This window comes from Rhinolophus ferrumequinum, chromosome 9 (genome assembly GCF_004115265.2).
Source record: "Rhinolophus ferrumequinum isolate MPI-CBG mRhiFer1 chromosome 9, mRhiFer1_v1.p, whole genome shotgun sequence".
NCBI lineage: Eukaryota > Metazoa > Chordata > Mammalia > Chiroptera > Rhinolophidae > Rhinolophus > Rhinolophus ferrumequinum.
Window position 1 is genome coordinate 87,407,434 of NC_046292.1, and position 72,089 is coordinate 87,479,522.

The following is a 72,089-nucleotide window of genomic DNA, read 5'->3' on the forward strand; positions in this document are numbered from 1 at the left end:
ATATATCATACCCAGAAGAGAAAGCCAGCAACCATGTGGTGGGTAGGATTTCCTCCAGGAGAATAGAGGTATCAGGGTGGGAACAGAGCCCCAGCGCAGCAGATGAGAGACCTGCCATGGAATTTTGGGTGAACGTGGACAGGTCATTCCACTTATCTCTCTGCCTGAACAGTGTCCTCTGAAAATAACATGTTTGTTCCATTTGAAGTGGAGGTGGTGAGGCTTGAATGAATGTTTTTGGTAAAGTGCTTTGACACATGGGCAAAGCCACCCAAATATTGGTCTAAAACAGACTGGTTAGCAAGGGACATACCCATGATAGCACATGGAAACAGGTCCAACAACCAGAGACTGTCAACTCAGAAGTCAGACAACATAGAGGGTAGACAGGGTCTGGGATAATTGTTTGAAGTTGGATTAGGGGATGCGGGAAAGGCACACAAGAAATGTGCTGTGTTTGTTTATTTCAGCTTCATCATAACCCTGTATATATTATGGTTTTATTTCACAGCTAAATTAGCTGTGATTCACAGAGACTAAATAACCCAAATAAACAGAGCAATCCAATGGCATGACTGTTTATTTAGGGGTGCCTGATTCTGAAGCCATACTCTTCATATAACATAGAGAAGCTGTGTGTGTGTGTGTGTGTGTGTGTGTGTGTGTGTGTGTTTAATGCCTCTACACAGGCAAAGTATTAAATGTGCAAATCATGGTTGATATCCGCGTATCAGGGATTTAAATGAAAATGAGTTTAGCGGAGGCACTGTTTATAGATGTGGGGCTAGAGCTGAGGGAGTCACGAGGGGGAGGCCAGTGTGGAGGGACTCGCAGCAGCAGCAGCAGTTTCCAGCCCCAGGCCTGAAGGACGGGCAGAGACACAGCCTTGCAAAAGGAGCTCAAGCAGAAGATGTGGCCGGAGACACACAAAGACACAGCCACAACAGAGGCTTGGTGGGGGTGGGGGGAGGCAAATACCCTGATCTGGCCTCTCTCTCCTCTGACCCTCATGTCTCCTGTCAGTACTTCCCCTACCTATCCAGAAACTAGGACCGGGGCCTGGCTGATGCAGCCCATTGAGGTCAACGCCTTGGGGCCCAGCCCAAAGGCAGAGAATGATGGGGGAAGCACATGGAGAATAAGAGCACAATAATCAACTATGAGTGTGGCCTCCTGGGATCAAATCGGAATTGTAGGGTTATGAAACAGATAGCATGACTTAAGAACATAAAAAGCAATAACAAGGTGGACTCGGAGTCCACAGCTTCACCAGCAAGGAAAGCGGAGAGCAGTGAAAAGAAGAGAATCATCACATGGGACATTGGGGAGAGGATTAAAAATATTCCCAGCCATTGTTGGGCAGCGTACTGTGGAGCAGAGCAAGGCTAACTGATAACGTCCAGATTAGGGCTTACTCTGGGTCTTTTAGGACACATGTTCATCTGTTTCCGCTTCCTCCCTGCCCTGCTCCAGCTCCTTTGGCCGTGGAGTTGCCTTGTTCTCAGTCTGTGCCCCTTATGCAAGCAGCACTCCTTCACTTGGACACTTTTATGCTAAGAATCCAACCTAGATGGGAGGATGAGCCGAGGCCTGGGATTGTGCCAATACCATTGTAAAGATAAAGCATCGTATAGTCCTAATAGGACCCTGCTTGAAATATATTAGGATAGTAGACACATCCCTGCCGTGTTGGGTACCAGTCTCCCGTTGGGTGTAATTACTTAGAGACTTCTGCTGGAATGAGCAGTTTGGAAATAGAGTGCCAGGTTTGATTAGCAGGTATATTGATCTCAGTCTGATTATTCTGTATTCTGAACTCCATGCTCATCCTACATGAAGTGCACTGGTTGCAAAAAATTTAAAACAGGAAGCATGAAGTGCCTGCCTTCACACTCAGACAAGACCACAATCTAAGTGTGGTGGTATCTCCATGGCTACTTTATAGTGCAGTAGATTTCTTTCCATGATTTCTTAGGCAACCATATTTATTGCGCTCTTGCTATATAAAATATGTACAGAACTTTGACATGTGTTTTAGTTTTCCAGGACTGCTGGGACATATAACTACAAACTGGGTGGTTTAAAACAACAGAAATTTATTCTGTCACAATTCTGGAGGACATAAAACCGAGACCAAGGCGTTGGCAGAACCGTGCTCCCTCTGGTGGTTCTAGGGGAGAATCCTTCCTTGCCTCTTTCAGCTTCTTGCAGCTCCTAGCATTCCTTGTCTTGTGGAAGCATAGCTCCAGTCTTCGCCTCTACCATCGTATGGTCGTGTCTCTATGCGTGCCTCTGTTTCTCTGTGTCCAAATCTCCCTCTCCTTTTCTCTTGTAAGGATGCCAGTTATAAGATTTTGGGCCCATCGTAAATCCAGGAAGATTTTTTTTTCTTGAGACCCTTAACTAATTACGTCTGCAAAGACCCTATTTCCAAATAAGGACACATTCTGAGGTTCTGCGTGGACACGAATTTAGGGAGGGGGCGAACACAATTTAACATACTACAACATGATTTAATTTGGGTCCTGCTGCTATAAACTTTAATGTTCATTATTTCCCCACATACTCCTTCTTTGTTCCCAATTTTCTTAGAAATTTATGTCCAAAGCATTTTCTTCTTCTTCTTCTTCTCCTTCTCCTTCTCCTTCTCCTCCTTCTCCTTCCTCTTCCTCTTCCTCTTCCTCTTCTCTCTCTCTCTCTCTCTCTCTCTCTCTCTCTCTCTCTCTCTCCCCCTTCACTTTGGAATAAGATGAGTGCTCTGTCCACCCCTCTGTCTTTCCTAAACTGTCTTATTTCATGATGGAATTTTCATCTGCTTGCTTGCACTTTACTTGGTACTATAAATCTAAATGAAACTTTTTTCTTTTAATGAAGAAAGAAATCTTTTCTGCTCTTAATGTTTAGCCTCCAAGGTTAGGCACCCCCCAGAGACATTATCAATGGCCCATTTTCATCTAAGGTCTGCAGCCAGGTCACCACACCATTAAATTGGAAAAGGAGAATGTTTTTCTTATTTCCATTTTGTGGCCTATTGACTTCTTGTATATTTCAGCAGTCTGGTCTAGACAGGAGGTGGGTGTATCCCTCAGGTAAGGGGATTTCCTGCAAATCTGCAAAATAACCACCATTTCTCACATCCTAACCTCTCCCAAAACAGACACCAGACTTACCACTAAATATCAAAACAGATCATTAAGAGCTTTACTCAAAGCTCTAACGTAACAATATTACGAAAATAGCAATTAGTGCATTTGAATTTTTAAATCTAGAGTATTTCTGCCCATTACCTCATGCCATTTGGAGAGATGAAATTCTGCATCCTTCTCAGATGGTCTGCAAGCCTGATCCCTCCTCTTGGATATTCCTATTATGAAGAAGAGTTAAGGAAGAAGAACCACCATAAAAATGGCTAAATTTTGGCTGAGTGCTTTTGATATGCTGACAAGCAGCATTAAGGAGATTTTCTTAATCACTTCTTATAATAATCCTGCCAGGTGGCCACAGATTCACAGATGGGAACTGAGGCCCAGAGAGGTGAAGTACCTTTGCATGTCAATGATGTCTCCTAATACTTATTTCTGTATTTTTCTTTTCCCCCTCATGTCGGAGTCCAAATGCGAAACAGTGACTCCCTCAACTTTGGATAATTCAGGGAGGGTTTATTTATAAAAGAATTGTTATGGTATGGGAGAATGGAGAAGAATGATGGAGGATGGTACAGATATTCAAAATGAGGAGCATCAGAGCGCTACCATCCCACGGCTGAAGAGTAGAAGTGACTGCTGAATACAAGGGAAGAGTTGGGTAGAGGAGACCTCCTTGAGAAGGCTAGTGACCTTCAGTCAGGGAACAATCCAACCAGAGATGACCTTGAAAGAATAATAAAATGTCTTCCCTCTCCTTTCACTCAAGCTATAGAAGACTTCTAGTAGTTTCTAGGTGGAGTAACCAGTAAAGTAAAGGCCCCGGACTTTGTCAGCTTTAGCAATTTAAGTCCTGCATCCCAAGAACCACCTCAGTCCCAGGTGAGCCAGATCCATTGTTTATCCTGGCTGTCGAGCGCTGAGCCATGGGTAGGTGCTGCCTTGGGTACCAGCATAGAGGCACGGTGGCTTACAGAAGCCTGATGTCACCCATTCAGCTAATTCATCATTCATTCATTAGCTCAACTAGTATTTATTGAGCACTTACTATGTGCCAGGTACTCTTCTAGCCACTGGGTAGTCAGCAGTGAACAAGACGAGGGCCCTAACTCAGAGAGTGAAGGAGACAGATAATAAACAAGGGAATAAACAAATATATAATAAACGGTAGGTCCCCTTATCTACAGTATTGCTTTCTGCAGTTGCAGTTAAATGGAAAATTCCAGAAATAAACAATTTATAAGGTTTTAATTGAGCTCTGTTCTGAGTAGCCTGATGAAATCTCCCATCTTCCTGCTCTGACCCTCCGGGGTCAGGTCATAAATCATCCCATTGTCCAGCTTCTCCATGCTGTGCACACTGCCCGCCTGGCGGTGGCTTAGTAGTCTTCTTGGTTATCAAATTGGTTATCAGATAGAGAAAGAGACCACAGTCACATAACTTTTATTATAGTTGACCCTTAAACAACACCAGTTTGAAATGCGCAGGTCCTCTTATACTCGGATTTTTTTTTTCATGTTTCTCACTTCTTTGATCAGCTTTTTATTGAAAATTAGTTGTCCAAAGTGATTTGACCTTTACAGAACAAATTTCAGTTTATGTTGCAGGTTTCTTTTCTGCTTCTTCTCAGCTGCTGGTGTCTTAGTGGCTGCAGCCTTTTTTCCCACCAAAGGCTTCTTCTGCTTCGTAACTCCAACATCCTTTTTTCCTTTCTTCCCTGTCGCTGGCTTCTTGCCTGGAACCCCCTGCTCATCTGACTTGGCTTCTAGCGCTGCTGTGGCTTTACCCACTGGAGCTGGTGATTCTCGGCCTGGTAAAAAATGGTGTGCTGGTGCATGGTCTCTGCCTGTGGGTTTAGCATCAACCCAAATGACTCTCGGGTTTTCCAGTGGATTCTTCTTCAGGACTCTGTGGTGAATCTTCTCGCGTGGTGCTCTTTAGATCTCGGGGCTTTTCAAGATTCTGCTAAAGTATGTATTGAGCATCTAGTGTGTGGGAAGGTTGTAGTTATTCTTGAGGGAGGCAGTTTTACGCTGAGTGCCACACAGATCATCCAACTTGCGGAAAGCACTTTCAGTCCAAGTGCAGAAATGGCCCAAATGCCCACCAGGAGCAAGTTTCAAAATGCTCAGTTTGCTTACATTAAACAGAGTAATTCCAGGGATGTTTGTGAAGGCTTTGATGATGCCATTGTCCTCATTCTAGATGATGCAAAGTCCCCTGCACTGGATATGACAACAGTTTCCCATTTTGCCCTTGCCAGTTCTCATTCGCTAAGAGGTATAGAACTTTTTTATAATATTCCGTGCCTTAAGTTTCTTAAGAAACAAAACAGCCTCCCTGGTCTTCTTGTAGCCTTCAACTTTACCTTCAACCACCAAAGGAAGTTCAGGAACTTCCTCAATACGATGACCTTTAGACATGACCAATGCTGGTAAGGCCGAGGCCGCCAGGGCAGAGCAGATGGCATATCGCTTCTGGGTTGTGTTCACTCTGTGGCGCCAACGACGCCAGGTTTTGGTTGGTGCAAACATGCGGTGCCAGGAGACATATTGCCAAAGCACCTGGCCAGAGTGATGAGTCCCACTGCCTTGAATGCTGGGAATTTGAGCCATAGCTCTCCCAGGGCCCACAGCTCAGCACTGGTTTGATGACCTGCCAATTCCCTGACAACACAGGGCTGCCGGTTTTTTCTGTGCAAGTTGGTGCAAACAACTTCACAATATCTGGTCGAATGGGAACTGTAAACACAGCAGGCAAAGTGACGTTTTTGCCAAATGATTCCCTCTTTTTGGAATGCACCAATGTCGCTGGACAAGCGCACCCACCGCGGGGAGAGGAGACGCTTCTCAACCTGGTGGCTCCCACAGGAGAAGAAAGCTATACTCAGATTTTTAAAAATAAGTACCATAAACACATTTTCTCTTCCTTATCATTTTCTGAACAACACTTTCTTTTCTCTAGTTTACTTTATTGTAAAAATACAGTGAATAATACATATAACATACAAAATATGTTTGTTATCAGTAAGGCTTCAGTCAACTGTAGGCTATGAGTAGGTAAGTTTTGGGGGAGTCAAAGTATTATATGCAGATTTTTGACTTCATGGGGGTCGATGCAATGTACAGTTCAAGGTCCAACTGTATATTGTTATAATTGTTCTCTTATTAGTTATTGTTAATCTCTTACTATGCCAAATTTATAAATTAAACTTTATCATAGGTATGTATGTAAAGGAAAATCAGTATTTATAGGCACTAGCCATGTTTTCAGACATCCACGGGGGTCTTGGAATGTATCCTCCATGGATAAAGGGAGACTACTGTAATTTTAGGTAGTGATAAATACCACGAAGGAGAAAATGCAGTTCCGAGGGTGGAGAATAAAGGCTGTGACTACCGGCGCTGTCAAAAAAAATGTATACACATGACTTGTATTCATCTTTTGTTATCAGTATATATTGAGTATTACAATTTTAATACAGTTTTTTCCTTTCTTAAAATATGTATGCATTTTTTAGCGCCCTCTGTATATGGGCATGTACTCCTTTAGACAGGGTGCTGGGTCTCTCTGAGGAGTTGCCTGCAAGCACATCCTCGCGTGAAGAAGCGTCGTTTGTTCCAGAACATGAGTCAGCTGTACCTGCATATAGATGCTCATTTATGCTCCTCCATCTCTGTGGCTTCCCTCCAGCCTTTCACTCTTTCTCTCTCTCCTCTCTCCTTAAATTCTAAAGATAGAACACTCCTTTGATTTACCCCTATCAAAATGAAAATTCTCTGTGAGGGGCAGTATTGGATGCTGTTACCAGTGATTTATATCTTCGGGCTACCAAATGATCCAGAGGCTGGTATGAAAAGAGATTGGAGGCTATGCTTGAAGTCATCGGGGATGATGGCGGATGGAGTGGTGATGGGAGGAAGGGAGAAAAGAATTTGGAAGGTTGAGGACATAGAAGATAAACTCTTAGTTCTATATTTCACTTCCTAGAATTCCAGATCTTTCTCCCCAAAGAGCTCTTTGTAACTCCTAAGTTCTCTCTCATCTGCAGGAAATCAGAGTCTGGAGACCAGAAAGCATTTTCGGAAAGCTCTCAGTGCCGGGAGGAAAACCAGGAGAGGTTAAGGAGTCCGAACGCCTAGGCCAGGGTCTCCTAGGAGACTAGCATTACTAACTTACTGGGAAAATTCATATTTGACCCCAGTTCTGTCATTTCTACCATTGTCCAAAGGGATATAGGGAGCCAAGTTGAAGCTCAAAGATTTCCTGAAATTTTATAGTGTCTGTGTAGAAAGTATTTATAAGTTCATTCAAAAAGAAAAAAAAACTGTTTTATCCAAAAATTCTTCCTCTTCGTTCAATAACCATGAAGCCAATACAGCATGATGGAACTTTCTTTGCCTTTGGAATTTAAAAGAGCGGCAAAGGCAGTAATTGATGGCTTTTTCTTAGACCACAGGCAACCGCTTGTCACTATCTATTAACGACTGTTTCTCAAGAACATTTTCCTTGTCGGCATTAAGGAAAAAATAGATGACAAAGCAAAACTAAAAAGCAATTTGTTATATTCCACTCAGAGTAGCTGAACTAAATTTTCCTGGATGGTCACATACTCGTACGTGACATACATTCCTTGTGTTTGCAAGTGGTTTGCCATTTATTTATTTATTGTTTGTTTGTTGGTTGGTTGGTTGGTTTTGCTTTGCAACCCAGATATATTGCAAGAGGCCCTAAACTCTGAATAGTTTCTTTAGGGAGTTGTACTTATGGTCAAGTTATAATCCACTGCTTGCAGGATTTGGTAATGCTCTCTCTCTCTCTCTCTCTCTCTCTCTCTCTCTCTCTCTCTCTCTCTCTGTTTCTCTGTCTCTCTCTCTCTCACACACACACACACATACATATACACATATATACATATATTATATATATGCAGCCCATGCTTAGAGGAGAGAATCTTAACTGTTACACTGATAGATATCCCTTGTTCTTATATATTTTCCCCCAAAACACCATTTAACTGATAAAATAATTCACCATAAGAAAAACCTTGTATCTGGCAATTCATTCTCAACTTACTGATGTAAACTGGGGACAATGTGCCAGTCTTGATTTAGAGTTTTCAGTTCCTTGTCAGTCTGTGTTATGACCTTACGATCTCTATGTAGAGAGAAATTGGCAAACATTTCCCTGAATATCACTTTTTAAAAGAGAAATCTGTCACTGAACCTCACAGAGCATCCTTATTTTCCCAATGCCTAGTAACACATTATCTCAGAAGGGGACTCTCAGCCATAATGTGTTCTTAGATAACTTAAAAAAGTTATATGCCTCCTGGTCTCCAAAGAAAAGTGGAATCTAATGGATCACAGGGGACCACTTCATCCAGGTGTTTTCAGAAAATTCCTCTTCTGAAAGACTCGCCAGATATCCTATACTTGGGGGCATAATCTATAACTGTGGTGGTCTCCGTTTAGGTGGGGGGACATGTTAGGGCAGCCTGCCTATATTCAGTTAGGATTCAGTGTCCTATAATCTTGACAAAGCTAGACGTTTCCTGTGTCTAAGCCTGCATTTCTTGCAGTGTGGACCATCAGAACTTTCTGGAGTGCAAACTGAGCTCCTTCCTAGACCTAGTGAACTAGAACCTTTGGGTGTAGGGCCAGCGATCTGCACATTTACTAAGTTCTGCACGTGAGTGTTATGCTCCTCAAACTTGAGAACCTCTGGTTTATACTGTACCACAACATGTGGGAGAATTCGACATATTTTCTTCACCTGAAACCTTGACAAGTGGAAAGAATTAGCCAGGTTGGCTTCCATTCTTTATTTACAGGTCTAACATATAAGGTATAGGGTAGGAGTCACTATGCGTGCTTGAGAATCTAAATGACATTAGATTGGAGTGTTTTAGAATAGTTTAACGTATATTCATTGAGCAACTTTTTCATAGCAAGCACTGTGTTAGGCAACAGAGAAATATAGATGACTAAGACATGGCTCGACTGTCTGTGAGAAACTTACAAACAATAGATAAAGCAAATAATTTCTACATACCATGGTAGATGCAAGGCTGGAGTGCTGAAGAGGACAGGAAGAAGGAAAAAACAGTGTGGCAGTACTTTTCAACTTTCTGATCAGGGCACAACTTATATCCAGAGAAGTGCGTTTATCTTAAGTATGCAGCTCAATGAGTTTTCACACATGTATATGTTCGTTGTAACCACCACTGAGATCAAGACAGAGAACTTTTTCAGCATCTCAGAAGGCTCCTTTCCATGCCCTCACTGCCAGTATCTCTCATCAAAATGTAACTATTATTCTGACCTCTGTCACCATAGATTGGTGTGGGCTGTGTTTTAGCTTAATATAAATTGAATCACACATGTAATGGACTCCTTTTGTCTGGCTTCCTCCATCCAACATATTGTTCACTCTGTTTGATTCTGTAGTGGTTCTTTCTTCATTACGCTGTAGTCCTCCATTGTATGATTATACTACAATTGATTCTTTCTATCATTGACAGTCATGTGGAACATTTCTAGTGTGGGGCTATCATGATTAAAGCTGCTATGAACGGTCTTGTACGTGTCTTTTGTTGGACATAAACACTCACCTCTATTGGGTTTATACCTACCAGTGAAATTGCTGGGTCAGAGTTCTGCATGTATCTGTCTTTAGATAAAACTGACGTTTTCCAAAGTGATTGTATCATTTTCCACTCCCAGCAGCAGTGCAGAAGGGTCTCAAGTGTTTCACATTCTTGCCAAAAGCTGGTGTTTTCTGTCTTTTTAATCTTGGTTATTTACGATTGTGTGTGTGTGTGTGTGTGTGTGTGTGTGTGTGTACACGAGGTGGGTATTTTCTAGGATTTCAATTAAGGTTTTAATTTACATTCCTGTCATGAGTAATGATATTGAGTAACTTTTCATATGCCTCCTGGCCATTTCGGTATCTTGTTTTGTGATGTGCTGTTTTAAGTCTTTTGCTTGTATTTTTAAACCTGATCATCTTTTTCTTACTGATTTGTAGGAGTTTAAAAATATATTTTAGTTTACAAGTCCTTTGTTGGACATATCTATCACAGCATACCTTTTCCTGATTACAGGGAGCTGTAGGTGGCCCAGACTCTCAGTGACCAGCAGTCTTGTGGGAGAGTCCTGAACAGGTAGCCTACCTTGTTCTTTGAGGTTCTGAGTCTCCTTTGCTAAGCGACTTGGATAGAATTTCCCTGAGGCCAGACTGGGAAACTTTCGATTTCACGACGCCAGGCCATTTAAAGGAAAACAGTTTATTCTAGAAAGATGGTTGTGGTGGCCTTCAGATATTTTCCTAAAGTGATTTCCATCTGAATGCCTCCTACTTACCTCCATTGCTATGTTAGATAGCTTCCTGGGCTCGTGCCTTTATTCTGTCTCCAATATGGCTACAGGTCATAATCATCCCAGGCAGAAAAGATGTGTCATAAAGGCACCAAACAAAACCAGTTCCTGACATTCCCATGTTGTCATATTCCCAAAGCTGTTCTTCCTGGCCACTTGTCTTGGAGGACACCCATAAACAAGAACCCCAGAAATATCTTTCTATTGACTATCTTTCTTCGGTACGTTCATGAGGAAATAGGCCTCAGAGTTCTTTCCCTCTTTTCTCTGTCATTTGTAGGAGTTGGAACTGTGACAAAATACTTTTGTTTGAAAGATTAATTTTCTAATGCCAAAGTGGAGTTTTTATCCCGTGCACTCTGGTGCCAGCAGCCGTAGGGAGCCCCTGTGCTAAGGGCTCGTTGTTTTGCTCATTCTCTGTCATCTAACTGGTGTGTCAGATGTGACAAAAGCACCTGACAACGAGAGAAGCACAGTAATTGCTTTGCTGGAGAAAAAAAAATGGACTTGTCTGTTGCAGATAGCTTGGCTTCCTGGAAGCTGTGAAACTGCAGCTTCCAGTTCGTTGCCCTGGATAATTGATGTTTTCTTCCTTTGACATTAAAAAACATACAGAAACTAGTGTTTTAAAGATAAAATCCTTTATTTCGTTTTCCACTGTGCAAAGGTGGGATTCCCCCACAGCACATTTCTTCATCAGAGAAGCTTGTAACAATGATTAAGTCCTAGGAAATCCCCCAACCCAGCATTGCAGACTCTGCAGAAACAAGAGCGGAGAGTTAGGTGTTATGTTGTTTGCCGGTGGCTCTGCCTCTGTCTTCTGAGATGATGTGAAGCGTGTCGGCAGATTTGGACATCAGGGCTTTCTAAATCCCCTTAAAATGGATGTCCCTGACACCCAGGAGGCTTTTCTATCTGTCTTCTTTGCAGGATTCATGCTGGGGAAGGGCAAATAATGCTGGCATTTTGGATTCCAAGAATCATGTTTTTAATATTATGTTTAATACAATGGATTTGACTTCCCCAGTTAATTTTTGCCTCCAGTTCTTCCTTTTAAAAATTTATTTATTTTTTAAACTTATTTTTAAATTACAGTTGATGTGCAATATTATAATACTTTCAGGTGTACAATATGGTGATTAGACATTTACATACCTTACGAAATGATCCCCCTGATAAATCTAGTACCCATCTGACACCATACATAGTTATTACAATTTTATTGACTAGATTCCCTATGCTGTACGTTATATCCCTGTGACTGTTTTCATAACTGGTCATTTATACTTCTTAATCCTTTCACTTTTTTCACCCAACTCCCCAATCCCCCTGTCATCTGTGTATCAACACTTTGTTCTCTGTACCTGAGTTTGTTTCTTAGTTTATTCTGTTTTTTAGATTCTACATGTAAGTGAAGTTCATTTGGTATTTGTCTTTCTCTGACTTATTTCACTTAATATAATAATACCCTTTAGGTCCATTCATGTTGTTGGAAATGGTAAGATTTCAATCTTTTTTATGGCTGAGGGGAAATATAATTTTGGGGCTTCTGCTTATTGGAACCAAAGTCATAAAGATGTTACTTTCTAAGTACCATATTTCATAAGAAAATTATTGTTCAAGAAGACTTCTGAAAGTTTTTAAGAAAAGTATTTTTATAATTGGCAAATGGAGGTTCAATTTGGGTTTGGGTTCTGAGTTCATGAATTGGAGTGGACTCTAAAATTAACCATGGGGTATTCCCAGGCTGGGGGAAAGGAAAGAAAACCCATGTTCAAATAGGCTCTTGGTTCTCCCCAGCCCTTCAGAAGACTTGGATCCATCTCGAGTCCTACAGCATTAAGCTACCAGTGCTCAAAGGCAGGTGCTCCCTGTGGTTTCAGAGGGAACACATCCTTTCAGAATGCATCCTTTTTATAATAATTCAAGGTGCACCATCACCATTGGCTTCATAAGACAACATATTTAGAAGGAATTGAGCTGAATAACTAACTTCTTCACCACTTCCCATAGAATTCTACATTTATAAACCCCTCGAACCCAGTGCAGATCTTTGCTTTTACCCACTTTCATAATTTGAAAATATTTTGTTTAGTTTTTTTTCAGTAAACTCCAAAATCTTGCCAATTTTGGCCTGTTTTAGTTGAGTTATAAGATATATGCAACTGGCACAGCTCATTTAACCAGATGAATGAAGCACTCTTAAAATTGAACATACATCCGATGCCAGTTCTAAAATCTGAAGGTCCTCACTCCTCCATCTAAAACCCAACAATCAGCCAAGCAACAGAATTAAGAATCCAAACTCTTTTTATCCAGTAAGTGGAAAGCATAGACTGAGGAATAATACTGGGGGCATTGCTACCGGGCGAGCAATAAAACATGTACCCAAAATCACCAGGTTAAACTGTGGTTTCCACAGTTTACAAGTCTTGATGATATTGTTTTTCTAGTAATGGGCTGCACTTTCTGCAAATGTTGCCAAGGGGCCTGGCATTATAGGTACTTGTCCCACCTCTCTGGGGACATGAAAGCAAAGATCGAATTCTGTACCATACACCCTATTATCTGCATGCAGCCAGTGGGTCCTGTGGTTCTAGAGGCCGAAAGGGTGGAGTGACTGTACCCTTAGCAATCCTAGAAAAACGGCTCCTTTCATACTCTATGCATATGTAGGTAGTGCAACTTTACTTTTCTTCTGTCTCTGGGGTTCCCAGGTCTCTGCTCCAGGGGAGCATGGAATTTCAGGACACAGTTTAACCATCTTCTTCTCTGAAATATTTTTTACCCAATCTCCTTCCAGCTTGGGTTACGTACCTACCCCCATCCAGTATGTACATATTATAATTGTCGGTTTATGTCTCTGTCTCTCTCAGGAGACTGGGAGGAAGCTTGGTGTCTTTAACACTCGAGTCAATGCCTAGCACATAAAGGCCCTCCAAAAATTTTGTTGAATGAATGAATGCAAGCTTGTCAAATGGCCATGCCAGTGAAGTGTACCTCTAATCAGCCTTCACCTGGTGGGATTAGCCCTTTCCTGGCAATGGGACAGCCACACTGCTTGTCCACGAAGGCAGGCCCAGATCTGTTCCCCACTGGTGCCCTGAAGCCCTGGTGTAATACCTTGAGCAGAGTTGCCTGAGAGTCCACTTGGGAAACTGCCATAGCTGGGGGTCCTAGGACCTGCCAGTCTGCTCCTGGTCACCTGTGTCTGACTGCACCTTCAGGCCATGGGCAGAGTTGTGTCTTCACCTGTTCTGACCCTCTCTTCTCTGGGTCATTAATAGAGTGTGAAAAAGCATATGACTAAGGGACATACACTTTTCAGTAACTTTTGACTTTCCTAGAAGTCAAAAGATAGGAATGTCTGTTTTACACTCAGGAATAAACTTCAAAGCACCCATGGTAGAGGCAATCTGACTAGCTCAATAGGTCCCAAATTTTGAGCTCTGTGTCCTAACTCAGAGCCACAAAACCATCCTGGTTGCTAACAGATGCTGTGTGGTTATAAACAGAAGTCTTTCTATTTAAGGAAGTTGGAGTGAGGGGCTTATTTTGTAAAGGTTTGTGTATAGATGAAAACCTTCTTGATTCCTTGAACTGAAGGGCAGTTCGTCCTTTAAATCAACTAGGTTCTCATTTCAGCATTTATCCAGAGGGAAAACCATTTCTTTGGGCATCGATTTAGGTCAATCTAATTTCTGTTGGTTTGAACCTCAGCCTAATGATTTTTTTTTAATCTCTTTTGAGGCTCTATCATCTATAGCTGAAGAGGTAAAACAATCCACAGCCTTGCAAACTGGAGTCAATGATACTATGTCTCTAGCTTCCCAGGAAACAAAGTTTTCTAGGAAACAAAGAAGAAAGAGGCTTCAAACTTTTCCCTTAGAAAACAATTCATTTTCTGTTCAAACCATTTATTTAATTTCCCTATGCATCAATTTCTCCATTTGTTTATACCGTGTGCTTCTTTAGCTCAGATGTCTATCCATTCATTCAACAGATGTTTGTGTAGCATATACCACTGTTAAACCTGGAATTTAGTATATTAAAAAAAAAATTCACTGATTCAGAATTGAATAAATGCTGGACCTTCCAGGAGAGCATATACTGTGACCTGTCTTGAGTTCTAGGAGATCTTTAATGTAAAGGCCACAACCAGAACTTATCATCCTTCTCTTTCCCCCTCAGTCCTTCCACAAGAATACTGCTTACATTATTAGTAATACTCATTTGCATTTAAATATTCATATTATCTTTTTCACAATTACAAAATAATTTATGCTTATTTTAGAAATTGTAAAATCCAAAAAGGTACATCAAAGGAGAAAGAAAAAAAATATTCAGTTCTTCTAAAAGCGCTGCTATGAACCTTTTAAGGTAATTTTTTTCTATTGTTTAAAGATGTAGTCAAGAACATTATATTGACTGCCCTACATCTCAGTTTTTACTTAAAATTGTGATATAAACATTTCTTCTTGTTATTATAAACTATTCACATTATTTTAATGGAGAAACTATTCACATTATTTTAATGGAGACATACTATTTCATTATTCAGGTATAACATTACTTAAGCAAGCTATTTTTGTTTAAATTTATCTATTTTCCTTGTTATTATAAGCAACACAGTCATAACCATCTTGTGATAGAGGTTTTATATAGTTCAATTTTTTAAAAAAAACTAAAGAATACGCCAAAATGTAATTACTGGATCAAACACATATGGATATTCTTGAGACTATTAACACATAGTGCCTCGTTACTTTCTGAAAGGGTTTCATCAATCTGCACACTTTTCTAGCAACATGAGAATGTCAAGAGTAGCTATGTAAGTTCTTTTAAATATTTTTAATTTTATTGTGGTAAGAACACAACATTACTCTACCCTTTTAAAATATTTTTCAGGGTACAATACAGTATTGTTAACTATAGACACAATGTCGTGCAGTGGATCTCCAGAACTTCTTCTTCTTCTGTAATTGAACCTTTATGTCTATTGATTAGCAGCTCTTCATGTTCTTCTCCCCCTCAGCCTCTGGTAATCACCATTCTTCTGTTTGATTCTATGAGTTTGATAATTTTGCATACCTCATAGAAGGGTACTCATACAGTATTTGGCTTTCTGTGACTGGCTTATTTCATTTAGCATAACGTCTTCAAGGTTCATCCGTATTGCATATTGCAGGATTTCTTTATTTTTTTATATTTTTATTTTTTTTAACATTTTTTTATTGGAGAACAGTGTGTTTCTCCAGGGCTTATCAGCTCCAAATCGTTGTCCTTCAATCTAGCTGTGGAGGGTTCAGCTCAGCTCCAAGTCCAGTTACCGTTTTCAATCTTAGTTGCAGGAGGCTCCGCCCATCATCCCATGCAGGAATTGAACCAGTAACCTTGTTATTAAAAGCTTGTACTTTAACCCACTGAGCCATCCGACCACCCCTCCGGAAGCTCAGCGATTCCCACTTGGGCCAGTGAGCTGCGCCCTCCACAACTAGATGTTTTGGAGGGCGCAGCTCACTGGCCCATGTCGGAATCGAACTGGCAACCCTGTTGTTCAGAGCTCGCACTATAACCAACTGAACCATCCGGCTGCCCAGGATTTCTTTATTTTTTTTAAGGTTGAATAATATTCCGTTGTCTGTATATACCACATTTTCTTTATTCATTCATCCATAAATGAACATTTAGGTTTTCTCCACGTCTTGGCTATTGTGAATAGTGAACATTGAGGTGTTACTATATCTTTAAGATCTTGATTTTTCATGATCATCTTAACAAATACAGAAAAAGCATTGACAAAATTCAATACTCTTTCATAATAAAAATGCTCAACAAACTAGGTATAGATGGAATGTACCTCAACATTATAAAATCCATATATAACAAAATCACAACTAACATCATATTCAATGGTGAAAAGCTGAAAGCTTTCCCTCTAAGATCAGGAATAAGGAAAAAATGCCCACATTCACCATTTGTATTCAACATAATACTGCAAATTCTAGCCAGAGCATTTAGGCAAGAAAAAGGCATCCAAATCAGAAGCAAAGAAGTAAAATTATCTGTTTGCAGATGACATGATCTTATATACAGACAACTTTAAAGACTCCATAAAAAATATCTGTTAGAATTAATGAATTAAGTAAAGTTGCAGGACACAAAATCAGTAGCATTTCTATACACTAACAAGGAACTATCAGACAGGGAAATTAAGAAAACAATCCCATTGACAATACCATTAAAAAGGAAAAAAAAAATACTTAGAAATAAACTTAACCAAGGAAATGAAAGACTTGTATACTGAAGACATTGGTAAAAGAAGGTAGAGACATAAACAAATACAAAGCCATCCCGTGTTCATTGATGGGAATAATTAATACTGTGAAAATGTCCATACCACCCAAAGCAATCTATAGATTCAATACAACCCCTATCAAAATGCTAATGGCATTTTTTATAGAAATACAAAAAATAATTCTAAAATAATAATTCTAAAAACCCTCTAAAATTCATGTGAAAATAATTCTAAAATTCAAATAGCCAAAACAGTCCTGAGAAAGAAGAACAAAGCTGGAGGCAACACACTTACTGATTGCAAAATATATCACAAAGCAGTATGTAATCAAAACAGAATGGTACTGCATAAAAATAGACAAATGTCGACGAATGGAATAGAACAAAGAGCCCAGAGATAAACCCATGCGTATAAGATCAACAGATTTTCAGCCAGGGTCTCAAATATACCCACAGGGAAGGGAAAGTCTCTTCAAAAAATGATATTGGAAAATTAGATATCAACAAGCCAAAGAATGAAATTGGATCCTATTTTATACCACAAACAAAAATCAATTGGATTAAAAATGGATTAAAAACTTAAATGTAAGACAAAACTATAAGAAGAAAACACAGGAGGAAAGCTTCATGACATTGGTTTTACAATGGTTTCATGGATATCGGATCAAAAGTAAATGTAATAAGACACCAATACACCAGCAGAATTACAGCATACTAAGAAGTTTCTGCACAACAAAGGAAACAATCAACAGACTGAAAAAGCAACCTATGAAATGGGAGAAAATAGTTGCAAACCATGTATTAGATAAGGGGTTAATTTTCAAAACATATCAGAACTCCACAACTCCACAGCAAAGAAAAAACAAAGTCAAAACCAAAACCAAACTAATAATCTGATTTACAAATGGGCTAAAGAAAACAATCAGTAACCACAAGATGGCCACGGGGTTTGAAAATTAATCTGGGGAATGTAATTTAGTGGTTACCAGAGGGTAAGGGGGTTGGGGGGTGGGAGATGAGGGTACGGGGGATCAAATGTATGGTGATGGAAGGAGAGCTGACTCTGGGTGGTGAACACACAGTGTGATTTATGGATGATGTGATACAGAATTGCACACCTGAAATCTATGTAATTTTACTAACAATTGTCACCCCAATAAATTAAAAAAAAATGGGCTAAAGATTTGAATACATATTTTTTTTTTCTAAAGAAGACATACAAATGACCAACAAGTACATGGAAAGATGCTCAGCATCACTAATCATCAGGGAAATGTGAATAAAACACAATGAGATATCACTTTACACATATTAGAATGGCTTTTATTTAAAAAAAGACAAGAACCCCTTTCTCCATTTTTACCACTCCCCTGCCCCCTAACCCTCTGGTAACTACTAAACTGTTGTCTATGTATGAGTTTTTGTTTCTTTGTTTGTCTTTTTCCTTTGTTGTTTTCAGTTTTGTATCCCACATATGAGTGAAGTCATATGGTTCTAGACTTTTTCTGTCTGACTTATTTTGCTTAGCATAATAATCTCAAGATCCATCCATGTTGTCACAAATGGCAGTATTTCATCTTTTCTTATTTCATCTTTTTCCTAGTGTTCCATTGTGAATATACACAACTGTCACCCCAATGAATTTAAAATAAAACCCAGAAAAATAAAACAAGAAGGGTTGGTTAGGATGTGGTTATTGGAACACTTGTACCTGTTGGTGGGAGTAAAATCGTGCAGTGTTATGGAGAACAGTATGAAGTTTCCTCAGAAAAACTAAAAATAGAACTACCATATGATCCAGTAATAGCACGTCTGGGTATATATCCAAAAGAATTCTATAAGTTCTTAAGAGGTAAGATGGATGATTAAGAACACAGACTCCAGAACCAGTTTGCCTTGATTCAAGTGCTGACTTTCACACTTACTGTGTGGCTTTAGAAGCACGACCTTAACCTCTCTGTGCCTCTGTTCTTCACGTGGAGAATGGGGATAAAAATAGTACTTGCTCATAGTGAGAATTAAATGAGTTGATATATGTAAAGAGATTAGAATATGTCTGGCACACAGTAAGTTCTGTTTCAGAATTAGCTATTATTGACCTATCTACTAGTATCACAGGTAAGACTGAGCTGAAAGGTAACTAATCACAATCAAAGAGTGCCCCATATCAGAGTGTGGTGCGTTGAACAGTATCCCCCTAAAATGCATACCCACCGAGAACCTCCGAATGTGATCTTTTTGGAAACAGAGTCTTTGCAGATGTGATCAAGTTAGGATGAGGTCATACTGTATTAGGGTGGAGCCTACTGTGATGATTGATGTCCTTACAAGAGGAGGTAGGACACACAGAGACACCGAGGGGAAGGCCGTATGAAGACGGAGGCATAGACTGGAGTTATGCTTTTGCTACCCAAGGAACACCCGGGGCCACCAGGTGCTGAAAGAGGCAGGGAAGGACTCTGTTCAGAGGCTCCAGAGGGGATGTGGCCCTGCTGACACCTTAGTTGCATACATCTATTTTCCAGAACTGAAAAATAATACATTTCTGTCGTTTTAAGGCACCTACATTTTGTTATAGCAGTCCTAGGACATTAATGGCCACAGTAAACGCAATCTTCCATCATCCGTGGGAGGATACTCAGTTATTTACATGAAATTGACGTGTCATTGCCAAGCAGAATCGGCATTATTTAAAGTCACTAAGCCCTACTAGGGACCCTAAACAGAATTTCAGGCGGTGTCTCAGGGTCATCGTGACATCAGTGAGCTGAGAGAGACCCAGGGCACCTGTTGTGTCCTCCCCCATCCCCACCCACCCCCATGAGCTTCTTGATGGATTTTTGCTCTAATCGGTCATTGATAACATAGGCTCATTTCCATGTCCACTCTGCTGCTAGACCGTAATGATGATTGATTCACATAGCAAATGGCCTAAAGCGGCCCTCACAGCCTTGTTATTGCAGATACAATTACCACGGGCTGAGCTAGCTGCTACAGTGTCTGATAATGGACTCTAATTGGCCAGTGGGGTTTGTAATTCTTTGTTCCCAGACAGAGATCCATTTCTAAACTAGAGAGTAATTCATAAATATTTTTCTCCTCAGGCATGGGGGAAGGCCAGCTCTAACTGCGTGCTGAAAGGCCGTTCTCTCTAGAGGCCACTGAGGGAGGCTGTGGGCCTAGTCCTGGGGCAGAGCTCCCCAATCCAGGCTGCTCATTTTGTAGCAAAGCCTGCTGAGACCCAGGGAGGTAATGTGACTTATCCAAGATCACACAGTTAGATCTTTATGCTCTCTAACACCTGTGTCCTTTGATCCCTGAGTTGGGGAGTAGCAAAGAGAAGGGTGTTCCTGGCAGCATTTTGGACCTAAGCCACCTTGACTTCTGCTGATTTGAGATAATGGTAAGAATTCTCTTTTTAATAGCATAGTTTTTGTTTCTATTATGTAATAATGTTGGAAGCTCATTGATGAGAGTTTGGAAAATATAAAAAATTTTAAGAAAAAACATGTTAATCATAATTCTTTCACAAAGAAATGATTACAAGTTAGCATGTTTTATTCACTTATAATTTTTTAATGTATGCATATAATTTTTTTTATTTTGGACAAAATTGAGATCATAGTATATATACAATTTTTCCTTCCAAATCAATAGAGGGCTTTTATTGCATCTTTAAAAATCATAAATAGGTCTTAGGAATCATCTGGCATCTTTCTGTAGCCAGACACCTCTTAGACCTTGTTCATCAGTCTACCAAACTGTTCCTTTTTCAGAGACATAGATATCATCCAAAATTTTTTTTATCCTTGTTTTTAACTGTTGTGGTTTGCTGAATTTGAGACAAGTTCAATGTTATTTCTTTCAAGAATTAACTCATTTTTCTGGGCTTGAGATATAGGCAATGCCTGGCCTGATGTGAACCATGCAGATATCTCTTTCACCCAAGAAGCTTCAGGTGTCAACAGAAAACCAGTCGTCCTGGATAATGACACTGATGGGGAAGTGAGCATTCACAGACCTCATCTTATAACACAAGCCCATATTCAATTTTTCATTTTGTGTTTTTCTGTTTATTGTAGTTTTGGTATTTTCTCATATCATTAAATGTCATGTTATATTTTTAAAAACATGATTGAATATATTAAACAATGCAGATTTAAAAGATATTAAATATTTTTGGTATTAAACATTTAAGTTGTTTTTTTCTTTTTTTGTAATTAGAATAACTGTTGTGTTTTAACTTATACATACATATTCAAGATTACCTCTGATTTTTTAGTAATAAATGCTTACAAGTAGAATTTGGGGTCAAAAAGCATGACTGTTTTTAAGAATCTTAGACAATGCACATTATTAAATTACACGGCTTTTTATCAGAGTAAACACTGAGAATTGGACCTGTCACAGAAAATCTGAGTTTGATTCTCAAGTTCACCACTTATTAGCTGTATGATCACAGAGAAATTCTTTGTTTCTTGAGCTAACATCTAAAATAAGAACAATAACTACCTTATGAGGTTATTATGGGAATTAAATAAAATAAGTATTAAAATGCTTAGTACAATGTCTGATACTTGGCAGATACACAACAAATATTCATTGCTGTTGTTTTGAATTTTTGCCACCAATGATAAGCAGAGAACCAAAATCTTCTAGGGAAAGACCAAGAATTTTTATTTTCTAAATAAGTGGCTATTCACATGGGGTGGAAATAGTAAGATCCTTCTGTCTGCAAGCATGTTGGTAAATTCAATGGAAAACCCAAAAGCAAGCTGTTCTCAAGCCTAGTGCGATAAAGATGAAAAGGCCCAACTCAAAGGACAAAGTCAGGTCTGGCATTTTGATGACGTCCATCTCTTCCTATGGAGAATATGTTGGCAGGTCATACTGTTGTCAGAATATTCGGATTTACCTAATGCAGCAGCTGACTATGGACAAGTTTGGCTACAAGCTCCCCCAGGGGGGAGGGGGAGGAGAAAATCGTTGTGTATGGGTCAAAGGAATAAAGTTTTGATTCTAGACCCTTCCCTAAATTCTCAGGTTCCCAAAGGCCACAGGCTGAAGAAACTTAAAGTGAGCTAAAATCAAACAAACACAGACTCTGAGTCAGCTGGACTTGGGTACAAATCCAACCTCAGACACTCCCTAGCTGTTTGACCTTGAAGAAGTCGCTTGACCTTGACTTCCCTGGTACTATTTCCTGCTCTGTAAAATGATTGTAAATCAACCTACTTAGCAAGGTTTTTATCAAGCCAAAAGAAAATAAATCTAAGATAGAAAGTGGCCAATAAATAGTAACCATTATTACTATTATCATGTAACATTGGAAAATCTACCACTTTATCTTAGTCTTAATATCTTCATTCATAAAAGGTGAAAATAATAGTAATTATACTTCACTTACAGTATTTGTGATGAGGATTATTGAAAAAATGTATGTGGGAGTATTGAGTAACCTGTGCAGCTCTATGAAAACGTCAGGTTTGGAAGGGAGTGTCCTGAGCCCTGAGCGTGGGAAGATGAAGACAGCCGCCCTTTAAGGCTCTGAGGGCTTGGGTCTTGGAGCTTCCTCCCATGGGTCAGCCATTGCCATCTGCCTTCATTTTTGGCACCCAGTTGCTTAGGCATTGCCCTCCAGTCATTGTTTCCTGAGTGACAAGGTTATTCAGATGTTTAGTGTCACAAAACCACACGTCAGGATCAAAGCTCATCCCGCAGAGCCAGTTTGGGATACTCAATGTTTTCTCCCCAACGAGGGCCGCGGCTCCTGTGGTCCGCTTTCCAGGCGAAGGCCTGATCCTAGCAGTCAGCGAGTACTGTGCACAGAGAGGAGTGGGTGGTTTGCAGTGTTCAGCTCTGAACCTTGAACATCAGGACTACCTCCTTCTGGCATTTTGCTGGTCACAGAGCCATTTGGGAGGCTTCAAAGGCTCAGGAAGCAGCAGTGTTTCATACCCAGGGTGCTGCTCACCCACCTACCTGAAACAATACCGTCTCTGCTCTCCAAGTGCACCCCCTGCAGCCATCGTACTGTGTGCATAAGATTGTGGCCAGGGCAGGGGTAGGGTCAGGTAACATATGTGAAACCAATGCCATTAATGGCACAATTCGGAGCTGTTGAAGGTAAACATGAAAAGTTTATGACTCTAGAGCAGGGGTGTCCAAATTTTTTTCAACGTTTTTCACCAAGGGCCATATGCGGTAAAACACACAAACAGCCGGGCCACTCACTCGAGGTGAAGTGCGTATTGCCTCACCTGGTTTATTTAAGTAAACTAAATATATTTTTGGAATTTGCTGCTGGCCAATTAACAATGGATTGCAGACTGCAGTTGGCCCACGGGCCGCAGTTTTGACATCTCTGCTCTAGAGCAATAGACAGGATCCTGACAGGAAATCCCCACTCTCTCTTGTGCATTTGCCTTGCATTTGATTCCTGTACAATACTTATATCAAACCCAAATGCACTCAACTCATAATTTGTAGTAAAAATTAATGAAGCCTGCATACAGTTAGACTTTACATCATGTGACTCACTATTAAAAAATTACCCAATGGCAATATAATTTGTTGATTTGGGAGAATGCAAGGTAAGGTATAAAACCATTTATATTTCGCAAGGTTTTCTTGGTGATCCGATTACTTACACAGAAAGATATGAGTTGATGAAACAGTCATCCTTGAGAGTCACTCAGCAAATATTTACTGAGAATTTGCCCTGTGGGTACTGATTGTTGGTGGCCAGAGACTTCTGGGATTGAGAATAGAAATGAGGGAACGGGTGGCTATGAAAGATGAAAGGGGGTAGAAATGAAGGACTTGGTCTCAAAGTGGTGAGGGAGAGGGGGCCTCGGGTTACTCCTAGGTCTTGGCTTGGGCTACTAACTAAGCAGTTAGAGGTGATGTGCCCAGGAGTAGGAAATGCAGCATGAAGAACAGCTTTGCAGGAGCTGTGGAGGGAGGACAGAAAGGAGCCATTTGGTCTTGGTGTCTGAATCCTTTCTCCTGTGAGGCAGAGCATGGAGAGAGATGGATCCACATCTGTGTACATTTTATCCAACATTATAGAGCAGGAAACCAGAAAAGAGATGTTATATACTTCAACAGTGCCAGGGATCAAATATAGGAGAGAAAGATTCTCGTTGGATCCTGCATTACAGTGACCAAGCAGAGAATAGGAACCAAGGCATGGGGTGTGTGTCAGTATCGTTGCATGATAAACCACTCCAAAACATTGTGGGTCAAAGCAGCAACAATTTCTTATTTTTCAAGGACCAGTGGCTCAGCTGGACAGTTCCTCTAATTGGGACAAGGCTTGGCTGATGTTAGCTGGACTCATTCATGCATCTGTAGTTAATAGGCAGGTTGGATACTGGCTAGCTGGTCTGAGGTGGCTTCAGCTGGGATAACTCAGCTCTACTCCATGTTGTCTCTCATCTGCCAGAAGGTTGTTCTCACAGTAGCTGTGGGGTTCCAGGAGTGAGCAGAAGAGTACAAGACCTCTCAAGGCTTAAGCTTGAATTGGGCAGATTGTCATTTCTGCTGCAAAGTTAAGTCACAAAGCCAATCCAGATTCAAGGGGTGAGGGAGTAAACTCCACCTCTTGATGGGAGGAGTTTCAAAGTCACATTACAAAGGCTGTGAGCACAGAGAGAGGTGGAGAATTGGGGCCATTTTTGTAAACAATCAACTCCATATGAAGTCCTGAGACCAGGAAAGCTGAGAAGAGCAGAGATAGAGCAGAAAGAGTATGGCCACCCATAGTGGCATCATATAAGTTCCAATGTAGTCTTGTGGGCATGGACTTCGTTCATTTAAAGGGATTGGAAGCAAGTGGGCACCTGAATAGAAGTGACATAACGTGGAAGGAAAATTAGCATGACCTTAGAGGAAAGGCCTTTCCCATTTTGTCCTCCATACACTCCCATGTAGGGGGCACACTGATTTAGATAAAGCTTAGCACACTGTTAAAACAGTACTCACTCAAGGAGAGGCAACGCTTTAGTGTTGTGAACTTGTGAATGAGTTTTGGTTCTTTTTTTTGAGAGTGTGTGTTGTCAGTAAAAAGCAAGAAGGCAGTTGGCATTGGGGAGCTAAGAGTAAAGGTAAAGGCTCACCCCATCATTGTTTTGCAAGGAAGCTCATATTTCTTATGCGGAGCTAATAGAATTATCATATACTATTTGGTACAGCAGTCCCCCCTTATCCACAGAGGATACTTTCTAAGACCCCAATGGATGCCTGAGACTGTGGATAGTAATGAACCCTATATATATTATGTTTTTTCCTATATATGTATCTTTTAACTTAAAGGAAGCACTTTACAGCTTCTCTTTGGCATATACATATTGCCAGCAGCACTACTCTTACACTTGAGTAAAATAAGTGGTACTTGAACAAAGCACTGCGACACCAGGGACGTTGATCTGCTAACTGTAATGGTTATTAAGTGACTGATGGGCGGGGAACATGTACAGCATGGAGATGTTGGACAAAGGGATGGCTCACATATCAGGCGGTATGGAGTGGAACAGCTCACGATTTGACTACGCTACTCAGAAGGGTGCACAATTTAAAATTTACCAATTGTTTGTTTCTGGAATTTCCCATTGAATATTATCGGACTGCAGTTGACCATGGGTAACTGAAACCCCAAAAAGCAAAACCACAAGTAAGGGAGGGACTCCTATATCTGCACACTGAACAGCTGAACCTGAATTAGCAATGTTGTGCAACATCCAGAAAAACTGAGGATTGTCTAAGGAAGGACTAATAGGAGTGAAGAGTTAGCAACCCAATAGAGACTCTCGTTATTTCCAAATTAGCCAGAACTTACCAGAATGTTCTGTTGTCCTCTGGTTATTGAATAACAGCATTATAGAAATTGCATAGAATCCAGGACATGAAGGTCGGAGTGAAAGTGGAGAAAAAGGCTCATAAGGAAAGAAGCAAGGATTTAAGCAACTCAACTAAAAGAAGAAAGGACTAGAGAGAGGCCAATGTTCTGATTTGTGGTATTAAAAAGGCATTCATGATGATAAAATGGGCACCATCTCATCTGAGGAAAATAAGAGGAATAGAGAGTGAAACTGCAACACATGATGGTAAGGTTAGCCTTGAAGGAAGAACTCACTGAAGGCCGTTTCTTAAATACTACAGGATTAGCTCTTTGAAGAAGAAAATAAGTTGACTATAAGAGTAAGTATAGTATGTCCATATTAATGTTGCCTAATATGAATGCTACTTGTGGATCTACTGTGTAAATAACTGAATTTTCTTCCATGGAAAGTCTTTAAAATGAGATAACTGCTCGGGAGTGAAGGGTCGAGAGTAGGATTTACTCTCCTCTTGGATTCTTTCCAAGTCCTCTAGGTTGAATACCAACATGTTCGTGTGGGTCCCCAAGGTTTTTAAACTGTGGTGTTTCATCCCTTTGCTAATCCTCCTTAGTTTTAATCTTGAGGATTTCCTCCCTGCTTTGAAGGCCAGGCACAAGTTATCTCAATCATGGTATTCATTTGGTTTGCAAGCTCTTTCTTCTTTGATGAGGACGGAAGGGACGTGGGCATCTAGCCATGGCCATGAAAAAACAATGCACATGTCTGTCTCTGGAGCTCTCCACCAGAATGTGGCATTGGTCCTGAAGCCCAGATCAATCTTCTGTGTGATTTTGCTCCTCACACACCACTTTGCCTAGATGGCATTAGTCAGCTGTGTCAGGAGCAGTGATATTTGGGGCCATCGGGTTGAGGGAGGTCTGACCGAGATGCCCTGAGTTACGTGCAAGTGCTGGCAGTAAAATCTGATGCAAGCAGGAAATATGACTCAATTTTCTTATTCATAAGACAAATTGGGGTCCGTGCTTGATAGAGTTGGGGGGGCACACAAGCCAGTTAGAAAAATGAAGAGCAAATATGTGTCAACTATGAAATTACAGCCAGATGAGAGGGAGTGTGAGGCTGAGGCTGACTCAGATCAATAGAGACAAACTACATCAAATGCCACCCATTACCTTGACCCATTACCTGGGAAAGAGGGTCTTAATGTTAAGGAGGCTGTAAGCAAACCGCCTGGTGTCCGAAGGCAAGGAGGAGAAGCCCTGATGACCTGTGGGCAGGACCTCTGCGACGATGTTGCTTGGCTGTCTGAAGTGACTGGTGCACCAGAGAGTTACAGCTGACCCGTGTGTTAAATATTTGTCACCCAGAGCTCTCTTGGGAGTGCAGTGCGATCTGTGCCAGTTTCCCCAAGCAAAGCAGCAGTTTTTCTGTTTGATTAGAGGAGAAGTCAAAAATAAGGAGACACGTTTTTTTCTTCTCTGAATTCCCAGTGCGTCTTTTGGTACTTTGAGATTATTTACAGGGCTTGAGTAAGTAAAATACAAAACAAACAAAACAAAACAAAAACCAAAAAATCTTCCGTTTATTTGACATCATCTTTTTCAGAGTGTGTGTGGGAGGGGATGCGAGTGGGGGCCAAGTGCAAAGTCATTTCCATTGAATGGCCTCCATTGCCCAGAGCTGTACAGTCTCTCTTGGCCTTGGTACCTGCAGCGAAGCACCTACAAAGGTGCCTGCACCACTCGAGGATTGGTTTATCTGTTAGGTTCCCAGATGACGTTATGTTTATTAATGGATGAGACATGCAATAGTATTGTAGGTTGCACATAATGTTTTGTCAGAGCTGATGGTTGCCTGTTTGGGTTGATTTGAACAATAGAGAGAAAAGGTAAATTCTACACCTTAAATGATTGTCACTGCTGAATACTTTCATTTGAGCTAGTTCATTAGATCCTTGGCAATAATTTGTCAGTGATAATACCTAACATGTATATAGGGCTTTGAATTTTGTAATTTTTTCACTTCCTATGAGTTAGGGATTAGTATCCTCAGCAGAATCTAAGAAAGCTCAATTGATTTGCATAAGTTCACATAGCTGAGCAATGGTAGAGGTGGCTTTTTGACGGAGACTTTCTTAATTCTAAGTTCACTGTTCTTTATTCTATGCCCTCCCCAGCTACAAAGAAATGTCGAAAGAGGCAAGGGAAGGACCCCAAATCGGCAGGTATTGTAGGTCAGAGTTCACAAAGGAGTGGAAGTGGGGTAGACCTAAAAGCAGATTTTCCCTCTTTCACCATTTTTGCCCCCACCAAGCATTGCACAATGGGTTGGTTACATACCTCTATCATTCTGGAAGAGGAAGGTTTTGCAGGGTTCATTCACTGTATGATTTTATTGAGCATGTACTACTTGCCAAGCCTTGATTTCATCACTGAGGATAGATTGGGGAGGAAGGCAGATAAAATCCTTGCTTTCATGGAGCTCTGGTTTTGGAGATGTAGAAGAGGAAAATGTCACCAACCCTTATGGCTTAACTGCCTATGGCTAACTCTAGTCTACAGCCTTCTTCACTGGGTAATGCCAAGGCTGAATAACAAAGTTGCCACAATAAGTTTGAATTCCTAATTTTCCACTCAGTTTTTTTTATAGTAAAATATGACATCATAATAACTTATTGGTTTCTTGGAAAAATTAAGCAAGATAATGTAGATGATGCAGTCAATGTAGTGGCTGACATACAGTGAGTATTCAGTAAATGTCTCTTGCTGTTATTACCATTATTATTTTCATGTATCATTCCCGACACAGCAGCATCAGGCTTCCCCCCAGGGAAAATACAAAGATAAGCGATAAAAAGACAATGGTGTTGAGTTCATCTGCTGAATTATCAAATACAAAGGCCAACAGAGAACACTCCTCCTGCTGTGTGGTCACATCTTGCTGCATCAGAGACAGCTCTATCTCTGTTGTGATATAGGCTCATCAGATGTGGTGGAGGAAGCAAACTGACCCAGAGTAGCCACGGTGTAGGTCCATTTACTACTCAGGAAAGGTTTGTTAGAACGCATGTGGCATGCTCAGCAGCGTGCTGGCTGTTGGAGGTTAAAAAATGACTAGAGCACTTTTCCGGCCTTCAGTTATGCCGCTATGAAGTATCTCCTAGTTACTTCTTTCAAGTAAATGTGCAAAGCAAGGAGGATTGTCCAGTGAGTGCCTGGAGCTCAGTTCCTTAATAGTAGACTTAAACCATGATCAAAGGCTCCCTGTTCTCTAGTGGCAGAGCCTGCACCCAAACTGACTTCCCATAGAACTCTGTTCCCTACTTGCCCATGTAGCAGCCTGAATCCAACACCTTACAAGGTGTCCAGGTGTGTCAGCTGATGTGAGCAGAGAGCTTCACCTCCAGCTGGAACTTCTAGGCAGACGTCTGGGGCCAACGTCCTGTCTGGTATTTTCTCATCCAAGGCTGTTTTGGGCTAGTCCTCCTCTAAGGAGGTGGTAGGGCAGTGCCCCTTCCCTAGAGAACAGTCAGGGAGGATGGCCAGCAGCATCAGCACCCCCGTCCCCCCCAGCACAACCGTCCTTGGGATGAGGAGAGAATGGGAACTGTGTGCCTCTTCTTGCTGACCTTGGCATCTACATTCTCCCCATAAAGCTTGTTCAACAACCCTGGTGGTGTTTTCCTTTACTCATCGCTTCATGACTTCTCACTAGATAGAATTTGTGCAAATGGAAGTCAAAGTGAATATTAAAAAGTATGTACGTGAATTTGGAATAAGAAGCCATTTAAACTCCCTAGCATTCTAAGTTCAGCAGCTCTTCATACGGTACCATAGGATTGAAGATGGTTTTCTGATAACCATAGGAAAGTAGTAAATTCAGGGAAAGAATGTGAAACTATTCCAGTCCTACTTTTCAGCTTAAATAAATGCAGGGTTGGTCCTTTAGAAACACTGTTGTAGTGTGGACTGTGTCTCAGTCTTAGGCAAGTTTGCCTCCTTCTTATACTAACTCTTTGCACTGAATTTGTTTTGTTTTCCCACTCTGGATTTTTACCAAAATTATCTTCACTGGTCGATTTTCATTACTCGCAAATGATGCCACAAGTGTATGTTTGATATCCTTAGTGTATAAGCACCTGAAGGCCAAGAGCTATGTCTTATTTATTCTGTATCTCTTAAGAGTAAATATTCAATAACTGATTGTTTCTTTTTTACCTGTACTTTTATGATTAGGATAAAAAGATCTTCTTTGGATATGTCCAAACTAATAGTTTAGCTCATGGTACCAAAAATAAGTAAAGCCAAGAATTATGTTTTTTTACCCACTTATTCCCAAAGCTAATTTGTTAAAGTATAAATATGAAGTATTAGCTATTTTGTAGTTTGGTATTTTTAGAGAAGCAACAAAGTTTCTATCTTTTGGTTGATGTCTACATTGCCTCAGGCTCATTGTGTTTCATGAATCAGTTTTTAGTGTTCTCATTTGGTAGAGCTGATCATATGCTTCCTCTGTAACTAAGATGATAAGGGGCGCCTAATATACTCACGCTCCCTACTGTGTTTGATTAGAGGTAGGTTTAAATTAGGGACAAACATTAATGATAAAGGAAATAGCTATGATTCTTTATCTCTTCTCAAGTTTGTGTGAGTACAAGTAGGGGGAAACCTCTCTGATTTTTGGCTAGTGTCCATTAGCCTTTCAAAGTATGTTTGAAACTCAGGTTTTACTTTGGTTAAGAAGACAGGCTCATCAAATGCTTGCACATGGTACTACCTCTAAGTGAAACAAAAAGCCACCACTAAATAAACAAATAGTCTAGAAATAGAATTGTACCACAAAACACTTCACCAGCATAGCTTTAAAAATGAATGTTTTAACTATAACGAATCAACTTATTAAACCTTAAGGGCTTTAAATGACATTTTGGAATCAAATATTACTCGTTCAGTTACTCAGGGATTCCCACCCCCCTTGAATCAATTTGATTCAACTGAAAAAATTTTCTAAACTTATTTTGATTGTCTTTTTTTGCATCAACTGGTTTTTAGTATCTGAACCATTGTCTTTATGTAGACTCATTGGCAGCCCAATGTAAGAAAAATGGTGTTGAACTGCTGAGACAGCATAAGGGGAAGAAGGAGGAGGAGAAAAACTGAAAGGGAAGGAGAGAGAAAAGGGAGAAAGGGGAGAGAGAGTTGGTAAGAGAGGGACCCTACTTGGAAGGATAAAAGAATACAGAGAAAGGACAGGAGAGAAAGACTAGTATGGGAAAGTTTCTCACAGTCTGCAGGAACAGGGCAATTATATCAAAACTGGCTCTAACAAGTAGTTTAGGGGCTCTTTGTTAGAAAGATGAGCCTGTATTTTTGTGAACAGAAGTCAGACTTCCTTCTTGCGCAGCCACTGGGCAGATTTTGCAGGCAGTGGCCCCCTCTAGAGCACTGCTCCACCCATATTGCTCTGGTTCCTTTGCCGTTTTCTTGCACAGTGGCCTCCATACGCTTTCTCTCCTGACAGCTAGCATAGGTGTCTGAGGACCACAGCTGTGCTCAGGGTGTGAGAACACCTTCAACTTTGCTCCATCTGCACACTCTGAAAGCTGGAAGTGCCTCGGCACTTACACCCCTCCCCCAGCCCCCAGGCCGGCCCGTGGCGGTCACTGATGTGTGCAGCTGTGTCATCACTCCACCTGTCTAGCCCCTGAACTCAGGTGCGGTTGCATTGTCTCTACAGCTCCCCCTGCAGGACCGAGCCAAATTTACCCTCTGTGGCACAGCTTCCTTCCACTTTTTCCACTTCCCCATGCCTCTACTGTCTGTCCTAGATATACTCCCTAATAAACCTTATTAAACTTCATCTGGGGGTTTGCTTCTGGGATCTTGACCTAAGACAGCACCCAGTTACCTAAAAGTCCAGATTATTCCAAGACCATTGAAGAGTTAGTTGTTTCATTGTTTAATCCTCAGGGGTGAGCCAGCAGTGTGGAAGATTGACTCTATGTGAATCTGCACTTACAGAAGACATTCACCTAATACGCAGTCTCCCTCTCCCCACAGTTTTCTCTTGAAGCACTTGGCTTCTTCTGGAATCCACGAGCATCTGTCCTGACACAGATGAACCCCATCCTTGGAGACTCTGCTCTCACAGCCTCCCTCCTCCTCCCAGGCTCTGCCGTGGTTGCAGGAGCTCGGCTCCATCTGGAAGCCTGACAGGCGTCTTCCTCCCTAACTTGGAGTTATTGCTGGGTATGTTTGGGAGTTGGCTCAGTTTTAACAATCAGCCCATCAACCCCTCACTGTCTGCCAGTGTCACCTTTGCCTGGGTGGGTTAGAAGCCACAAGGAACAGAAGGCAGACATCTTCACTCATAGCCCTGGTTTTAACAGACATTATCAATAAACCCAAGACAGTTAGAACTAGAGTCAAGGGGGTGTGTATGAAAATAGCACCTGGGTTTTGACAATTTGGAGGAAGACAGCTAAGGTGGCACATTCTGGTGTCATGTGATCCCATAATTGTGCTATGAAGTCACTGTGGCTTCATTAAATCTGTTCCTAGGATTCTCATTTAGAGGGGACCATTTTTCCCTTATTCTGAAATACTATGAAAACTGTGTCTGAGTCTACTCATTTATTCTCCCACTTGAAGAAAAAGAGGACAGGAAATAACTCCCTTTTTCAAAGTTAGAAAATTGGAACTGATTATGACTATTTATTCACATGAATTGGTCCATGTGAAACCAGACTGAGAAAAGCTCTCTGCTGATGGACCCACGGAGCAGACAGCAAAATCCAGACGTTTCTGTGATGGATGTCATCAGGAGGTCAGTTTGGGGCCCATGGCAGAGATGGGGCAGGCTCCTTTTGGAAAAACCCTGTAGTGAATATTTGTTGACTACTTGCATTATGCCCAGTAATGTACAGACAGGTGCTGGTGATGGTGGGGTAAGTTAGAATGACATTTTTGCCCTTCAGGAATTATGCTGCAAAAATATTATGTTATATTGTAAAAATATGTTAATTTTGACATTGCTGACCCAGAGATTTTATTGCAAATAATAGTGACATGAGAAATCTCCCTGAGATGGAAAACTTGAGATTTTTTATTTAAGTCACTGCATAATTGTTACAGGCTATCTGACTATGCCAGTGATCCCAAGTCAATGGTCAGCTGCTTCCTTCTCATCCTACTTGCAGAAAAATTGCAATAAATCATGATTTTATGGGAGTTGTTGCTCATTGTGTCTTTTCTATATCTCTTATTTCTTGAAAGATTTTTGTGGGAAAGTCAGCTTTAAAAATACTTCAATTTAATTATTTGGGTAATAAATTAATGAAAGGAAACATCACTGACAGGGATAATAAACTGGAACATGTAACAATTACATTTCTTCCCTGTCATTCTTGTTACATAATTATTATTGCGAAAACCATTAAGCTTGTTTTTTTTTAAATGAAACAACATGAAAGTAAAAAGTACACCCCTCCCTAAACTCCACTTCCTAGATTTGACCTCAGTAGCAATCTATATATTTAAGTGAACATTAAAATGGAAATATTATTTGAGGCACTAAGATAAGAGATTCCCAAGGAAGGGAGAGTCGGTCCAAAGGAGATGGCCAGATGACAGTTACAGAGCTCATCCACCTTTACTCACCTTATATAAAGGGTTGGTGTTGTGGAGTTAAATAAGGAGATTTGGGGAGAAAAGTTTTGGAAAGTACTGTTGGGATATTGTAAGTTTCCCTTCCAAAGTAGGTGTGTTTCCCCTTTACCTGATACTCATATAGGGGTTTTCAGGAGACCACTTAGAACTTTAAGGTACCCTTGAAGTTTGGGGGTTTGCTGGGCCAGAATCTGAGACCAACCAAAAAAAAAAAATCTAAACGGTGGGAGATTGGTTGACCTGAAGTTCTGAGTGAAGGAGAGACTGTTCTACTGGGAATGACCTATCCTTCCAGAGTTGCAGGAGCTAAGCATGGGCGAGTCTTCCCATGGACTGGATATAGGCCAGATGAGAAGGAAAAAACCAATGTGGGGTCAACTCCAGTCCATTTAAAGGGGCCAGTTCAGCAGCAAGAGGCCAGAAGTGAATAGCCAGACTGCAGAGGCTGAGGAATGAGCCTCGAATGATGAGAAAGAACAAACGTGTGTGTTGGTGAATTAGTAGAAGTATAGAAGAAATCTCTCCAGGGATAGTTGAAAGGGTCTCTGAAGAACCCATGAAAGTGCCCACAAGGCAAAAAAAATCAGCTTCTTCTTTTGTCAAGATGAGAAAACTCTGCATCAGCTCACTACCATATAAATGGAGAACATTTTTGCTCTCCTTTTCGTTTGCTCCCCTCAGGGTCTCAAACCTTGAGGGTTAAGAGCTAAGGGATTGGAAGAAGAGGCCAGACAACCAGCCCTTCCCAAAGATGACTTCTTACCTGCCGTGACTTGAGCTGGGAAGAAAGGAAGAAATCTCAAACTTAAATCAAGTTTGGAGTGCTGATTAGTAGGTGAATATTACACTATTACTAAGTTGATACTCTTTTCTGTGACTTAAAATGACTGTAGGAATATGAAAGTAATCAGAAATATTACACCCTGTCTAAGTTTGTATTCAGGGTCAAAAGAAGAATGACTAACCGCACTAAATAAACATCAGGGGTTAGAGTATAGGTCGCGTCCTGCTTGTTTCACATGAGAGTTATATAAATGCATATATGAAATCATAGAAACACATATACATGTCTTGACGTCATAGTTCCCAATATATGTGCTCAAGGATTAAGGACTTATTGGCATCTACTCTAAGAACAGCAGTGGCCTCGATTTACCCTGCTGAGAGCAGCATGAGATTACCAGAAACAAGTAAATGGACACCTAAATAAATGCAAGAAACCGTCTTGGAATAGAATATCATCATATTAATTGTGCTCATGTGTTCAGTCACCTTATTATTCAGAATAATTAACTAAAGGCAAATTTTAAAATCTCAGTAACATAGCCAATAAAAGTTTATTTTATGTCACATCACCATCTGATTCTGGTGGAGAGCTCATCTGCCTTGTAGCTAGTGGTCTCCATGTTCCCCTTGGCAGGGAAAGAGAAAAAGGTAAGGTCCTATTGGCCAGAACACAGTTATGTGGTCCCAACCTAACTGCAAGCAGGGGTGGAAAATGTAGAGGAGTGCATGGGTATTTGGTGAGCACTGACCGTCTCTGCCACAGTCATTTACCATATATTCATCAATATTTATTGAGTAACGACTATATATAAATCAGATACTTTTTCGTAGGGCAAACTCACAACCTTTAGATTTAGAATCAGACATGTCTGGGCATAAATTCCTACCACTTACTGGGTATTAATAATTAGCTAGTTCGTAGCTCTCTCTGAGTCTTATTTTCACACCTGTAAAATAAAAATAATTATATGTACCTCCATAGAATTGTTATAAGTAGGAAATGATATGAGTCTTTAAAGATTTTGGTACAATAGTAATATGAATGATGCTGGTTATCTTCCACCATTTTGCATGCCAGGATTCTGTAAGACAATAAAGATTTCTCAGTAATGATTCCCATTCTCAAAGAGCTGGCAACTTCAGAGACATCAGTAATGCTAGTATGCAAATACTTAAAAGACATTATGAAAGAGCTATAGGGTTGATATAAATGAGAGATTCAGTCAATTCAAAGGAACAGTCACTTCTGCTACTGAAGACACCCAGGGAGAGTTGTATTTAAGCTTGGTTTTGAAGAATGGGTGGTTTTGAAGGTGAGACAGGAGGTTCTGGAAATTACGTGTGGACAGAATCATTTGAGTAAAAGTGAAAAGTCAAAAAATTTATAAGATTATTTGGGAGATGAAAAATAAGCCAGTTTTGGCTGCAAAGGGGAGTTTAAAATAGGGGACTGATGAGAAATAGGCTGAAAAAGTAGGCAAGGTGTATGGATTACGGAGGGTCTCCAATGTTAGCTGAAGGAGCTTGAACTTGATCCTGTAGATAATGGGAAATCAATACAAAGTATCAAGGAGTGGAGGCACACTATCAAAGTAATGCATGTATAGAAAAAGACACAGCATGATGACAAATAAATAACCACGTCTCCCCTCACCCCACCACCTTGTCTAACAGGGAGGAGAATCAAGAGAGAAACAGAATACTTAACCCAACATTGATAATTTATAGATGAGAGAATTGAGATCAGAGAAATTAAACGACGAGCTTGAGGTATTTAATGAAGGAGGAATGGATACAAGATGTTCTGATGTTACCATATTGATGCTGTCACTTTAGTGACTTCTCTTAAATACCTGTTAGTATTCTGATAGCCCAGAGCAGCTTGGAATCCTCAGGATTCCCAGTCTTCCCTCTGCATGCCCTTGATATGCTAGTGACTTAGATTTCTAACATTCCCAGAAGTGATGATATTCTAATCCATTCAGTGTACGTTTGTTGATTACCTGGTATATGTCAGGCATTGTGTTTGGTGCAGTGTGGGCACTACAAAAATGACTTAGGGAGATTCTTGCCCTCAAGAATATGGAAAGCATTAAGTAGTAACTTACACAAAGCATTTAGAAATTCAAAGAAGGAGAAGATATTTTAGCTGGGGTTTCTGACGAGGAAACTTAAGGCAAGAAATGAACTGAAGATGGAATGAATCTCTAAAGTTGGATATTCATGCACTGTGAAAACTGGCAGTAGGGAGAAATCTGACACTCTTCATATCACTCCAGTAAGGATTTGTCTGCTTCACCTGTCTGTGTATGTAACTCTGGTCTTCAGTGTGCATATGCGTGGGGGATTGTAAGTGTATGTGGAAAATGTTTGTATAAACGCACATCTTCTCCCTAATAATTATAAACTCATTGCAGCGGAAATTTGTTCTTTTTTTTTCTTGGTTGTCCATCATCTAATTCCCTCCCTTCCTGACCTTCCACTCAGGGAATATTTAATACAGGACTTCAAGGAGGAATTTTCCTTATATCTTGGAAACGTATCCATCACCATTTGTCTGTCCTCATTTTAAGGTCAGATAAACCATTCAGTAGCGTCCCAAAGGTGGGGAGGTGAGAGCAGTCTAGTCCATGTGGCAGGCTACAAGGGAGAGCCCTGAAAGTTTAAAAACAATAGCAAACCCAGTGAAAAGTTAGTCTCCTTATCCCTCTGCAAGTCCTCCCAGTCTAAGTTCTAACAATTGCTTGCACCAGGGCCAACTGTTTCCCTTGCCCCACTGTGGACAGCTGGTGGTTGGAGTCAGAGAACCATTCCGACCACTTCCTCCCCTCCCCCCACTCCATCTTCCTTGATGGAAGGGAGGACTGGGAGAGGATAGGAGCCTGGTTTGGGAAGGCCAGTGTTTGGGAGGGAGCATTATTTTTTCCAATCATCACTCATTTGGGAGGAAACAAAAGGCTTCCCAAAGCCAAAGGAGCACCCTCATCTCCATAGGCTTTCCCTAGCCCCCTCCCAAGGCTATCTACATAGCCAGCCAACTTTCTGGTCTGCCCCTAGTGACTAGAATCAGAGAAAATCACATAATTGGGGAGTGATGGCATGGTGTGGCATTGCCAGGCAAAGTGCAGCCAGTCCTTCCCTTCTGCAAATTTACCAGTTTCCAGGAGGCATGGTGGTTGCAGACCAAGAGGTTGGACGGGGAGATTGGACAGGGGCTGCCATCTTGCCAGGACTGTTAGTGCATGAGAGGGAGGGAAGTGGGCAGGTGAAGCGGTGGGGAGGCAAAACTGTTTGTTCCCACCAGCTTCTCGGGTTGTTAGAAAATGTAGCCCGGTGTTCAGGAGTGAGCACTTTATTTGGAGCTCTGCCACCTGACCACAAGGACACACACAAGACCATAATAATACCCAGTTAGAGCCAGGGCACACTGATCTTTTCCCTGCCTGCTAGAGGGGGTGGGACCCTTGAATCACAAAAGAGATTCAAGTTTTAAATAAATAAAACAAATTGAGAAGTTCAATCTGTTTTTCCCATTTAAGTGAACTCCAGGTGTAGGCATGCAATTTGATCTGGGCCAGGCAGGTAACCCATCCTGGCACTTTGAATTTCAATGAATAACAGGAGCACACAGATTGGTTACAGTGAAGGGACATATTCAGTGTCCCTGCTATGGGACTGTCATGCAGGGGACCCTGCTCGCTGCGCCACGTGTCGTGCAGGGCGGCCTGTAGGGTCTGGTGGGGTCTCTGGTCCCGCTCCCCACATAAGAACGCAGGATATGGTGAGGCCAAAAAGGAACACCCACGGAGCCGTAAGTAGGGGAGTCATATCTCTATACTCTTGCTGGCGGCTGGGTTGGAGACACAGGAAGCAGGAGCCACACAATTCTCAACCCTCACTGCGCCGCTTGCAGGCTCAGCCACCATCCTCTTGCTAGCCCCCATTTTCTGCTAGCGTAGCCACGGCAGTTATATTAGTGCCCAATGGCTCACTGGTTACAGCTGACGGCCAACTAGCCACAGCTGATGGCCATTTGATCACAGTCGACGGCCATTTACTACCTGAGCCAGCACCTTTCTATGTGAGGCCGAGAGCCTGGAAACTGCTTTTTGGGGCTCTGTCCCCACAGGGACCTTGACTGTAGTTACTGCTACTGAGACCATGGAGCTCCCTTGGCCTCTGCCCATTTTCCAAGCCTGTTTACCTTTCCCAATATCCTAGGATACCGGAAGTGGGTTTCCACAGCTGACAGTCATGGGTCCTGATGGAATCATTAGCTGCTGGACCTTGCCATGTACTTCCATAGCTTTACAATAGCCCTGGACACATAAAATTCTGGGCACAATAGTAAGTATGTAATATTTTTTTCTTTATAAGATGTAAACACTCCCAGATAATGTTCAACGATGTGTTAGCATTTCCGCCATTGATTCCTTGGCTTTTGTAACCCTCACTCTCAGGTTCTCCGTCTTGTTCTGTGGCTGCTTTTTTCCTGTCTCCTTTGGCAACTACTTCTCTGCCTGACTTTAAAATGATGGAGTTCCTTAGGCTCAGCTCTGGACTCTCTTTGTGTTCTCTTTTCTCTCCCCAGAAGATTTCTTCCGCCTCCTATATTTTAAAAATAATCTGTAACAGGCAGGATATGTTAAACAAAACAAAACAAAACACCTCACTGTGCAAATTTAAACTCATCTTTCTAATTTACAACTCGAATTAGAGCTGATTAGTTGAGACTCCTTACTTCCAGATTAGGGATATTTAAATATTTTCCCTTTGAGGAGCCACCCTTCTCTTGATAGCTTAAGAACATAAGCAATCCAAAATGGTGCTATGGTGGGGTGAGTCCATTTTACACTGGAAAACCTGGAATCTCATCATCCTTATCAGTGCTGTTGCTTCTTGCTGCCATAACACATGCTACCCAGGAGGGCAGATGTCACTGCTAACCCAGAGCCCGAGGAGATTTCCCCAGAGGGCATTCCCTTCCTCAGTTCCAGGTGTGGCCTGTGTGCTTCTTGTTTGTGAGTCTCAGATCTCAAGTTTTGCTTCTCCCCAGAGCCCCAGCCACTGGAGGGCTATGTCAGAGTCTGCAGAACTCACTCTGTGGAGATCGAGAATCACTGTTCTCGTCTCTGCTATGAATCTATCAGCTCAGGTCAGCCAGTGCCATCTATCCTGTCCTTCAACACCAAGGTCTCAGGAAGCCCATTTCCCCCATAATGGGTTCTAATGTCCTCCCAGAATCCAAGTGTAGCAATAAAGGATCCCCATTGCTTTCCCTAACACTGCGTCCTGATGAGATCCAAAAGCCACCCTCCACCATTTCAACAGAGAGAGAGTGCTCTTTTGGTGACTTGCCCTCTGAAGGCAGACAAGGTGGTATTTCAAGCTCGACTCATTAGAGTGGTAACCGTCAGAAAAATTGTTTTTACCATGACCCACAGTAAAACACATATTTTATAAAAAGAAAGATTCAGGAAATGTTCCAGATTAAAAGAGATGAAAGAGACACACAACAGATGAGTGCAACACATGATCTCAGATCTTTTTAGCTACAAGAGGCATTATTGGAACAATTGTCAAAAATCTCAACATGGTCTGTAGATAAGATGATAGTAGATAATAGTACCATTTCAATGTTAATTGCCTGGCTTTGATAATTACACTGTAGTTATATAACATAATTACTATTTGAGACATAAATACAGATATAAGGGTAAAGGGGCAATGTCATAAAAATATTATATATATATAAATATATAGAGAGAAGACAGAATGCAGAAAATGTTAACTTTTGGGGAATCTGGGTAAAGGATAAATGGTATCTGAGAATTCTTTGACTTTTCCTGTGTATTTTCTTTAAATCTGATATTATGTCAAAATAAATATAATAAAAATAGATTTTACAGCACAACTCAGTGAATGTACATATGCATATGTGTCCACATGTTTATTTATTCAATTAACATTTAACAAGTGTTCACCATATACCATTCTAGGCAATGGATATACACAGTGACCAAAACAGACAAAAATGTCTTTCCAAGGAGCTTTTATACACAAACACACACACACACACACACACACACACACACACGTATATATCCATCTATGCTAATGTATGCATGTGTGTATGTGTGTGTTTATATTTACATATGCATACACAAAATGGGAGCAAAATTTTATTTAAATTAGACTTACTACTAGTGGTACATCATGTTTTTAAAATTCTATCTCATTTTAAAAATGAAGCCAATGAGGTAAAAAAAATACTGATTTCATAAACCATTAAGGGATTATAATCACCGATTTACAAAACATAGCACTAGATCAAAGAAATAAAAGCAACAGCCCAAATCGCCTCAAATTTAAGTTTTCATCAACAGCACCTCACAGCACAAATTTGAGAATCCAGCCTAAACCTATTTTCTGATCCCCATTTCTTCATTTCCAACTGCAAACTTGCCATAGCCTCAGCCATTTCAGATTTTCTCAGTCCAAAATTAAACTCTTGATCTTTCCTGTAAGACTGCTCTTCCTTCCTCCACTGTTTCCCGTTTCAGGAAATCGCGCCTCAACCCACCCATTGCTCATCTTAGAAAGACTGGAGTCATCTTTAACACCTCCCTTTTCTTCACTCCCTACAATGATCAGTAACCAACCCCTGTTGATTTTCTATCCTAAATATAGTTCAAATTCATTTTTTTCTTTTTGTCTGACACTTTTTGTCTAAATTCACCAACATCTTTAACCTCTATTATTGTAATAGTTTCCCATTTGGTCTTTCTATTTCCAATGTTTTGCCACTTCAATCTTTCATTTGACAGTCAAAGTGATCTTTTAAATCATAGGCAAGTATGCCATACCTTTTCTGATCTTCCTAGTGCTTGTCATAGAGACTAACATATTTTTAGCAGCTTATTAAATAAGATTATGTTTGATCATGAAGGACAGAAAACCTAAAATAACAGTGGATTAACAAGCTAGAAATTTCTTCTCTATAACAAATAGAGAAATAAGAGGTAGGTAGAGCAGGGCTGATTTGGTATAACATGATACCCAAGACCTGGACACTTTCGATTTTGCTCTGGTATTTTCAATATGCAGTTTTCACTCACGGTCAAAATGGCTGCCTAATCGCCAGTCATCATATCCATCTTCATGCTATCTAGAAGGAGGAAGTGAAAAAGACACTCTCTCCCTTAAGAGACCATTCTGTTCACCTTGCTTTGTCCTTAAGTTTATAACACAACCACATCTAGTTGCAGAGAAGGTAGGATATAGAGTCTTTTATCCAAGTAGACAATGTCCAGCTAAAAAGTGGATGTTAATAATTGGGTATTCATAAGGAAAATTTTGAAAATGAATGTTAGGGAACCACTACCAGTTTCTGCTAAGACAGCATGTAAGGTCCTGTAAGAGTTGGCCTTCCCATTTCCTTCTTGCTCATCATCTCCAACCACACTGGGCTTCTCTCTTCAGTGAGCAAACATTCTATCTGTGGATCTTAGTTGCTATCTTCCTGAAATGCTTTCATGCCTGTTTCCTTGGAAAGAACTTCTTTGACCTAAGAGACAAGGTGATGATTGCTCTCTCAACTGCTTAAACATTTCATTTATAGCATTAATTCATTTGTATTTTTATTTACGTAAGCTTTTGGTGAATATTGTGTTTGAAATACTCCAGCATGAGTAGTGAAGCATGTGTGTATAAATAGGTTAAACCTAACTTGTATCAATAATTTCGAGCTGGCCAATAAACTTATAAAGTAAGCAAGTTAAACTAATCTATATCACCTAATCTATATTATGTAAGGAATGATAGAAGTGATAAAATTTGGTACATTCAAAATACATGACTTTTTGGGAGGAAGATGGCTGACCCACTGCCCTTGTATGAATAAGTTGTAAAAAGCTGGTAAGTCCATTATTCTATTCTAATGGTACTTACTGTCCAGAGCCCACCTAGTACAAAGCAGGCATTCATTTGTTGAGTGAATAAGTAAATCAATTAACTTAGCATTCACTGTCAGTTTATCTAATGATCAGAATAAAACTAAAAACCCAATTTAGAGAGCAAACTCAATACTTTATTTTTTGCTGTATGTTTGAATTACTTTGCCGTCAAGTAGAAATAAGGCAAGCATTTATTTTTTTCACTTATTATTAATACCTTTATTAATATACAACTCATATAACATGAAATTCATCCCCTTAAAGTATATAATTCAATGGATTTTAGTATATTCCCAGAGTTGTGTCACCATCACCACAATATAATTCAGCACAACCTGATCATCCCCAAGTGAATTCCCATACATGTTGGTAGTCACTCCCCATCCTCTTACTAATTTATTTCTGTTCCTATAGCTGTGCCCATTTCATGTAAATAACTGACTTCTTTCACTCAGCATAATGGTTTCAAAGTTTATTCACATTGTAGCATCTATCAGTACTTCATTCTTTTTTTTATTGCAAATATCATTCCATTGTTTGGAAATGCCACAATTTGTTTATCCATTTATCCGTTGAACATTTGGGTTGTTTTCATTTTTTCCCCCAGCATTATTATGAATAATGCTGTAAGAATATTTGTATACAAGTTCTTGTATGGACATATGTTTTCATTTCTCTTGGGTATTGTATTAGTTTCCTATCATTGCTATAACAAATTACCTCACACTTAGCTGTTTAAAACAGCATAACTTTATTATCTTATAATGTTAGTAGTCTGAAGTTCAAAATCAGTTTCACTGGGCTAAAATTAAGGTTTACTAGTTTTAAAATATTTTTAGTCGATTCCTTAGAATTTTCTATTTACAATATCATGTCATATACAACTAGAGATTGTTTTATGTCTTCTTTTCCAATCTGGAGGCCTTTTATTTCTTTTTCTTGCCTAATTGGTCTGGTTAGAATGTTCACACAATATTGAATAGATGTGTCAAGAGTGGACATGGTTGTTACTGATCTGCAAGGAAAAACATTGTCTTTCACTATTAAGTAAGAAGTCAGCGGTGGGTTTTTTTGTAGATACCCTTTATCAGGTTAAGGAAGTGTCCTTTTATTCCTATGTTGTTGATTGTATTTGTCATAAAAGAGCATTAGATTTTGTCAAATTCCTTTTCTGTATCTGTTGAGATAACTGTGGTTTTTGTTCTTTATTTGATTAATGTAGTGTATTATATTGATTACTTTTCAGATATTAAACCAACTTTAATTTTTTAGACATAGTTTCTTTTGGTTCTTAGAACATATTATAATAGCTGATTTATAATATTTGTTTAATAAGTGCTATATCTGGGCCCCCTTAGGAACTTTTACTTTTGACTGCTTTTTTCTTTTGTATGGGTCTTACTTCCCAGTTTCTCTGTATATCTGTTACTTTTTTTATACTAAATTCGGCATTTTAAATAATAAATTGTGACAACTCTGGATATTAGATTCAACTTCAGTCCCCAGAGTTTGTTGTTGCTATTTTATTTTATTGTTACTACTGTTTACTTGTTTAGTGACATTCCTTAACTAAATCTGCAAAGTCTGTATCCCCTGTATTGTTAAGCCACTCAAGTCTTTGCTTGGTTAGCTTAGTGGTCAGCTAACAATTAGTCGGAGATTTCCTAACAAGCCTTGAACAAATAAGTCTTCCACCTTTTGCTGAGGGGCTTTGTGCTATGTTGGGGAATGCTTTCTTTACTCAGATAGTTCATAACTCTGTCTTAGCCTTCACTTCCTACTTGTACAGGGCCTAAAGTTCAGCCAGAGATGGAGCCTGAGGTCCTCTCAGATGTTTATGGGGAAAGCACATGGCCCTATACATGTCTGTTGACTTTTATATCCCTAGGAATATGTCCCAGCTTTTCAAAGTTTCCTATGGACATTTCATTACCCAGATCTTCCTTTTTCACTTTGTGGCTAAGCTCTTATTTGGCTCAATTGATATTGCAGCCTCAGGTAGCTGTGATGCTAAACAATTGCCATAGGTTGTTTTCAACAAATACTCTGGAGATAGGGCTTTCCTGGCAGAGCAAACTTCAAGTCAGGTCAAATAATGACTGCAAATATGGCTTTTCCAGGGAGCTGCAAGTCAAGTCAAATGGTGACATTGATTTGGATATGGCAGTTTCTGAGAAGTTCAAAATCAAGTCTGTCCCTTTTAGTGGCTGCAAGAATGCTGGTTTTCAAGGCTCTTAAGGAGCTGCTGAGAGAACAATGGAGTAGGACAAGTTAATAGGTCACAAAGCCCCTGTTCTTACTGAGGTTCAACAGTTTTTCTTAAATAAACGCTCCTCTAATCATTGCAAGCCTTTCATTAATTTCTAGAGTTCTAAAAAATTTGATTCTGATGATTTTGCTATTGCCTTGTTATCTTATGGAGAAGCAGATTTGCATCAATCCTTATGCCACCATTTCAGAACTCCTACTCCTCCACAAAAATCTCATTGACTTATTAATATTTGCATTTCTTCACTAATTAAAAATAAAATTTAGAACCTAAACAAGTAATTCAAACTTGGATAATTTTAAAATAGATTATAAGTCGCAGTGGTACATAATAAGCCTTAAGAAGGGATCAGTTTGACTATTTAGTGTTTTGAATTTTAAAGTACTCTTCTTGTAAAATAAGAATATTTACAATATAGAACTCAGTTAAGAGCTCAGAGAGCAAAGAGCACATAGACAAAAGGGGGGAAAATCCTGGTTGTATTTATACTACTCCTGGTAATTATCCAATCTCTTCAATAATAATAGACCATTCTCCCTATTTCTTGGCTCAATATTAAGTACAAAAATTTTATGTAATTGTACTGATACACAGCTTCCAACTGAAAAGCATGTAAAACATTCTATTGTTTATTCAGTTAATATGGAATTTGTTCCTTTAAGTTTGTAAGTGAATTTACAAGTATTGTATTAATCACTATATAATTTATGTAAGCTCCTCTAAATAATCAGAAAAACCACAGACCCTGGGATCAAATTTTCTCCTCCCACACTGCATAAAATGAAATGTGAACTAATTGATTCAAATTCAAATACAAGAAGAAGCCTGTATTTCTTAGCAGTAGTTTATTATTAAACATTATATACATTGAATCTTTGTGATAAACGTAGTTAAGTGTATTGATATAAACATATTTAAATTCATATAAGTTATTATCTATTCTTTCAGCAATAGGAGTACAAGGTGACTGTTAATGTTTTAACAATGCTATAGGGTATAGAACAACAATTTATAGAAAACTATAAACTCTTCAAAAAATTTGAGGATACATTTATGTTTTCACTTCTTATAGTATATATCTTGGATTGGTACTGATGCAATCTTTTTAAAATTTTTATGTTGATTCATCATGAAGAAAGAAGCACCTGGTGATTGGACACTTTCTAAATTGTGTCTTTCCCCAAACACTTGTTTCTGTTCAAAGCCTTTGAGATAAACCCGTACCTAGGAGTGAAGAAGAGAAGTTCAGGTGTCATGCTCTGAGCAGTTCAAGATAGACTGATTCTGTGGGAGTCGTGTGGTATTCCATTCTGACCACAAACACCCCCTTCTTGAACCGAGTCAAGTGGAATGAAAGGTGACTCGGGGACTGGCCTTGGGCAAGGGGCAGTTTATGGATGAACTGCCTGCTAGCAACATGTCTTCCTTGCAGAGAGCTGAAGCAGAGCAAACTTAAAGCAAATATTCTGACAGCTTTTGAAGAAGAATTTGCAAGTTGTTCCCTCCAATCTGGCACAAACCCAGATAACAGAACAAAATGTAAGTTTTGTGCTTTTTTGTTTTTTTTTTCCCCAGTTGTGTCTGGGTATTTTTCTTTCTTTTAAAAAACTGACTCACAAGTTTCCACTGGGTTCCAATCAAGATGCCATGGATGGGCCAAATAATCCTGGCAGAGGGAAGACCTGAGATTGTGTTCCTGAGAAGTGTGCCAGGAAGTAGGGTTCTCACAGGAGGGTGGAGTTAAGTGCAGAAGCTCCAGAGGCCTGGTGGCAGCAAAGATAGATGGCTGTACTTGGCCAGACTTGAGGCCGTGGGATGCTCACTGGTGAATATTGGCAGGTGTTGGTTTGTTTCCTTGCTTCACCATGTAACTTGAATAAGCCATTTAACTACATTAATACCTCTTTTCTTCAGTCCCTGAAAACAAGAGATATTGTAACAAAGTGTGATGTACCTTTTCTGAAAAAATATATTCTTGCATAGGTGAACATACATTTAGTAAATTAAAACATATCATTTCACTGATATTACATTTTTGAGATTTGTTTTCTTCTATTATTAAGCACCTCTTTCTTTCTCGTTCTGTCTCTTTCTGTCTCTGTCTTCCTCTCTCTCTCTCTCTCTCTCTCTCTATATATATATATATATGTATGTATATACATATATATATAATATATATATATATATATATTATATATATATATATGATTTGGAAACACCTGTAAGTTACTGGGAGCTCAGAATGAGAAGGGCTATGAGTTCTAAAATGTATTGTTTCGTTAAAAAAAAAATCTGGGTGTTTGTGTTGTCAGTGTGGCTGATATTAATCTTTTGATTAATGACAACTTGTCAGCTCTAACAGCTACAACTACAGTTTGGATGGGAAGACAAAATTTCTTTTGGATCCTCAGGGTAGCCTGTACATGAGTGCACGCAGTGTGTGTGCACACACAGTGGGAGGACTAGTCAATTGTCTTAAGGAAAAAAATGGCTCCACTCAGGAGAGGAAGTGGTCATGGGGGAGAATTGGGGCCAGTGGCTCTGCATCCATGGGAGGCTGGATGCTGAAATGAGAACTTAAGCCAGTTTTTCTCGGAACAGTTGGTACACTGGGAAGTAATTGCATATATGAACAAGAAGAGCTGACTCTGAAATATTGAGGCGTGAAGCAGACTTGACTGAATTTAGTGCTGAAGGTATGGAATTATTCTCTCTTAAATAACTATTGTGTCTGTATGGAAACCTGGACTTGTATTGCTACAAAACACACAAGCAGCAAGGCAAGATGCAGCACTAAGCTTTAAGACCAACACTGGGTAATAATGATAAAAATAACAATGGTAAACTGATGAGATTGTATATTCTTCTATGCCTGATATTAGAAAAGGACCAAGTCCTCCCTTTGGAATGAGTAAACCTCTAGGGTCAGTGGACCACACAGCCACTATGTTGGGGATGAGGGGTCATCATAAAGGGGAAACTACTAGACTTTCTACCTGGAAGGTAGTTGGGGTTCTAGTGATTATTTGGAAACATTAAATGCATGTAACCATAGTATTACCTAAATTTTAAATCAGGAAGTAAAAGAAAGGCATAGGTGAAGACACATTATATATGTAAAATAGCAATAAGCCTCATCACTGACTTCTTTTCATCAGGAGCAAAATAAACCAGAAGACAATGGAATGACGTCTTTAAAAAGTTTAAAGAAAAATAAAATTGTTAACCCAGAATTGTGTGTCTAATAAAAACATTCCTCAGAATCAAACCAAATAAGTTCCATTTTTAGATAGACAGTGTTGAGAGAATTTGTTACTAGCTGACCTACACTATAATGGAAGTTAGCAAAAGTTCTTTAGACTAAAGTCAAGTGATATCAAATGGAAATTCAGATCTTCAGAAAGGAATGAAAAGCACCAGATATAATAAATATATAAGTGACTATACAAAGAGTTTTTTCTTGTTTCTAATTTCCTTAAAAGATAATTGCTTCTTTAAAGCACAAGTAACCAATAGTTAAGACAAAATAGGTTACTTAAGAAAAAAACTCAGTAAAAAGAAGGCAGGAAAGGAAAAAAAAGAGAAACAAAGAACAGATGGGATAACTAGAAAAAATAGCAAGATGATAGACTTAAACCCCATCATATTAGTCATACCAATTAAATCCAGATTGAATTAAAAGGCAAGACTTAACTATATGCTGCTTGTGAGAAATATACTTTAAATATAAATACACAAGTTAAAAATAAAATGATGAAAATATTTCCCATGAAAAAACTAATCGTAAGAAAACTGAGGTGGTTATATTAATATCATAGTAAATAGACTTCAGTACAAGAAGTATTACCAGAAGTAAAGAGAGATATTTCAGAATAATAAAAAGTGTAATTCGTCAAAAAGACGTAACAATCTTAAATATGCATACAACTGATAAACTATTTCACAATGCATGAAGGACAGAAACAAAGGGAGAAAGACAAATTCACTAATACAGTTGGGAACTTTAAAACTCTTCTCTTGATACTTGATAGACAAAGTAGACAGAGCTTTGAATAACTTTATGTAGAAATTTAACCTAAATGGCTTTTTAGATCACCAGATGCAACAACTTTAGAATACATTCTTTGCAAGTGTGCATGGAAAATTCACTGAGATAAGTATATACAAGATAGATAGACTACAAAACAAATCTCAGTACAAATTAAAGGATTGAAACAGAGTACATTCTCTAGCCACAATGAAATTATACTAGAAATCAAAAGGAAAAAATTATTTAAAAATCCCCAAATAATTGAAAATTAACAATGTATTTTTAATAATCCTTATGTAAAGAAAAATCACATTTGATCCAAATAATGACCCAAAAGCAACTTATTAAAATATGTACTATGCAGCAAAGCAGTACTTATAAATAAATTTGTAGCTTTTTTTATATTATAAAATGTTTACATTATAAAAGAAGATATTTTAAAGTCAATGATCTAAACGTCTATCTTAGGAATTTAGAGAAAAAGAAATAAATTAAAGTAAGTAGAAGGAAAAAGATAACAAAAAGCAAAACACAATAAAATAAAAACTAGACCATTAGTAAGAAAACATCAAGGAAACCTAAAGTTGGTTCTTTGAAAATCTCAATAAAATTGATAACCTCGTAGGTAGACTAATCAAGAAAAAAAAGAGAGAAAGAGAGAAGACATAAAGTATCAATATCAGGAATTAGAGGGGAAATCACTCCAGATACTATAGGCATTAAAAAGATAAGATGATATTAAGAACAACTTTATGCTAACAAATTAATTAAATGCACAAAAATCTTATAAGATATAACTTAGTAAAATTAACAAATAAAGATAGAAAAATCTGAATAGCACTGCCCCTCATAAAGAAATTGAACTTGTATTTAAAAATATTTCCACAAATAAAACTGCAGACTTAGATTGCTTAACTGGTAAATTTTTTCAAATATTTAAGAAAGAAATAATATGAATCTTTCAAAAATCTTCTTCAGGTTAGAAAATGATAAAACACTTCCTAAGTCATTTTTTCCGACCATCATAACTCTGATACCAAATAAAACAAAGACATTACAATAAAATAAAATTATATACAAATGTCTCATGAACAGAATGTAAAAATCACTTACATAATATTAGCAAATTAAATCCAGCACTATACAAAATAGATAATATCCGGGAACATTGATGATTTTCAGATATTAATACTTTAACGTTTGAAAAACCACACAATCCAATTCACCATATATATACGTATATATATATATATATATACACACATATGTGTGTATATATATATACGTGTATATATATATATATACGTATATATATTTGTACACACACACACACACACACACACACACACACACACACATATAAAAATCTAATGACAAACGATAAAAAAACAATCCAATGCAGACTAGGGCAAAACTTGAACATTTAACAAAAGATGTATCATTAACCAATAAGCTCTGATATATGCTCTGCATTATTAGTCATCTGAAATGAAATTAAAACTACAATGTCTCGTACTAAACAGTTATCAGTTTAACGTTAAAAAGACAAGAGAATACTGAACTTTCATGAGTATATGAAGCAACTGGAATTCTCGCACATGATAATGGGAGAGTAAATGTGTATAACCACTTGGGAGTAGTTTAAAAACTTCTTGTAAAGTTAAAAACAAAACAAAATACAAGTACCTTATCACCCAGATATTGTACTTTTAGTTATTTCATCAAGAAAAATGTAAATGTATCTCAAAAAGACTGCATCACAGTTTGCTTACCTGTCCTTTTATTAAAATACTTAGGTTTTTTCCAGTTCCTGGCTATTATTTGTAAAGCTGCATGAAACTTCTTGGCAAATAACTAGAAACAATATGGAATGGGTCTAATAAATTATAGTTACATCTGGACATTGCTTACATAAGTCCATGAAAAAGGACAAGGAAATTCTTTATATGATGATATGAATTTATCTAGAAGATATTTTGTTAATTGAAGAGCATGCGGTCACATCTGTGTATCTGTGTAAATAAAAAGAATAAGTGAATGAACTAATCAGAAACAGTTTTGGAGACAAAGAGGAAAAACTGAGGGTTGCTAGATGGGCGGGAGGGGTGGGGGGTGGGGGGAGGGTGAGGGGATTGGAGGGCAGTTGGTGACCACAGGATGGCCACGGGTTTGAAAATTAATCTGGGGAACGTAATTTGGTGGTTACCAGAGGGTAAGGGGGTTGGGGGATGGGGGATGAGGGTGAGGGGGATCAAATGTATGGTGATGGAAGGGGAGCTGACTCTGGGTGGTGAACACACAGTGTGATTTATGGATGATTTGATACAGAATTGCACACCTGAAATCTATGTAATTTTACTAACAATTGTCACCCCAATAAATTAAAAAAAATAGATTAATGTAAATGTAATATAGGCACAGGCCATATGTGGGAGAACAATAAGAAACTAATAGAAATTGTCTAGAGGGAGGGAGACAGTAATATTGAAAGACAAAGATGAGAAATGTACTTACTTTTCATATTATAAATAAAAGGTACTATAAGATTTAAGAAGAGGGGGACTAATTCATCAGTGTAAGCATAGGGTCACGAAGCTGTCATTCAGTAAAATGTATTTTGTCGCTTTAGAATACATTTATTTTTGTTTCTCAAGATCAGAGACGATATAATACACAAGTATTGTAAACCAGAGGAACACATGGGCTTTTCTTTCTTTTTTTTCCAGTTTTATTAATTTCTTATTTTTTTAAATTAAAATTTATTGGGGTAACAATGGTTAGTAATAGTGGTTACCAGAGGGTAAGGGGGGAGCAGAGTGATAGATGAGGGTAAACGAGGTTTTCTTAGATTCAAAATGACAGTTCGTAATTTGACTCATTCAGAAATTTTTGCTGTTTTTGGTTTTCTTTCAGACCTCAGGTGCAGAATTCAGTTTAACATTCCTTGTTTCATAGTACATAATTCACTATTGGTCCTCATTAGGGCACTCTCCTGTTATTGATTCATTTTCTTTTCAGCTTATGCCTTTCTCTCATGTACCTCTCCCTTACTTCATAGATGACAATTCTAATGAGTATTTGTTTACATATATATGAAATGGGCATTACTGTCTTATATGGATTTTTTTATTATGGTAAAATATATATAACACAAAGTTTACCGTTGTAAGTATACAATTCAGTGGCATTAATACATTCACAATGTTGTTTAACCATTATCACTATATATTTCTAAAACTATCATGACCTCAAAAAGCAACTCTATAACTCTGAATTTCCTGTTTATACTGGATTCCAAGTGGTTTTTCCACTGCAATGAATGGTTGCTTTGTTGGAGGGAGCAATTCCTAGATTTTCCTACTACACCATGTTGCATTTTTTAATCCAATCTACCCATTTCCCCCTCTTAATAGGAAAGTTTAACCCACTTACATTTAATTACTGATAAGAAAGGATTTACTCACTCAATAGCTAAATAGCTCAATCGCTGCCGATTAGCTATTTGATCTGTATGGCAAACATGTTTTTTATTCTTCATTTTTTCATTGCTGCCTTTTGTTTCTATTTAGTTGATTTTTGTTAGTGCACCATTTTGATTCTCTTTTTTACTTTTTTGTATATTTAAAAAAATTGCTTACTGATTACATTGGGGGATTACAATTACTATCTTAAACTTAACAGCAATATCAATTCGAATAATATCATCTGAGTTTCAATAGCATACAAACACTCTCCACATCTCCATCCTTCCTCCTTTATATTGCTATTGTCACAGATACATCTTTACCCATTGGTGCCCTTTAAAATAGATTCATAATTACTGATTTATGCATTTGAATTTTATTTTTTACATTTTTATTACATTTATTGGGGTGATATTTGTTACTGTGTTTCCCCAAAAATAAGACCTAGCCAGACAATCAGCTCTAATGCATCTTTTGGAGCAAAAATTAATATAAGACCCGGTCTTATTTTACTATAAGACTGGGTCTTCTATAATATAATATAATATAACATAATATAATACCAGGTCTTATATTAATTTTTGCTCCAAAAAATGCATTAGAGTTGATTGTCCGGTTAGGTTTTATTTTCGGGGAAACACGGTAGTAAATTGTATAGGTTTCAAGTGTAGAATTCTATCGTCATCTATATATTACATTGTGTGCTCACCACCCAGAGACAGTTCTCCTTCCATCACCATATATTTGATCTCCTTCACCCACCCTCCCTCCCTACCCTCTAATAACCACTAAACTGTTGTCTGTGTCTATGAGTTTTTGTTTCTTTGTCTTGTTTGTTTGTTGCTTTCAGTTTTATATTCCACATATGAGTGAAATCATATGGTTCTCGACTTTTTCTGTCTTATTATTTTGCTTAGCATGATAATCTCAAGATCCAACCATGTTGTCACAAATGTCAGTATTGCACCTCTTCTTATGGCTGAGTAATATTGCATTGTATATATATATATATACCACATCTTCTTTAACCAATCATCTATCAAAGGACACTTTTGTTGTTTGCATGTCTTGGCCACCGTAAATAATGCTGCAATGAACATAGGGGTACATATATCTTTACTGATAAATGCTTTCAGATTTTTTTGGTGGATAACCAGAAGAGGGATTGCTGGATAGTATGGTAATTCTGTTCTTAATTTTTTTGAGGAAACTCCATACTCTTTTTCATAGTGGCTGTACCAATTTACATTTCCACCAAAAGTGTATGAAGGTTCCTTTTTCTCCATAACCTCTCCAATACTTGTCTTACTGATAATAGCCATTCTAACAGGTGTGAGGTGATATCTCACTGTGGTTTTGATTTGTATTTCCCTAATAGCTAGTGAAGTTGAGCATTTGTTCGTATATCTGTTGGCTATTCGTATGACAACTTGGGAGAAGTGTCTGTTCATGTCTTCTGCCCATTTTTAAATTAGATTGCTTGTTTTTTTGTTGTTGAGTTGTATGACTTTGACGTATTTTGGATATTAGCCCCTTATCGGAGGTGTTGTTTGCAGATATCGTACATTCGGATGGTTGCTGCTTTGTTTTTTTTTTTTTTTGTTTTTTGTTTTTTTTATTGTTTCTTTTGCTATGCAGAAGCTTTTAAGTTTGATATAGTCCCATTTATTTACTTTTGCTTTTACTTCCCTTGCCTTGAGGTCAAATTCATAAAACCCTCTCTGAACCCAAGGTCCATGAGTTTAGTACCTATATTTTCTTCTATGCAATTTATTGTTTCAGGCCTGATATTTAGGTCTTTGATCCATTTTTTAGTTAATTTTGGTACATGATTTCATTCTTTTGCATGTGGCTTTTCAATTTTCCCAGCGGTATTTATTCAAGAGGCTTTCTTTTCTCCATTGTATGTTTCTGACTCCTTTGTCAAACATTATCTGTTCATATATATCTGAGTTCATTTCTGGGTTCTCAGTTTTATTCCATTGGTCTGTGTGTCTGTTTGTCTGCCAATACCATGCTGTTTTGATTATTGTTGCTTTGTAGTATAAATTGAAGTAAGGGGAATGTGATACCTATGGCCATGTTCTTTTTTCCCAGGACTGCTTTAACTATTTGGGGTCTTTTGTGCTTTCATACAAATCTGGTGATTTTTTGCTCTATTTTTTGAAAAAATGTCATTGTGATTTTGATGGGGATTGCATTAAATCTGTATATTACTTTGAGTAATATGGCCACTTTAACTATGTTCATTCTTCTAATCCATGAACATGGAATATTTTTCCATTTCTTTGTATCTTCTTCAATTTCTTTTAATAATGTCTTGTAGTTTTCAGTGTATAGGTCCTTCACATCCTTTGTTAAGTTTATTCCTAGGTATTTGATTCTTTTTGTTGCAATTGCAAAAGGAATTTTTTTCATTTCTTTTTCCGAAATTTCATTGTTAGTATACAAGAATGCAATGGACTTTTGCACATTGATTTTTTGTCCTGCTACTTTACTGTATTTGTATTTTATTTCTAATAGTTTTTAGTGGAGTTTTTAGGGTTTTCTATATAAAGAATCATGTTACCTACAAAAAGTGACAATTTGACTTCTTCAATCCCAATTTGGATGACATAAAATCTTTTTAATGTATTGCTATATTCAATTTGCTAGTATTTTGTTTAGGATATTTACATCTAAATTCATCAGAGATGTTGGTCTGTAGTTTTCTTTTTGTGTGTGTTATTTTTACCAGGTTTTGGTATCAGGGTAATGTTGGCCTCATAAAATGCGTTAGGACGTATTGCCACTTCTTCAATTTTTTGAAAGAGTTTGAGGAGGACAGGTTTTAAATCATCTTTGAATATTTGGTAGAATTCACTAGTGAAGGTATTTGGTCCTGGTATTTTCTTTTGGGGAGGTTATGGATGATTGTTTCAATTTCCATACTGTTTATCATTTTATTTAGATTTTCCAGTTCTTTGTGATTCAGTCTAGGAAGTTTACATATTTCTAAGAACTTGTCCATTTCTTTTAGTTTATTGAATTTTGTGGCATACGGTCCTTCATAGTATGAGCCTTTGTATTTCTGTGATATCTGTCATAAGTTCTCCTATTTCATTTATGATTTTGCTTTTTTGGGTCTTTTTTCTTTTTTCCTCAGTAAGTGTAGCCAGGGGTTTGTCAATTTTATTTATCTTTTCAAAGAACCAACTCTTTGTTGCATTAATTTTTTTCTATTATCTGTTTGTTCTATGTTTCATTTAGTTCTGCTCTAATTTTTATTATTTCCTTCCTTCTGCTGACTTTGGGTTTCATTAGCTCTTTTTCTAGTTTTTTTAAGATGGAATGTTAGGTCGTTTATTTAGGATTTTTGTTTATTGAGATAGGCCTGTAATTTCCCTCTTTTTTTTTTATTTTATTTTATTTTTTTTTATTTATTTATTTATTTATTTATTTTTAATTTATTGGGGTGACAATTGTTAGTAGAATTACATAGATTTCAGTTGTGCAATTCTGTATCACATCATCCATAAATCACACTGTGTGTTCACCACCCAGAGTCAGCTCCCCTTCCATCACCATACATTTGATCCCCCTCACCCTCATCCCCCACCCCCCAACCCCCTTACGCTCTGGTAACCACCAAATTACGTTCCCCAGATTAATTTTCAAACCCCGTGGCCATCCTGTGGTCACCGACTGCCCTCCAATCCCCTCACCCTCCCCCCCCCCCCCCCCCCCCCCCCGCCCATCTAGCAACCCTCAGTTTTTCCTCATTGTCTCCCAAACTGTTTCTGATTAGTTCATTCACTTATTCTTTTCTTTAGAATCCGCAAATAAGTGAGATCATATGGTACTTATCTTTCTCTGTCTGACTTATTTCACTTAACATAATGTTCTCTAGATCCATCCATGTTGTTGCAAATGGTAAGATTTCTTTCTTCTTTATGGCTGCGTAATACTCCATTGTATAAATGTACCACAGTTTCTTAATCCAGTCATCTACCGATGGGCATTTCGGTTGTTTCCATGTCTTAGCTATTGTGTATAGTGCTGCATTTCCCTCTTATTATTGCTTTCACAGTATCCCAATACTGTTGATATGTTCCATTTTCATTTTCACTTGTTTCTATGTATCTTTTGATGTCTCCATTTATTTCTTCTCTGACACTAGTAAAGCCATCCTTTAGTAGTATGTTGTTGAAGCTCCACATATTTGTGGGTTTTCCCACTTTATTTTTGCAGTTGATCTCCAATTTCAAAGCATTGTGGTTGGAGAATATGCTTGGTATGATTTCAATCTTCTTAAATTTGTTGAGGCTGATTTTGTGTCCCAACATATGGTCTATCCTTGAGAATGTTCCATGTGCACTAGAAAAGAATGTATAGTCTGGTGTTCTGGAATGAAAGACTTTGTAAATGTCAGTTATCACCATTTGGACTAATGTGTTATTTAACGCTGATATTTCCTTATTGATTTTCTGTTTGGATGATCTATCCATAGCTTTCAATGGGATATTTAGGTCCCCTACTGTAATTGTGTTTTTCCAGTTTCTCCCTTTTCTACTTTAATAGAAGTGAGTAGTTGCTTTATATATTTCAGTGCTCCCTGATTGGGAGCATATATATTGATATATGTTTTCTTGTTGTATTGTCCCCTTTATCATTATGAAATGTCCATCTTTGTTTCTTGTTACCTTTTTTATCCTGAAGTCTATTTTGTCAGATATAAGTGTGATTACACCTGATTTTCTCTGAATGCCATTTGCTTGGAGCATCATTTTCACTTTGAGTCTATATTTATCCTTGCAGCTGAGATGTCTCTTGGAGGCAGCATGTGGTTGGGTTTTACTTTTTTTATCGAATCTGCTACTCTGTGCCTTTTTATTGGTGAGTTCAGTTCATTTACATTTAGGGTGATTATTGGCATATGAGAATTTCCTATAGCTATTTTATCTGTGGTGTTCTGGTAACGCAGTGTCTCCATTGTTTCTCTGCCTTTGTGTTTCTGTCTATTATTTTAGTTTGGTGACATTCTATAATTTTTCATGTGTTTTCCTTTTTTTATTATGTATGTGTCTCAGTTCTATACTTTTTTTTTGAGTGGTTACCATTAAGTTTATATAAAAGAAAGTTTCATATACACAGTAGTCCTTTTTATTCAGTATGTATCTTATTTCCAATCCCTTTTGCAAATTCAGACATTTACCCCTTCTTCTTTTATGTTTTTGTTGTCACAAATTATCCCTATTTATGCTGTGAGTTCATTTCCAAGTTGCAGTAGAAAATTGCTTTCTTCTTCTCTTTTTCTTTTTTATATTTTTATCTCCTTTACTCTTTATGTTATATTTCTTATTCTGAGTAGGGGTTGTCATTTCCGATTCTGTCTGTCTGTTAGTCATCTTACTCATAGTTTTGTATTCTTTTGTCTTTTTGTTTCATGTAGAATAACTCCCTTCAGTATTTCTTGTAATGCAGGCCTTGTGGAAAATTCCCTCAGCTTCTATATCTGGAAATGTCTTTATTCCTCCTTCATATCTAAAGGATAACTTTTCTGGATATATTATTCTTGGCCAGTGATTTCTCTCTTTCAACATTTGATTCCACTCCCTCCTAGCTTGTAGAGTTTCTGCTGAAAAATCTGATGATAATCTAATGGGCTTTCCTTTGTGGGTTACTGTCTTCTTTTCTCTGGCTGCCTTGAGAATATTGAAGCCTTGACAGCTTCAATAAGGCTTGGATAAGGCTTGTAAGGATTGAGATAATTAGGTATTCTGTTTACTTCTTAGATTTGAAGTTCTTTCCATAGCTTTGGGACCTTTGACTATTTGTTTGAATAGACTCTCTGTCCCTTTCTTCCTCTGGTATACCCATTATTCTTATATAGCTCTTTCTGATGGAGTCAGATAGTTCTTATAGATTTCTTTCATTTCTTTTAAATCTCAAGTCTCTCTCTTCTTTCATTTGCATTATTTCCAAATTTCTATCTTTTATGTCACTAATTCTTTCTTCCATCTCATCAGCTCTATTTCCTAAGCTCGCTCTTTGATTCTTCATCTTTTATTGAGTTCTTCAGCTCCAGAATTTCCATTAAAAAAAAAAAAATCAATCTCTTTGGTAAAGTATCCATTTTGTTCTTTGATTTAATTTCTGAGTTCATTAAAGTGCCTTTCTTGCATCTCACTGAGTTTTTTCAGAAGTGCAATTTTGAATTCTCTGTCATTTAAGTCATATATTTCCATGTCTTTAAGTTTAGTTTCTGGAGAGCTGACGCTTTCTGAGCTATCTTGTTACCTAGATTATTCATGGGAATTGATGGATTATTTCTCTTCCTAGGCTTCTACAGGAATGAATTCTGCAGCAGGTTGATACTAAGAGGTCTTTCTTTTGTTCTCCAGTAGGTAGCACTGGAGCATTTTTATCTTCTTTTGCTATGTTCCAGCTTCTCATGATAGAAGATTCCCTGGGGAGGTCGGCGTCTCCTCTGTGACCAGGTTTCCTCAGTCTCAGGGCACTATGCCTGTAGGAGAATGGTGAGTGATGGGGTTCTGAGTCCCTGAAATCCCAATGGTGACCCTACAGCCAGATGCAGAGCCGTGCTGCCTAGTGGCCCTGGGTGCACCCACTGGAATAAGCCACAAAAGGTGAGGATGGGGTAGGCTGAGAGAGGTTGCTGGTGAGTCTGTGGCTTTGTTCTCCTCCAAATAATGGCAACTGCCAAACAGTTGCCTTGCCCCTATATCTCTACCTTTGTCACTGAGAATAGCCGTAGTGTGCGTCTGCCTCTCAGGAACTCTCTGTCTAGTTCTCAGGGCTGTAGATATTCTACTCTTCAACCCAACACCGGTTCAGTTTTTTCTAGGGCCTGCTGTTAGCTCTGGGAGGGTACAGAGAGCTGAGCTCTGGGAAGGTAGGGGGAGGCAGCCAGGCTCTGTGGCTTTGTTTTCTGCCTTGCAGTGAGGTCGGCTAGACCACAGTTAGTGAACTTCTGTATTCAGTCTTTGCCCTGAGATCTATGTCCCAATCATTTGGTTCAGCCATTTCATATATTGATCACTCAAGCAGGAATGCTTGGGGCCACATAGAGTGTACCTGTAGCCTAAATCCTCTCCCAGGACTGCAGTGAGCTTTAGGCTGCATCCAGGGCAGTGAGCTCCAGGCTGCATCCATGGCAGTGAGCTCAGAGTTGCATCCAGGGCAGTGAGCTCCAGGCTGCATCCAGGGCCGTGAGCTCCAGGCTGCATCCAGGGCCGTGAGTTCCAGGCTGCATCCAGGGCCGTGAGCTCCAGGCTGCATCCAGTGCCGTGAGCTCCAGGCTGCATCCAGGGCCGTGAGCTCCAGGCTGCATCCAGGGCCGTGAGCTCCAGGCTGCATCCATGCACCCATCTCTGTTCTTCCATCAATTACACAGGTTTTCTTAAATCATGACATTTTACACTTTAAATCATAGAAAATTGCTAATATTAAATCATTTTTTGACCTACAAATATGACAGGTTTATGTGGTTCTGTCTAATAGTATATCTTATTATCTAATGGAGCAAATTTCCTAAGTCTCTTCTCTTTGCTCTTTTTTTTAAGTTGATTTGTATGTTTATACACATTTATTCTGCCATATAAATTCAATATTGTTTAATAAGTTTCTTTCTAGAATTCAACTGGTATTATGATTGAGTTTCATTGAATTTTAGATCAATGTAGGGAAATCGATATTTTTATAATGTCAAGACAGCTCACTTAAGAGCATGGAATGTCATCATTTATCCAAAAAAATTTTTATATTCTTTATTAAAGCTTTAAATTTTTCTACATAGAAATCATGTACATTCTTGATTTAATTAATTTGTAAATCTTTTGTTATTTTGAAAAATATTTTACATTTTATTTTGTGACAGCCTTACTGGAATGGAGAAATACTATTGATTTTTCTAGATTGATCTTCTATCCAGATACTTGCTGAACTCTCTTTATACTTCTATTCATTCTGTATTAGAAGTTTGTTGATTCTATTTGTTTTTTCTAGATAAATGGTTATATTATATACAAACAGTGATAGTTTTATTTCTTTCTTTCCAATATTTAAAACTATTTTTTTTCTTTCCCTATAACATTAACCAATACTATGTTGAAATACTGGTGATAATAGGGAATCCTTATTTATTCTTAGTCTTAAGGAGAAATTTTAGTTTCTCAATACTTGTAATCTTTAACATTTGGAATTCTCTTTGTACATCTTACCACCCTCAGGATGACCTCAGAACATTTAACCAGCTACCTCGCCCACACACTTTGTCCTTATACTTTAAAAATCACATGCAGTTCCCGGAGTCAGTTCTCCTTCCATCACCATATATTTGATCCCCTTTACCCTCATCTTCCACCCCCCAACCCCCTTACCCTCTGGTAACCACTAAAGTAGAACACACAATGTAATTTATAGATGATGTGATACAGACTTGTACACCTGAAATGTATGTAATTTTACTAACAATTGTCACCCCAATAAATTTAAAAGAAAAAATCAAATACAGTTAATGTCTCAGCTAGAAGTAGGTTGGAGTATAATTACTTTTTACATTGTGTATCTCTCTGATATACCAGTTTAGCAGTTTCTTACAAAACTAAACATACTCTTAACGTACAGTTTGCCATCACACTCAGTGTTTTTCACCCCAAAGGAATTGAAAACTTATGCCTATAAAAAACCTGCAAGCAAAGGTCTATAACAGCTTTATTTATTATTGCCAAAAGTTGGAAGTAACCAAGATGTCCTTCAGTGGGTGAATGGATAAACTATGGTGAATGCAGGCAACAGAATATTACTCAGCAACAACAACAAGAACAAAAATGAGCTATCAAGCCATGAAAAGACATGGAGGAAACTTAAATGCATATTACTAAGTGAAAGAAGACAACCTGAAAACGCCACACACTGTATGATTCCAACTATATGACATTCTGGGAAAGACAAAACTATGGTGACAATAAAAGGATCAGTGGTTGCCAAGGGTTGAGGAGAGGGAGGGATGAATAGGCAGAGCACAGAGGATTTTTAGGGCAGTGAAACTATTATGTGTGATACTACGATGGTAGATACCTGTCATTATACATTTGCCAAAATACACAGAGTGTGCAACAAGAAGAGTGAACCCTGATGTAAACTCTGTACTTTGGGTGATAATGATGTGTCAAAGTAACTTCATCCATTGTAACAAATGTCCCACTATGTTTGGGGATGTTGATAGTTGGGGAGGTGTGTGTGTGTGTGCGTGTGCGTGTGTGTGTGTGTGTGTGTGTGTATAAACATGGGAAATCTCTGTACTTTTCACTCAATTTTGCTGTGAATCTAAAACTGCTCTAAAAAATAGTCTATTTTATTAACTAAATAAAAAATAAAAGCTAAATAAAAATCTTTGAAAAAAGTTTTTAAAGTGATGGAAAAGTTTAATGAAAGTAAGTTCTTAACAATGAGCCCCCACTTCCCACATTTTTTTTTTTTAATCACATAATCCATGTCTGTTGGATATCCCAGGCCTGGGGGTGCTTTCTGCCACTACCTTAATCAGCCCTCAACATTCTGGAATACATTTATGCAGAATCTTGTGATTTATCCAACAGAATGCTAGAATGGTTTTTCTAAGAAATATATCTGATTTTTAAGCAATGATATTCCATAACATCTTGCAGAGGAGATGTTAATACGAACTCATATTTAGCTTAATATAGGAACAGATTGCTATACAAAGAAATATTTACATATGTGTATATACAAGGATTGGTAAGCACACATATATTTATTTGCTCTGTCAGCTGAGAGGACTTGAAACAATGACATCCCAGTAGCAATGAGCATATCTAAGTGCCCAGATTTTTGTTTCTTTTCAATTTTTTCTTCCTATGGGAGCAACGACGAAGGAATGACTCACATTTATTGAAGATCTAGTAGGTACTAGTAGGTACTTTAGAATGTCATCTGTTTAATGTTTCCCATCCTGGGAGGTAGATTTTATTCTATTTTTTGGTGTAGACGAGGAACCCAAGGCTCTGAAATGTTGAATGACTTGTCTAGAGAAGAACTTGGGGATTTAAAAAAATTATTTTGACTAATTCTATAACTATCTAGTACCCCATGCTGCCTCTTTCAAAGAGATGTGCTGCTTTGCTGCGAATACCAGGATGAGGATGTTAGAAGATAATGAGTAGCTAATTTGGATCCCAGGAGGAAACCACCCAACAGATAGAGGGTCAGCCCCTTGAAATCTTGTAGAGGAGAGATAGGACCAAGAGTTCAGATATGGCCAAATCCCCCTACCTTTAAATACCATCTCCTTCTACAGCCCACTCATTGTTCTCTGATTGTTCAGGACCCCCTGAGAGGAACTACTCAGACAGCCCCACCTCCAGCCTCCAGAGACATCTCCTTTGTGGCTTCCTTGAGTGCCATTCCTGCCCAACATCTGCATGTTAGGAAAAGAGTAAAACCAGATTTTCTAAATGAGGCTCTGCAAAGGGTAAATCCTAGTGGACCAAGGTCCACAATCTGCTTTGGAACTCTCGGTGATTTTTGTCTTCTGACACTGGGCTAGGGTTGTGTGTGTACCAGGCTCCCTTTAATGTGAACATCTGGATTAGACTTCTTACAGCAGATTGCCTAATGGGGAATGGATGACAACAGGGAAATAAACACAGCTACAACCATGAATCCAGACCAATGTGTCCTAAAGAGTGTTTCAGCAGATATTGACACATATATTCAGGAGTCCAAGAAGATTGGGAAATTCCTGTAGTCCTTGTCTTAGTCAGCTTGGAATACCATGACAAAAATACCACAGACTGGGTGGCTTAAATAACAATCGTGTATTTCTCACAGTTCTGGAGGCTGGGAAGTCCAAGGTCAAGGCACCAGCAGATCAGGTATCTGGTGAGAGCCTACTCTTGGTTTGCAGACAGCCTTTTCTTATTGTATCATCACACAGGAGAGAGGGGGGGGGAGAGAGAGAGAGAGAGAGAGAGAGTTAGGCTGGGCTGCTAAAACAAAATACCCTAGACTGGGTGGTGTATAAACAACAGAGAGAGCTCTAGGTGGCAGACTGCCAACTTAGTTCACATGGCAGAAAGAGACCCAGATCTTTGTTTCTAGTAATGCCATTCGCCAATAAAAGAAACCAAGGTTTTTTACAGAAATAGCTGGTTCTAGGACTGGAGCAGGAATTATGGAAGATGAATCAGGAACATCTTATAGTTCCAGAAAGTAAGGAACTTTTATTTAAAAAAAATTTAAACCACAATATTGTGGGGGAGGGTGTCAAAGAGACACAGGAGCCAATTGAAAGAGCTCCCACTGGACAAAGCTCCCAATTTGAGCAAGAAAATAAATAGTGATATTGGATTATAACCCAAAATATCAAACAAATATCGATGAGTCTGTACTAGTATAAATTTAGGATTGAATAAATAGGTGAATGAAGAAGAATAAATAGCCCTATCTCCCATGGAGAATAATTCCAAGGAATTCAAGCAGATACTCTGCTGTCAGGGGGTAGAGCAGAACTCCCCATTCTTTAGGTGTGGGCTCCACATAGTAACTTCCTTCCAAAGAGCACAGTGTGGACACCAGAAACAGTCACTGCACAGTGGAGAAACCAGACAGACACTACCTTGGCCAAGTGATCAAGGTCAACATCTACAATGGGAAGTCATTGATACTATGTACCCTTGATAAGATGTGATGACAGAGGCACTTTACTTCTGTGCTCTTCCTCCCCAAAACCTGTAACCCAAGTCTAATCATAAGATAAACATCAGCGAACCTCAGTTGAAGGACATTATACAAAATACCCGACAAGTACTCCTGGAAACTGTCAAGGTCATCAAAAACAAGGAAAGTCTGAGAAACAATTACAGCCAAGAGTAGTCTAAAAAGACAAGAATATTAAATGTCATTTGGTATGACATTTAATATCCTAGATGGGATCCTAGAACAGGAAAAGGACATTAAGTAAAAACTGAGGAAATCTGAATATAGTATTAACTTTAATAATAATGAATCAATATTGGTCCATTAATTGTGACAAATGTATCATATCATAACATGTTGTAATAGAGGAGAACTGGGTGTGTAGAGGGAACTCTCTTAGTATCTTTGTAATATTTTTTGTAAATCTAAAATTATTCTAAAACAAAATACTTTTTTAAAAAACCGTCCAAAGTCTCCACAGAGAGCTTCAAGTGCAGGGCAGTGTTGGGTAGAGGTCATGGGGAGGAGCTCCTCTAGGCATTTCTAGGCAGTTTATGTCAGTGATTGTGAATAAAACAGGCTGAGAATGAATGTTGCTTTTGCTTAACACATTTTAGAATGTGTACTTCCAAACAGAGGCCAGGGCCTCTACGACTGTATGTGCACTGGTGTGCTTAAGCTCTGTGTACCTGGTGATAGCTTCTGTGCAGGAAAATGAGCACTCAAATTAAAGCCAGGATATACACTCTGACTAACAAAGCAAATGAGAATCCATGCAGTGTGTGTGTGTATGTGTGTGCATGTTTGCACACACATACACACACACAATACTAGAAATGACTTAGGGGAAGCCCCACCACTCAAACTTCCTGCTCTTCTGGAGGCAGTTTTTTAAAGATGAATGCAGAACTCCTTGGATGGGGTACCCAGAAGGGACAAGGTGCGTCCCTGTGTTGCTAGAGCTTTTCTGTTAAACCGCCTCGCCCCAGGGCTCCTCACCCCAACAGGATCACCGTCAAAGATGAGTGATCACACTAGTCTTTTTTCCTCTACCAGAAAGTGACTTTCCCGCTACCACCTCCAATCCCCACCACACGCACACTCTTTGTTCTTATTTTCAAGGTCTCCTGGCATCACCTCAGGAAAAACTAAAATCTCTTCAGATTGGACCCTTGAATAATTCCAGAGGGAGAGTTTCTTTGTGAATTATGTTTGCTTATGGGTTCCATACAGTGTTTGCAAATTCTACAGTGCTGGAAAGCCTCCAGACCGATTTAAATCCCTTTTCCAATTACCCAGCACCATCAAAGATGTCATCGACTTGAAGCAAAAATCCAAAAAGGTTCTTTTGTGTGTGAAAGTCCAGAATTTTTCAAAAGCGTGTTGCTTGCAGGATACCATCAGCTGGATACCAGGATGCAGAGCTTCTGGTAATTAGTCTTGTCTTGTTGGCTACTGGAGCTAGAGGCAGCTGGGCTCTGCCTCTGGCAAGTGGTCAAGTTTCCCAGCAGGTAGGAGATTTAGAGCAAATTGGAAGAGAACATTTTAGGCCCAGCCACTCACATTCAGCTTGGGTGCTCCCAAGAGCTACAGCTGAGTGGTCGCTGCGAGTCGGCTGGCAGTTGTCCCTCTCACCTCCTGAAAGGCTCCTAAATGATGGAAATCTACAACTCTGATTATCCTGTGACCAGGTGTTTTTCCTTTTCAAGAAGAGCAAGGTGACAAATTGGTAAATATTAGGGCTGGGAAGCTTTGTGAGCTCATTACATAGTCCTTGGGCTTTTGAGATTCTAACTTGGGAATCAAAATCTTGCATTGTAGCTGCCCACAGCTGCAAGTGCGATGTGTTGGCTCATGGAGCTGTCTTACCTCGAAGGGGATAAAGTCCCAGGACATCTTTCCCTAGCATCCCCCGCTCTCCCCACTGGCTGAAATGACGATCCTATGCCCTAAAATGGAGTCTTATTAAGAAGAAAGTGCAGCCACAGCATGTGATCAGCAGAGCCCCCAGTGTGTGTGTGTCCATTGACGTCCCTATGTCCCAGGGTGGGACGCTCATTAGGGACTCTTAGCTATCTCTGGCTACTACGACAAAAATGCCTTAGACTGGGTGGCTTCTAAACAACATAAATTTAATTCTCACAGTTCTGTAGGCTGGGAAGTCCAAGATCAAGATGCCAGCATGCTCATGTTCTGGTGAGAACCCACTCCTGGTTCACATCCAGCCATCTTCTCTCTGTGTCGTCACATGGTGGGAGGAGCATGGGGGCTCTACCCTCATGACCTAATCACCCCCAAAGACCCCACCTCTATATACCATGACATTGGAAATTAGGATTTCAACATATGAATTTGGGGGGGACACAAACTTTCAGTCTACAGCAGGGACAGTGCATGCACTCCTCATCCCGGAGCTGGAGGCCTTTCTCTGCCAACTGTTGGCCCCAACCAACTGGCTGGGAGTCTGGGGATGGTGGTAGCATATTTCTCTGCTGAGTCACCAGTGCTGGTGTTTAGGTACCTCTGATCCAGAGACTTAGCACCTCTTTCTGTTAGATTCTCATTCATATCCTGATTTGGAATTGTGTGCCAAAGTCTTCCATGGTCATGAACTGGTGCTAGAGAATCCTTCTGAACCAGCTGGAGGAAGTGTCTAGTCCATGGACTTCATTCTTTTGGAAGGACACCTGTACAATTCAAGTCTCTCCCCTCCCTCTCATCTCAACCCTAGCGCTATGTTTTATTGATCATGCATGTTTCTTGTGTGCTTTCTGTCCAGCACCAGGAATCAGTCCTCATTCTTAATGGGCCTTACTCTGCCCTGGGCTTCTGTGGCCAGGGTGACTGACCTACCTGGTTCGACCAAGGCTGTCCCAGTTTTAAAACTGAAAACTCCACATCCTAGGAGCCCCTTCAGACCAAGGGAAACCAAGACTCTATCTATGGCTCACTGACCTGCACTCAGGTGAAGGGCATGAAGCTGCAGCCCAGCCTGTATAGCTAGATCACTTTCTAAATGAGATTGCCGAGACTCTGATCAGCTATGTTCCCCAGCATTCAGGAGTTGCCAAAACACCTGTTTTGTTTTATGGCTGAATCTCTTTTGGTTGTGGGAAGAGGTCGACAATTAACTGGGGCCCTGATAATATTCACAGGTCCCTGGGCCCCTTTATCAATAAGGCTGCATGTCCCTAATGTTTCTTCATATGCTGAACCAATGGGCTGCTCTCAGCTCTGCTAGATGTAAGGCCTCAGAAGAACATGCTCAGAACACCGGTATCAGCTCCCTCAGTAATTGGGCCAAGAGGTTCCCAAAACGTAGCTAAACCTGCACAGCCGTGTCTACTGGGCTCTGGGAAACAAAACCACATCACCAACTGTTCAGTGAACAGTAGCCATGCTTGCTGCCACTGCTCTATTACAGTCTCTGAGTCAGATGAACACTAGAATTTCTGAGAAGAGAGGGATCTAGGTTTGAGAGACCCAGGAAGGCTTCTGGACAGCAAAAGGCTGAGCTGTGTTTTGAGGAATGAAATTTGAAGACTGGAAAAGGACTCCTGGGGTCATGTTCTAAAGCACAGAGCCACACCATGAGTCCGTGAGACAAGTATACTCACACACTTGGCTTACTTTCTCTTCTATTTACAACCATTCTGGTTTTGGAGACAGAAGAAAACCTCAAGTGACCTTTGACCCCAATCCTTCCCTCAACAATTCTATCTGCCCCTAAACCACCCAAATATTTAGTTGACTGTACTACTAAACCTTCCAAGAAAAGGAACAACAAAATGGACTTCAGTAAGCAATTTTATCCATAAAATGTCCTTCCAGTTAAGTATATTTTTTTCTCATTTTTCCTGCATTCTTAGCAGTTTTTGCTTCATTTCTATTATCATACCTGCAGTTTTTCTTTTATTAAATTGTAGAAGAAACCAAGCTAGAGACAGATTTTCCCTAGTGTTCGAATCACATCATGGGAATAAGTTGGAAGAATGTCTATTCTTTTATCTGTGTGGGTTTGAGTGTGCAGGGTGAGGGGATGTTGTTGACGGCGGGGCTGAGAAATTGGTGAAGCAGGTTGGGGAATAATGAGGGAAATGACTAGAAATGTGACTATGCACTAATTTGCTCCTAGTAAATAAGATAATCGTAGGCTCTGTCAAAGGTATGTATTAAATTTTCTATGAGCCCTTTTGCATCTATGCATATTTCTCCTTGTTCTCCCATCCCACCTCAGATTACTTTATTTTCCTGACTGCCTCTCCAATCAAAGCCTGTGCTCATAATATTTATTCACACTAAGGTGTAAATGACAGATGGCAGATCAAAGGAGGACCGTTTGTAAATTCTTTTCTATTTTAATTAGATTACACTCAAACTATAAACATGGTGGCTAAATTGTGGAATATCAATTATAAGATGATTGGCTGGGAGAGATTGTTAAGCCTTTGGGGATCCTGCAGAACACAAACTGTGGCATATCCGACTCCACCTAAAGATGAAGCCAACTTTGACAGAGAGGAATTTAACCAAAAGTGAAAATAAAGATGAAAATTTAAATTTTCATCATGACTAGAATAACTCATGAAGCCAGGAAACTGATGTTGCAGAATTAGATTAATATTCCCACCCTTTCCTATTTGCTGCTCAATTATAAATCTTTAAAATTCGTAATCACTTCCTAAAAGTTTAATGGATTTAAACTCAGCCAACAGGTTATCTATTATCTCTTCCCAATAAGTCAATCTGCTAATGTTCCTTGAGAGCCTATATATGAAAAGCATTTTCTGCTTCCTCTGGAGGATACAAAATGGATACATGAATACCTTCCTTACAGGATTCTTTTAATAATTAGATGTAGTCTATGCAAAGTGCTTAATATTTAGTACAAAATGAGCGCTCCATAGGTAGTTGCTATTGTTGCTTTATCATTATTCCAGCTCTAATGCTTTCTGTTTGCTTGACTTTGAACAAGTTAATTAACTTCTCTGAGCCTCAGTTTCCTCTTTGGGAAAATGGAGATAATGTGTAGTTCTTACTTTACAACTTTGCAAGTCTTAGATAAGATAACATATGTAAAGTTGCTTTGAAAACTATGAAACACCAAGAATTATCATTCATCTGTTAGAGGGATGAGAGCTCAGTCCCAAATGAGTGAGGGAAACAAGTGCTCTTATGTCTCCTACTATGTGGAACAGGCTTGGGAAGAGGTGTTGGGACATCTCTACTGTACTGTCCTCTGCCAGAGACATAAGTCCAGGTCTTTGTTTGATTGGATACATAGAATGTTAGAAGGTAAGGTTGAAATTGGTCTAAATTCTCACCTCTTGATTGCATCATCTGTTTGTTTATTCATTCAATCTTTATTTCTTGGTAACGAGAAAGACAGAGAGAGAAAGACTGAGAGAGAGAGAGGGGAGGGAAGAGAGAGAGAGAGAGAGAGAGAGAGAGAGAGAGAGAGAGAGAGACTATTTTCCTGCCCTTTTGACACTTCTGAGGGTTAAACCAAGAGAAGAATCTCCTCTTCAATTCCTCTTGCTGAGCGAGGTGAGATGATGCATCTGCTTAAGAGGTGACTGGGTCACACGAGCTCCTGAAATGAGCCAGACCCTTGATCTCAGACTACAGCTGCTACATTCGAGGAACTGTGGTGCTGGGCTGCTGAAGATGTCACAGAAAACCTCCACTCTGCCATGCTGCTTGGAAAGGTTAATGGTTTCTTGAGTCCCAGAATCAATGATAGTGGCTACGGAACACTGTGTAGAAAGTGTTGTGTTCACTGATATGTGTTCACTGAGCCTTTGGTTCACTGATATGCATGTGTTTTTATAATCTATCTAAGGGAATTGAACTCCTCATTAAGACAAAATGCAGACTCTTCAAAGTTTTAGTCCTCATAGCAGACTGCCTAGCTAAGACAAGGTATTTGGACTAAGTACATCTACCTCTATTTTTTTAAAGTTTATCTATCCCGTGGGTTTGCTCTCTTTAATTACTGTGGTCACTATTGAGTTGGCTTCCTTTCTAAAACTATGTCCTGGGAATAAACGAATATCACTTTTCTGAGTTCTCAAATTTTGAGGACTAGAATTTTCTAAAAGATTTTACTTAATGCCACAGAGAATAAACAGGGAGTAGACAAGGCAAATACAAATACATAGCACAGGTTTCTGATGGACAAAGCCTCATCGATTCCTACCCATCCTCTTTTGATGTGAGCAGAGAGGTATATAGTCTTAGTCCCGAGGATGGAGCAACACTTCGCTGAGCTCATGGCTTCCTAACTCCTCACATACCTTGTCCCTGTAGATCATGTCTTAGACGCATTGTACATTTGGAGCCCAAGCCAAAGTTAATAAAGAGGTAGCTTTAGAAGACTCTCTACCCAGTCCTTATTTCTGATCTGAGGTACAGACCTTTTCCCAGGTGATTGGAAGGGATCTGATGATATTCATGATGAATGAGTGACCTCACGCTTCTTGTACTTCTACACACAGCAGCCTTATCTCCATCCCAGCCCCTTGTATTAAAAAGAATAAGCTAATTTAATGTCAACCCATCCATGGGATGACAAGGACCAGTGTGGTGACCATAAGAATGTACCACTCAGATCTGCTGCAGGAACATACGTGACCAACAGCCCAGCCACTGCCCCCTGGATCCACTGTCATGCTCACTTGAGGCCCAGCTCCCTTGTGAGCCAGTCTCAGCCAGACTGAGCGTGGCAATGGCTTGAAGTCAGGCCCATTCTGGTGAGACACTGGACTTCCATGGGTCATTGGACTAGAGGCTGAAACTGACCTGGAATTTTGCTGCAGTTCAAAACTCCTCTTGCCCAATTCTCCTTCCTTCCTTCTCTCTTCCCACATTTGCCAGACCTGTCGTGTCATCTGAAGCTCCTGCCTAACTTCTCTGGATGCCTCTCCCTATAAATTTCTGGGAAATCTAGTCCCAATCTCAGCAGACACAAACTAATATAATCAGTAACCAAGGAGATGTTTAGTTACGGATTTGACACATGTATACTAGTGTCACCTGTGTGAATTTGGAGGTCCATGTGTTTCAATCATCTAGGCACCTGCTGACCTCTGGCTGCCATGGTACTTCAGTTAAATGGGTTAGCTGGTAAAGTCAGCGCAGAGTGAAATCTGGTCTCTTCTCACTGGGGTTTTTTTCTCTATTTTCTAAGGCAGCTGTAATCACAGGAGGGGATATTAGCATACAGCTGCTTCCAGACTGGGAGCGTAACTCTTCAGGAATTCAGCCAACGCACCTCGCCTAGGTCTGGCCGGGTTATATTAGCCAAGCTGTTGGGTTACTGTTTGGCAACGTAAGTGGTCAGGAGCTTCTGATAGCAGCAAAAACAAAGCAAAACAAAACAAAACAGACCACACTGTTTGGGAAACCTTAAAAAATGTAGGACTGTGGTCATTGGCCCAGTAAAAAATATGCTGTTTGTTTGAAAAGCAAAATAAAAATCCCATCTGTGTCCACAGCTGTGCTGGATACTACATACACAGACAAAACATGAGCTCAGAGAACTATCAATGCAGAGGCATCAGTTTATTGTGAAGGGTCCCATGTCCATAAACCTATTCAGAATTTTGCACTTAAAATGATTTAAATGGTTTTCGATTTTTTTTGGGGGGTGGGTAGATAACCAGGAGAGGGGTTGCTGGGTCACATAGTAATTCTATTCTTAATTTTTGGGGAACCTCCATACTGTTTTCCCTAGCGGCCGCACCAATTTACATTCCCACGAGCAGTGTATGAGGGTTCCTTTTTCTCCACGATCTCTCCAACACTTGTTATGTATATTATTTGTCTTGTTGATAATAGCCATTCTAACAGGTGTGAGGTGATATCTCACCGTGGTTTTGATTTGCATTTCCCTAATAGCTAGTGAAGTTGAGCATTTTTTCATATATCTGTTGATCATCTGTATGTCTTCTTGGGAGAAGTTTGTGGGGACAGAGCCCCAGAGAGCAGTTTCCAGGCTCTCGGCCTCATGTGGAAAGGTGCTGGCTCGGGTAGTAGATGCTGTCAGCTGTGGCTGGTTGGCCGTCAGCTGTAACCATTGAGCCATTGGCCACTAATATAACTGCCGCGGCTACGGAGGGAAGCCGAGGAGAGGGGAGGAGCGTGGAGGAGAATGAAAGCGGACAGCAGGTCGCACGTCGTGTGAACCCAGCCTCCAGTGAGACCATAGTGGTATGACTTCCCTACCTATGGCTCTGTGGGTGTTCCTTTTTGGCCTCACCATGTCCTGTGTTCTTATGTGGGGAGCGGGAGCAGAGACCTCGCCGGCCGCCCCGCACAACAAGTTTCTGTTCATGTTCTCTGCCTATTTTTTAATTGGATTGTCTTTTTGTTGTTGAGTTGTATGAGTTCCTTATATATTTTTGATATTAGCCCCAATCAGTGGTGTTGTTTGCAAATATCTTCTCCTATTCGGTTGATTGCCTCTTTGTTTTGTTGGTGGTTTCTTTTGCTGTGCAGAAGCTTTATAGTTTGATATATAATTTATAAAATAAA

General features: G+C 39.3%; 1 pseudogene; it reads right to left on the bottom strand.

Moving 5' to 3' along the window:
• Positions 1–4,720: 4,720 nt before the first annotated feature.
• Positions 4,721–59,218, bottom strand: LOC117027127 (60S ribosomal protein L4-like; annotated as a pseudogene).
• Between the last annotated feature and the right edge of the window lie 12,871 nt (positions 59,219–72,089).